Raw genomic sequence first — 70,996 nt, forward strand, 5'->3', positions numbered from 1 at the left:
ATTTTGTCTAGACTTTTGTATCTAGTTATACTATAAGGTTTTGAAAAAAACTTAGTTGGTTTCACATGCGTATACCATCTCATCACTTTCTTATTGTTTTTTTTAACTCATAATAAAACCCAACTCTTAAATACATATGTATTTTATTTTTTAAAATTATAGAAAATTAAATTTTGATTACTCTTTGTAATTTTTGTCTTTCCCACCAGACTACGTAGTTTCAACCTAGCTCTATAATGATAATTAAATTTATGTCTCTTTCCTAATCTAAAATTTTACCAAATTTAGGTACGTTCACTATGTAGAAAAATATTCTTTGAAAAGTATTTTTCAAATTTTCTATAAGTATTTTCTTTAGTTAAAATAAGTTTTTTTAATGTGATATTTTATATTAATTGTGTTCTATCCTTTCTTCAAAAACAGTAAATCTATTGAAAACTATTGAGGGTTCGAGGTTCCTATTAATATTCTAGGAAGGTTTTTTAAAGCACCTAGAATATCCACTAATGTGGTTATCCGACAACTAATTTATTTGGCTAAAATAATTTTAACTTAGCTTGACTTGCAAAATTGAACTATTTTGTTAGTTAGGACCATTTTAAGGGAGAGAAAAAAAATAGAATTATGAAATATTTATCTAAGCGAAATATTTTGTAAACTTATTCTTTAAGTTTTGTTAAAAGATGACCGGTTTAGTTAATTTCTTAAAGCGAAATGGACTTCTTTCGGGGATTTGAATTATTGGTCTTAAGATTAACGACAAATAATGACAGATAAACAAATATGGCATAGTAAAGTAAAGAGAGAAATTTTGGGCCCAAGTCTGGATCTGTCCGCCTGGGCCAGCACTTGGGCCTAATTGGTACCTGTCCTAGACTATCATAAGAAAATTGATTTCCTCTTTGGACCTTGGGCCCAATTTTCACCTGTCCTAAATTCTAACAAAATAATAATAGTAAGATGACAAGGGCTTAGGCCCAAAATAACAAAATACAACTTTTCAAAATACAGAGTGAGCCTTTGGCCCAATTTTGACTCTTCAATCTGTCGCATATTCTTTCAGGACCTGTCCGTCGATTTTGATGGTTGGCTGACTCGGATAAAATAGAATTTGAGCCTTTACGGCTCTTCTCAAAATGCAAGAGGGATGACAGGAATTCGTAGTGAACTCGGGCAGATCTCATGCAACAAAGACAAATAAAATCATATTAGCATGGGAAGAGGAAACTCTAACGCATTTCTAAAATGAACAACATTAAGGCGACTAACAGCTCAATACAACAAAAGCATAATGAGATGTTTAAGGACTAATCTAATAAAGCCAATGACTTGGCCAACTACTCGTCACTCACTTGCTACAATGAGAAAAAATGGCTAAAAGTTGTTTTGATACACACTCACAAATACTACTAGAATATAAACAAAGAAAACGTGGCATGCAAATTGTGAATATAAGCTAGACACTATAGGTACATGTGACATGCAAATCGTGAACAAATTCTAGTTTGACCTTGGTCCACTCTCCATTTTCACGCATATACCCCTAAATTGACACTGATTAAATGAACTATTAAGAATGCTGACAACAAACATATATTTAGCACTTAAGACCAAATTCTTGAGTATACATAGAAATTGTTATCAAATGAAATTAACACTATATTTTAGACCAATAAGACTAGGAGACAAATGATTTAGCAAGTTTAACACCACAGTGATCAAAACAAACGTAACTTAATTACCAAAGTTGTAGTGATTCTATAAGGAAAATCGAGTAATGCGAAGTCAACAAAGAATTCCTATAATTATCATTTATATGTATAAACTAGATAGAGTAATGTGACAAGTAAAAAAAAAAAAGAAAAATTAGTGCATACCAAGTAACCCCTAAATATTATCTAAAAGACATATCACATAAAACCAAGAAAAATAATGATAACGTAAAAAATGAATGAGGAGATGAAATGCTACCGACTTAAACCTTTTAATATACAACTTGAGAATTCTATTTTTTTTTTTAAAAAAAAAAAAAAGCAAGAACGGCTAAACCATAACTAACAAATGGCCCTCTGATTTTGAACAAAACACCTAGCCCATTTTTGAGTAAAAAAGAGAAATAAAATGAATAAAAAAAGACAAAAACAAAATAAACAAATACCACACACGAACATATGCATTTTTTCATTTAATTGGGAATGGTACTAGTGTAAATCAAACATTTGACAATGCAAATCAAATCTATCAGACAAAAGGAAAACAAACATAAACAAAGAAGACAAATTCCAATCTAAACACATTTCTTTCATACTCAAATTAGGAAATGACACAATCATAATATCCAGTCACATAGATATCCAACAATATAAAATCACGGAGGATATGATGCTTAAAGTTAGAAACAAATATAAACAAAAGCCGCTAGATGCAACAACACTCAAACAATTCGGGATGAAGAATAAAAAAAACTCACACTTAATGGTTTTGCTAGAAGCAAAATTATGGGAATATAAATAGCTAGTAGGCTGATTCAGACATTTAGGCTTCATACAAATATTCAAAAGACTTTGCAAAAATAAAACAAATAAAATAAAATTAAAAAAAATAAAATAATAATAATAAACAAATAAATAAATATAAAGGGGTCATATTTGCTATACCTAAGCAGGACAAACTATAATTGAAACACTTAGGACAAAACAAGGCAAATCAACTTCATATAACATTTTTTAAAGATAAAATAAAGGCACAGTAGCTTAAGAATCTGGAACGAGGCTAGAGTTCACATGGTTTGGCCTTGGAACACTGATTAATATTTAATACAAAGATCAAAACCTTGCGATATGAGGCAAGAAATATGACACGGTTCGATAAATAACAAGGAGACAAACTAAGTAAGCAAAGCAGATTCAACACTTAAGGTAACGAAGACAACAAAGATGCTAATAGTCGACCAAAACAAACAAAGCACTAGGAGTTTCAGCTATATTTTAATAAAACAGTAGCCGAGATTTCAGCAAGAACAAAGAATTTAACTAAACTATCAACCACTTTACATGTAAAGCTAGAATATAACTTAGGAACATATAAACCGAGAGTTTAAAATAGCAAGAGCGAACAGAACAAAACTAAGGAAAGAAATTACCTCCTTCCGGGCAGCGAACCGAGATGAGAACGAGTAGAGATGAACTTCCACGACCACAAAAACTCCAACGAGCTTCTACCAACCCCGGCAACCCACGAACTAAAGAGAAAATATATCTAATAAGCCTATTTCCTTAACAACTCCCTGTAACTTATAGTTTCTTTCTTATACAAATTGTGTTTCTCTTCTATCCTCTCTTTCGTTCTCCCCCAAAAAATTTCAACTCCCAAAAAAATCCCCCCCCAATAACAAATGAACGGAAGAGATGTTATATAGGGGAAATTAGGGTAGATTTTAGGGGGGAAACGGATAGAAAATCCGGATGAAAATCGGCTCCATTCCAAATTCAAATTTTAAAATCTTTCACCATTAAAGGAAGACAACCTTTTTTCTAAGATTTCTGCCCATTCTCAAAGAGGAAAGGGAAGAAAAGGTGTCCCTGCTTAGCTGCTGCTGCGACTGGTACAAATTGAAAGAGACATGGGAGAAGAAAACAAAAATCGCAGAGTACCGCCTGCTGTGTTGACCCCGTTACTGCTTTCCGTCTATTGCCGTGAGATTGTCGTTTGTGAGGATGTGGACGTAGGGGAGAAGGAGTTGAACACCGTGAGATTGGGTGAACGTTTAGAACGCCTGGAGTTGTTTTTTGTCGTTTCTGGAGAAGAAGAAATGTACAGCAGTAGTTTGGTGTACTACTGTATGTATTGTCGGTTGTCAACATTGGGTATGGGTTTGGTATTATTGTGGGATTGGGTCGGTTGTTGCTGGGAATTGGAGAAGCCAAATTAACATGCTGAAAATGCCCTTTGGGCTGAATAAAATGGCATGGGTTACTGGAATGTTGGACATGAAATTGGATATGGCCCGAAATTGAGGTCTTATAGGGGATTAAATAGAGATAAAAGAATGACTAAAATTGTAATAGCGAAATAACCAAATGAATTGCAATTCTAGCCAATTAAGTTAATAACTTAGTCAAATTGAGTTAATTAGGTAATTCGGCTAAAAACTAAATAAGGTGAATTAATATAAATTAATTAATGAGCTTCTTAATTTCAACTAAATGAAATAACAAACTCAATTAAATTTAAATGACTTAAAATTAAAACCATAATTTAAACTAAACTAATTTAATAAAATACTTACTAAAATTAGAATCTTTTTGAGATGATTTTCGCAAAATTTATAAAATATATACTAATTATATACAAAATTATACAAAACATATATATTACTTAAAAATTATAAAAGCGACTAAAATAACTTTGAAAAATATTTTGAATGTTATAAAACTAATTATCCCAAGTCGTTTGAAATTTAAGAAACTAGATAATTAATGATTGTTGGGGAGGGTCAAAATTAGGTGTCAACAGGTACTACATGTCACGGGTCTCCTGTTCGAACATGAGTGACAATATTATTTTTATCACTGTCCATTTTGGACCTCAGGTTCGAACCAGAGACCTTTGACATGTAGTGTCACCCTCCAATCCAACAACCTAAGTGGCTCAATATGTGGTGAAACACGCAATTAAAGCATACATGTTGACATATGTGGTGAAACATACATGTTGACGCCCAGTGTGCTTATTGTCACTTATATATTAGTAGTAGAAATTCAACCATACATATTGCAAAAAATATTTAGAATTTGAATGCACTTTCTAAAAGTAAAAAGCGAAAGCACAATAATTAACAACCTAAAATATTTGAAAAACATATTAAAATGTGATTAACTCTCGAAATTTCACATGTGCCACATAAATTGAGACAACATGAGTAACATTTATTATTTGAAAATTACGTTAAGAGTACTACAAAACACAACTTAAAGTATATAAAAATTGATTAATTCTCGAAATTTCACATTTGCCACGTATAAATTGGGACATGAGAAAACAACATATATTATTTTAAAATTACGTACTTAAAGTATATTAAAAAATTGATTAAATCTCAAAATATCATATGTGTCACATATATTATTTAAAAAGTACGTTTAAAATATTGTAAAAATAAGTAATAACAAAATCATAAAATTAAAAATAAATAAAACAATATATATTGAGACCGAATTTGTCTAGACTTTTGTATCTAGTTATACTATAAGGTTTTAAAAAACACTTAGTTGGTTTCACATGCGTACACCATTTTATCACTTTCTTATTGTTTTTTTTTAACTCATAATAAAACCCAACTCTTAAATACATATGTATTTTATTTTTTAAAATTATAGAAAATTAAATTTTGATTACTCTTTGTAATTTCTGTCTTTCCCACCAGATTACGTAGTTTCAACCTACCTCTATAATGATGATTAAATGAATGTCTTTTTCCTAATCTAAAATTTTACCAAATCTAGGGTACGTTCACTATGTTGAAAAATATTCTTTGAAAAGTATTTTTCAAATTTTCTAAAAGTATTTTCTTTAGTTAAAATAAGTTTTAATATGATATATTATATTAATTGTGTTCTGTCCATCCTTCAATACACTTTATCTTTACGACTTCACCCCTAACCCCATAACTTTTGGCCCGCACCATGTTTCTACCTTTACCCATCTTTCATCGTATTTGTTTATATTATATAAAAATAAGAATAATATTTTTTACTTATATAAAATTAATTTATTTTTTACGAAAATATTCTCATTCGTACCGAAGATATCCTAAATATACCTCCCCTTTTCTGGGTTGGGTAAATTTTCGAAACTTAGACATATCCTAAATGTACATTCGGGTTGGGTAAATCTTTGAAATTCAGACTAAATTGCAGAAATAGGAGGCAACTAACTCTTTTACCATTTTAATATTGTACTTTTTAATTTTCAATTTATGTAAAGATCAAAGTATTAGGATTAATATATTGTTGAGAATATGTCTCAAAATATTGCAGAAATAAAACAGTTAACTATTTTTAGATTTTTAAAATTATTTTATTAGAGCCCTATGTGACTTGAATTTAGGAGTTAGTTCTTTTATTTGTTATTTAAATTTTACTGACAAGTTAGTAGCATATTTTTCTATTTTTAGTTAGGAATTATATCTATAAATGTATATCTCTGAATTATTAATAAATCAATTCCCTTTAATAATACTGCAGTATTTTTTCTCTCAAAGTCTTTCTATGTTATTTTCTTAATTTTCTTCATTAAATAAAGTGAGTACTAAAAAAACTCTATTTAAATGAGCATAAAGAGGTTTCTTTGTTGGTTCCTGACAAATGATTATACTATTTGATCACTTTCTATTTATTTAATATTTATCACTATTATATAAGTCAAACCTAATTACACTAAATTATGACAAATCAAAACAGTGTACTTCTAGTACTCACTTTACTTTATAGAGCATTTTTTATTTATTAATATTTCAAGTGAAATTGAATGGTAGAGAATTAACCATGACAGATTGCTCGGATGATAAATATTTATATCTCTAATTCATAGATTATGAGTTCAAATCAACAAGTGAATAAAACACGTGAAAATTCTAGCAAGCAGATTGAATAAGTAAATAAAAAAAACAATCAAACTGCACACTAATGTATACATATTTGGAAGATTTTAAGGTGAGTAAGACATAAATTTATTTGATTTTTGAAAAGCTTAATTTTTTTTAGAAATATTATTAAATATTATACTCTAAACTCGTAATTTTAAAGTAAAATAATTTTTTTAACGAGAAGATCAAGAGCCTGGCGTAATTAGTATATTAATTGCTATCACGTGACTAGGAGTTTGAGGAGTGAAAACAACCTCTTGCAGAAATACAAAATAATGTCAGCTACATACAATAAACTCTTACAATCTGAGTCTTTCTCCGAACCCTACACATAGAAGAACCTTTTGTTTTTCTTTTTCCCAATTGAGTGATTGTACACAGAAAAGTATGTTTAGCTACATAGAAAATGGGAATCCTAAACTGTGGATTTGAAAATAGAATATATAATATTGTGGCATGCACTATGATATATATGAAGTTCAAAGTAAATTATAAGTTTGCCAGCATGCACAAGTGGAATACTACTTTAGTGTTATTATTATTGTTATTGCATATGCCATATTCACATTCTTTTTATACAGACAACATATATATACTCCAAATATGGAGTTAAACTAGTGGGACTATACAGTAATTGACACACTTTATTTTTCTATTAGACTAGTACTTGTCAACTATCCCGTCATATTAAATTTTTGATTAAATTTAAATTCTTAACATGTCTATCAAATCAAATTATTGATTGATGAAATTAGATTAATGTTTAAGTTAAAATTATATGACTTAAATGAAGTTTGGATCAGTTTGTTAAATTGATAAAGATGAGCCTAATTCATACTCGTGAAGCTTGAGATATTTAGAATTACTTGGAGACCAAATATCCTTAAACCCTAGCTCGTGCCTATATAAAAGGGTATTCATAAGACCACGAAAAAAAGAAGAAGAGAAATACATAAAAAATCTTTGTTCTTTGATGATTATTTGCAAGTATTCCGCATACAAAGAAGTCTTCGTATCCAAATTTGCGACGCAAGTTTGCATACCTCAATAATTGTGATCAATGCTTGGTTCCACATTTGTGGTGAAATTCCAAAAATTATTCCATCGATATATCATTCAAGAATAAAGCAAAGTTCTTGAGTTGACGATCGTGAGGAGAAGAATTATGTAATTACGTTTTTAAATAATTGAATTTTTTGTTAAGATTGTAATCCTTACATAAATTATTGAAATCAAATATTTTTACTTATCACTATTTTTTTCATCTTGATTATTATTTTTCAGGAATGAAAATTTAGTTGTTTACAAAAGGTAAATTAGGTCTTAAGTGACAAATTATGTCTGATTTTTTAAAGCTAAACAAGTAAGAAAATGAACATCTATTTTTAATATAAGGACAAACAACACAAATCTCACTTGTTTAGAGCCTAATTGTTTGCCTTCCCCTAAGTTTTAGAATTACCATCCGTGTTAGATTTTGATCTCCAGATATATGTATCTCGGATACATGGAGTTAAAATTTATTAGGTGTAATATATTCCAGATACAATGTATTCAAATTGATTCGCTTGTATTTGGATACAATGATGACTCTCTCGCTCGCCTCTCTCGTGGTTTTCTCCTTGTCTCTCTCCCTATGTATATGTATATCAGAATGTATTTCAGTGTATATGATATCACATATACATGTATCTAGTGTGATTCACATGTATTAGGATACATTGACTCTCTCGATTGACTCCCTCTTATCTTGCTCGCCTCTCTCCTCTCTCCCTATATATGTATCGATATTTCATAGTATATTTGGTAGTAAAAATATATGTATCTAGGTATAATTGATATGATATTTGATACTCCCTCCGTCCCATTTTATATGTCATCCCTTTTTTAAAATAGCTGGACCACAATATGTCATTTTATAAAATTTATGCATAAATTACCATATTTTGCCCATTATACCCTTGATAGATTAATTAATTAATCTGGAAAATGTATTTACTTTGACTAACATAGGAAATCTACAAGTAGTTAATTTCATTGGGAGAGTACTTCATTCATTAATTAACTACTTTCTTTATTCACTACTTATTCTATAAAATTTGATTTTGAAAAAAAATATCAACAAACAAATTAAAAATAAAAGATGAAAAAAAATTCAAAAATAATCTTAAAAGTTGAAGCTTCAACAAATTTTATCAAGGAAGATGATATTTCAAAAAGTTGAAAGGAATTTTGTGATGTTGTCATGTTTGCTTTAAGAATTTATATATAAAAATATATAAAAAAAATATTTTACACAAAATATATAGGAAAACTGAGGTGGGAAACACTTGATTTTTTAAATTTTTTTGGATCAATTGGTGAAAAAATTCGGCTCCAAAAATAAACTCTAAAATTTAAATAGTCATCCAAATGCATTTATATTCTTGAAATCTAACATATTCATCATTTATTATAAAGTTGTCTTAAGAAAACATTAAATAAGGGCATAAGGGTAAAATTACCTCATTTCTTAATGCAAGTGCAAATGAAAAAGGTGACATATAAAATGAAACTGAGGAAGTATGAAGTTATTAATTAGTGAGACAATATATAATTATCTTAACCTATAGAGAGAATTAATAAATACAAGTGGAAAAGAAATGTGCAATTAAGTATAATAAACTATATATGAATCATGTTATAAACTTCTTCTTGTTTTCCTTGAGAGCTTCCACTTAATTTCTGATAGTCAACTTGTTCAATTGATGGTCATAGTTTTCTTCCATATTACATCCGCTGTCAATGTTTATCTATTTATTATATCAATACTATTTTTAAAAAAAAAATATGATAGAAGAAAATGATAAATTATCTTAATTTATAAAATTGGACAAGTAAAAGTATATATATATATATATATATATAAAAAAAATAATTTATGAATAAATTAGATAAAAACGAATAGAGAGAGAGAGAGAGAGTAGATAATAAGCTCTCTTCGAAAGCAAGATGAAGCATAATTTTATATGTTATTGTTCTTAACTTCTTATTGTTGAGTGTGTCATGTGTAAAATTGTAAATAAAACTCCAATAAATAATAATAAAAATAAAAAGATTATAACTAGGTGAGCTAAATACTTTTAATAGAGCGAAATTTGTTCGAAAATCACGCAAGTAAATAAAACCCAAATAATATCACATTATATTATAGGCTAAAACGTGCAATAATCAAATACATCAATCGTGATAGAGTTAAATTCTTTAATAAGGGGTTCAAAATTTGAAGAAGGAAACACACGGACTAATCGAAGGAGCTAATCATATATAAACAATAATATTTCCACTAAAAAAAGTTTGAATGAATCCCTAACAATATGCTGATTCCGCCCTATCAACGAATGGTTCATTAAAATTCATTGATTACCCTTCTTCTCTTCAATTATAATTAATAATAATATTCTTGATTGTGTGTACGTAAATTATGCTTGTCCTAATGATAATTAATAATAATATTCTTGATTGTGTGTACGTAAATTTTGCTTGTCCTAATGGTGTCTTTTCCAATTTTTTGTTCCAACCATAAGAAATTCATATATTTGTAAGATGCATTTTTAGTGTCCGGGGGATTTGTTGAGAGTTTGTCAAAGAGTATATGTATAATACATAAACGTATTTTTTAGGTTTTAACTGACATTTAAATCTTTCAATTTTGGATATGTTTAAACTTTAAGTAGACGCTTAAATTTATATAAAATTGAACAAGTAGACACACGCATTACGTGGCATTCTATAAATCAGTTTGGGTGTATCTCATGTGAACTGTCATGTAGTACGTGTGTGTCTACTTGTTCAATCTTTTACAAATTTAAATATTTACTTGAGTACACCCAAAATTGAAAAAATTTAAATATCAATTGAAATTAAGTTAAAAAGTCTTACGCCAAAAAATATATCATGATCTTGATATTTATTAATGGAATATAGCTAGTAAATTATTTGTATATTAAATAAATTTAACTCCAAATCAAATGACGACACGCTATATGTATAAGTGTTTCAACTTAAGCATATGTTCCTTATTTTATTATTATCATAAAGTTTTAAATTTCAAGATATTATATTATGATGACTATTAAAAAATGAAGATGAAGAAAAGTCACTTTTTAAACATTTGGAATATACTAGTACTAGTAATAGTGGTTGCATTTAATTGGAATCAAAACCAGAATTAATACCATTTTCCGCACTTGGATTCTCTCAAAAATTACTTTTGATGGAATTAATGACGTCTTAATTATGTTTAGCCATCCTCTAATTGTTACCTACTATTTTTGACCACTTAATGCTCTATGATGTGTTAATCTTTGTTTTAAAATTCATTATTAGCAACAACATTAGTGGAGAACACAACATTTACATTTCATCCATCAATTTGAAGAAATACAATTTTATATTATTTCAATAAAAGAACGGCTAGTATAAATTCGAATTAAAATGTCTTTTAAACAAAATTATGAATTGGGTGGTCGATTTGAATTGATTGTTAAATTAATTGTATCTTATGATGCCACAGCTGGTGAATATTTTTGTGAATAAAATATGATTTGAATAAATTCCTTGTTCTCTCATTTCTTGTGGGGAATATTTTAAGTTTTTTTTTGTTTTTGTTTTCATTTAGTGTTTGAGATCTAATTTGATTTGAATTTGTGCCACGTAAGACTAATTAAAGAAGAAAACACTTTTAAATATAGTACAATTTTTTTTTTATAGACTCGAACTCGGGATTTATAAGTAAGAGTGGGTGCTATCCATCCTAGCTACCACAACTTTTATAGGACAAGTGCAACGTGAGGTCTTCTCAAAGGGTCGCTCATTTTAGGACTTTCACCTTTTTCAGTTAAGTTTTGTGATTCACTTCACTGCTCCACGTCATAAAATATCAACTTTTGTGTTATGATTTATTGACCAAGGAGGACGATAACGACAATAATAACAATAACATATTCAGCGTGATATCACAAGTGGAGTATTAATAGAGTGGAATGTAAATAGTTTTATTCTTATCTTGTAAAAATAAAGAAATTATTTTCGATAAACCCTTAACAAATTTAGTATAATCTCACAAGTGGAATCAAGATCACGTATTTATAAAAAGACATACTCTCATTTTAATGGAGTATTTGAAGAAGAAAAAAACTATATTCACAATCAATGTCTTTCATATTATTAATTAGGAAGTATTAGTTTTACTTGAAGAAATTGTTTTGCTCTGCAAATGTGTAGAAATTACAAGGTTTTGAGAAATATCGACAATAAGCTACCATTTAAAGTAATATCTAGGTTTTCGCAACCAATGACACTGAAACTAAACTGATCGATTAAAAGTAGTTGATAAGTATTAAATATTTTAAAAATGTTTTTAGGAGTTAAAAAGTTTTTGAATAGAAGTGATGAAACTCGTATTAATTAATTAGTACATTGAATGAAAAAAGAGATTATAATTTTTTTTATACAATATATAGACACCAACTCTTTCTCGAATTCCACTTTATTAATTTAAAAGTATTTCATATTAAAAAAGACAAATGATATAAAGTTATAAACAGAATATTGAGATTATCTAAACTTATATCTTAAGAATAGTATTTGTGATTATAAAACATACTAGGGCTAATTAGAATTTGATCAAATAAAAAATGTATATAAACTATAAAATTATAAGTCAGGTGAAAAATTTAAGACTTTTGATTGATTTTCTCAGACTTATAAATACTTGATTTGTACATATTGATAAAAAAATAATAACTATAAATTGATTTGATCGACTTATAAATCTGTATCAAACATTGTCTTAATTAAATTAAAAACATATGAAAACACCAAGTCAAACAAATTAAACAACCAGAAGAGTGCTTGGTTCGAATTTAGGCCCTAATTTAATTGTTTAAAATCATGGAAGTAATTAAAAGTTTAAGCTAATGTAAATTGTTAGTTACTATACTCTTACATCTAGTATTACTGTTTAATATGCATAGCACTAACGAAATTGTTATGTATTTTTATACGTAATGTCCAAGCTAAATTAATAACGATGCAATCGGGTGGCTGTTAATTATCGCCCAAATTCATTGATCCCCTCCATAATCATAATTGAATAAAGTCTTGTCAATCAGGAGAGGTAAAACGAACTTGAAATTTGGTCGGGAAAGAAAAAGAAAAAACATAACTATAAATATCTATTTCATAAATGAAAATCTTTCAAATCAAAAGAATTTTTTTTTTGCAATAATTCTCTTTATCATATTTTAATTTTTGGTGACTAGAGGTGAATATATTACTATGAGATTTGGGAAGAAAATCTCAATCTAAATTACTTTTTTATAAAGGTCAAATGACAGTTTTGCCATTTTTAATATCCCGTTTGAATTAATATTCCTTTAGTTGGACCAAAAGTGTTTATTTTTTCAAACTTAAAGGGCCATAATTGCTTTGAGTAATACAATAGGGACCAAAACAAACCTACCTTCAAACTTAAGGGACCATTTGTGTAAAAAACTCCAAACTTTTCTCTATATATATTTACTTCCATGAAATCACAATCTCCATACAAAAAAACCAAATTCACAAAAAACCTTCAAAATTCACAAATTAAAATCAATCATGATAGGTTGGGATGATATATACAAGGTGGTGGTTGGCATGATGCCACTTTATGTAGCACTTATTTTAGGCTATGGTTCAGTAAAATGGTGGCACATGTTTAAGCCAGAACAATGTGACACCATTAATAGATTCAATTGTTTTTTCATCCTCCCATTTTTCAATTTCCAATTCATAGCTAATATCAACCCTTACAACCTCAATTACCTTTTTCTAACCGGAGACGTAATTGCTAAAGCCATAGTGATTCTGATCCTCGTCGTATGGGCTAACTTTTATAGGAAAGGGAGTTTTTCTTGGGGTATAACAACTTTTTCTTTGTCCACTTTGAATAACACACTTGTTGTTGGTGTCCCATTAATGAAGGCTATGTATGGGGATTTAGGTGTTGATCTTGTTGTTCAAGCAGCTGTGATTCAAGCTTTGTTGTGGTTAACTTCATTGTTATTTGCACTTGAGTTTTGGAAAACAAAAATGAATAATAATAATAATAATAATAATTCTGTTGAATTGGGAAATATTAATACTACTACACAAATGAGGAATATTAATAATGCTGAGCTGGCATTTTGGCCTTTGATGAAAGCTGTTTCTACTAAACTTGCTAAGAATCCAAATTCTTATGCTTGTTTTCTTGGTCTCTTTTGGGCTCTTCTAGCTAGCAGGTACGTAAAAGCATACTTTTATTCATTTAATTCAGTTCTTTACGTGTTAACTTGATATTTTGATGAGCTAAATACGTGAAGTTTCTCTTTGATATTGAGATGATTTATTGTGAGGATTGCCTAGCCACGTGTAGTGAAGGACATGCAAATAAGGAAAAATAATGATTTTTTGGACATATATAAGAAATTTATTAGCCTTGACATTAGAGAAATAACAGGTGTGACATTAATGTATTTTGTTGAACTCCCTTGTTTTCAGAACTTTTGTAACTAACTATAGTAGTTTTTAGTAAATTTTATTTACAAATACTTTTTTCTAAAAAGATATATTTTTCATTTTCATGTTTGGTTGTATTAAAGTGTTCTCTTTTTCCCGCTCCAAGTTACTGTATTAAATAAGTATCGTTTTAGCTTATTTTAGTTGTTGTTTTTTCAGGTGGCATTTTAGAATGCCAAGCATAATAGAGGGATCCATTTTGATAATGTCAAAGGCTGGTAGTGGAGTTGCCATGTTTAGTATGGGTAAGTGTCTTTTAATTAATGTAAAAATAGCAATTACTTTTGATCCTTTATTTAATGAAATAAAGACTAGCATTAAATAACTTCTGATTTTTTTGTTTAACTAACAACCATTTTTGTTCTTTTTATGAACTGATTTTGACCAAAAATGACTTCTCATTAAAATTATCGAAATTTGTAATTTATTTGGTCAAAGTTTTAAAATACAAAATTCCAAAAAGTGTTTATTTAGGAAAAGAAACTAGAGTACTTTTTCTGCTTCAAAAAATAGTTTTAATCGTTCAATTACTACTTAATTAAAAACACTTATTTTTCTATTTGGCTACCAGAGAAAATTATCTCGAGATCATAATTTTTGGATTAATTTATTCCACCTCCAAGGTGGGACAAATCAGTAACATCAAGTTAATTTGAGGTATAAATTTATCGAGAGATTATTTATACCTTCAATGTAACCAAACAAAGTTAAAATTTAATTTCAAACTTAATCGTGGGATATTCAATCTTATTTCATAAATCAAACGTCTCCTGAAAGATTACTCAAGCATCTCAACTCACAAAAAACACACGCTTCTGACTTCCCAAAAGCTCGGCTAATTTAAGTACTCCTTTTGTTTCTAATTACTTGTCCAATTTTTCTTTTTTACTTGTCCCATTTTACTTGTTCATTTTGACAAATCAAGAAAGGACCATTTTTTTTTACCTATTATACCCTCAATTAATTAATTTTGGAAAAGGTAGAACTTCTTGAAAATCTTTAATTTTTAATTTATCTACTTCATAATTAATAAGAATAAAATGGTAAACTCATTATGTCAATTATTATTTTCTTAATAGGTGTGATAATTCAAAAGTGGACAAATAATTAGGGACAGAAGAAGTAATTAATGTCATTCTTTTTCACTAAATAAGAGTGTTTTCTCTTTTTTATTTTATTTTTAGGATTATTCATGGCTTTGCAAGGGAAAATAATTGCATGTGGAGCTGCATTGACAATTTATGCAATGATTTTGAGGTTTGTTGTTGGACCAGCAACAATGGCACTTGGTTGTGTTGTACTGGGCTTGAGAGGAAATGTTTTACGTATCGCGATTATTCAGGTAATTAATTATTAAATTAATATTTTAACTTTTAAATATTATTATTTGTAATTATCTTATAAATGATACGATAGTATGAGTAATTTGTTATCCTTAAAGTTGATGCGTGTTACAAAGGGATCGGAGCATACACTATAGTTATAATTAATTATATAATATATATTTCTTTTGTTCCCTTTTATCTGTTCAAATTGTATTTTGCATTCTCCTTAAAGGAAATGATTATTTTACCATGTTACCCTTATATACTGTATTCTGGAAATCCAAATTAATTACTAGTATTTCAATAGTCTTGAAAAATGGTTACTTAATAATAAAGGTAAAATTAAAAATAAATAATTAACTAGTATCTATTGATTTGCTAAACTGAATATGTAATCATAAAATAATTATATTCATTATTCATATGAACTTATATTTTATTATTTCATTTATAAATATTTACTTAAATTTTTAGTTTAATAATATTGATATTATCTTAAAAATATTGCACTACATGATTTGACATTCAGGTGCATCAAAATTAGTATATATATATATTGATTTCACAATTTTTAATCATAAAATTGTTATGGTTCTTAAAATTAATATAATGAAATTATTAAAAGTTTTGTATTTTTTATTTTTTTTGCAGGCTGCATTACCCCAAGCAGTGACATCTTTCGTATATGCTAAAGAATATGGACTTCATGCTGATGTACTTAGTACTGCGTAAGTTCTATTTAACTTTTTAATACATTTGAAAAAATAAAAATTTAATTAGATTATGTAAGGTTTATAGTTGTTTTACTACTTATTAAATCAAAGTTATTAATGACATTTAATTTTTCTTAATTTCAGGGTGATTGTTGGCACCATAATTTCGTTACCTCTATTGATAGCATATTATGCAATTTTGGATATTATGCCTTAAGATACTAACTAGCTAGAAGCTAGTAAGTGTTCGTGGGACATCCGATAAAATTAGAACGATATAACCAAAAGCTAGTAAGAATGTTACTAATTAATGGGTACAACTTTGCTTGTAATTGTAAATTTGTAACAATTTTTGTTATCTATTTATGATTTCATTCTAGAATTTTAAGCAAAAAATAGTGTGAAAAGGCTATGCGTTGGTAGTTGGGGCTGTGCCATGGAGTTGGTGGTTGATAATTAGAGGGGAATGCAATATATTTTGTTATCGAGGTCATCTAAATTTAATACTTTCGATATAAAATATAAGTTTATATATAAAATTCACTAAAAGTAAATAATATGTCAAAATTTAAAATTTTAAAAATATAATCAATTTGTTGCTAAGAGTTTTAATAATTGAACCCCTAAAATTTAATTTGAAATCTGACTCTAGATGTTAGTCATGCGGAACTAACAAGATTACCTTTAAATTATATGGATTGTAATTCTTATGGTATTAGGCAGAAATGATGCCATTATATTTGTATTGATGCATAATATTTAAGGACAATTTTAAATATATACAATAAGATAATTAATTTATAATAAATATAGTCATGTTTTTCTTTATATAAAAAATAGTCAAAAAGTCATAGAAAGTATACATTGACTATACATTATGATACACTCAAAAAATTAAATATAACTTACATATACATTTGGTATACACTGACCATACATTATGATACACTCAAAAAGTTTTTTTTTATACATGAAGTAAATATTGTCTATTCAATATCGACCAACTCAAAATCACTTCTAATTAAACACTCTCAAATTTTAGATATGCAATCCTCTCGATGTTTCGAATATTTGATAAATTCGCACGAAAAAATTCATGTAATTTCTTTTAGTTTTTAAAAAGGAGAAACAACGAAGAAGAAGAGAGTTTGCGTCGGCCATTAATTTCTTTAGTAAATAATATGACCGAATGACCAATTTTTCTAAAGAAAAGTTGGGCTAAATAAATTTATGAACTGACATTGTGCATAATCATTTCTGATATATATATATATATATGTATATATATATATATATATAAATAAAGTAAAATTCTTTCTTTTAACAAAAATATATATATGTAAAACAAATATGTCCGATAGAGGACATTCAACACGGGATGAATAATTATCAAGTACATACACATGTTCCAAAAGGGCAATCAACTATTTCCTCTGTCTCTAATTACTAGTCCATTTTGAATTGACACATTAAGAAAATAATGATTGATATAATAATTGACCAATTTTGTTTTAAAAAATATTGAACGAATGATACAAGCAACCAATTTTGAAGAACTATCAAGTGAAGCAAGAAAAATACTCAATACTAGGATTCAAATACCTAATAAAAACAAGAAAATTTATGTAAAAATGAAGACAACATAAAAGAAACATATGATAGTGATGCTAATACACATAGCATTAGGATATAACATTTGATAGAGCTCTAGATAGAGTTAACATTAACTTTTTGAGCGTCAAATCTTTACTGATCCTTGAAATTCGACTAACAATTTTATTTTTCGGCATAGATTTATTCATATATCACCTTCAACCATATATACATGAAGTTTAATCATGTAAGTGACCTCCCAACTTTAAACAAGATTTTTTATAACTTCGGGCTCGAATGTTTGAAATATTTGAAAAGTAGTTAAAATAAATTTTAATACACTATGAATATAACTTATACGATGTCCTAAATCGACTATTTGTGAACTTAACTCGTTATAAATTCTCCTATGATATGTGTGAGTTTAATTCTCACTATCTTTTTTTAATTATTTTTTTTCTTTTTCCTGATCCCTTATTTATAATAAAATAATAACTATTAATTTTTTTAAATGTGAGAAGGGGTTAGACAACATCTGCAATACCAGTGTCGTTTTTTTAATTTTTTTTTTATTATATGATTTATTAGAATGTTTTGACTTTATTTTATGCCAATTTATTTTAAAATTACAAACATGCAAGAACGAGGAATAATATAAATAGTACTCCCATAATTCAATTTATGTTGCACAATTCGATTTTAAAAGTTATACAATTTAATTTTGACTGTAAATTCAAGTATAAAAAGTTTAAACTTTTTGAAACAAAATTTACATATTTGAAAAATACATAAAAAATAATATAAGTCAAAATAATTAATTATTTAAAAATATTTAAAAAATATATAAAAAACTTACATTAAAATTCTTGTTTATTAAATTTTAAAATTTAAAAAGTGTCGCGTAAATTTAGACAGGGAGAAAGTAGAAATTGAGAATAAGGAGATGCGTGATTCCTCTATGTGAGTTTACCATGTGTGCTACATGTGAAAATATTGAAACATAATATTTAAAAATGGTATCAATCCTAATTCTAAATTAGTACTACATGCATGTTATATCACGTCTTAGAAGATAATTAATTTTTAATTTTATGAGAAATATCATCCAATAACTTTCAAATAGAACATCTTGATTATATATAGAGCCAAAAATTAGCTTTCAAATATATCTCTCCATCTTCTTCTTTTTTTCAATGGCTAAAGTGGTTGAGAGATTTGTCCTTTTTCTAAATATTACTCCTATTTTTGTTGTTATAATAGTAAGTTTTTGCTTATTAGAAGCAAATGCTCATGTGGTAGTCACTAATATTAGTCGAAAGAGTTGTGATTTATTCGAAGGAAATTGGGTTTTTGATAATTCATATCCATTGTATAATTCAACAACTTGTCCATTCATAAGAAAGGAATTTGATTGCATCAAATATGGCAAACCTAATCTTGATTATCTTAAATATAGATGGCAACCCAAGGGTTGTGTCTTATCGAGGTTCGTATTTTTCTCTTTTTTATGTTGCTGCTTAATCGAGGTATGAATCTTTTTTTTTCTTTTGCGACTACTTATTAGTTGTTAATTAATGGTTATGAATCATTCAAATTTTGTATAAAGTCATATTATCATTCATACGCTCACTTGAAAAATTGTCATGAATATGACATTTAATCATTACTTGATTTATTAATTACTATGGTCTACTAATTAATATATATGATTTATGTAATTAATTGTATAATATTCTCTCCGTCCACTATTATTTGTCAGGTATACTAAAAATAGTTGTCCAAAATTAATTGTCAATTTAAACAATTAGTCACTTTTTTTCAATTCTTCCCTTAATAATTAATCCCTCTGTCCCTAATTACTTGTCCACTTTTGAATTGACATACCTATTAAGAAAATAATTATTGACATAGTGAGTTTACCATTTTATCCCTATTAATTATGAAGTGGATGAATTAAAAATTTAATATTTTCAAAAAGTTCTACCTTTTTCAATGTAATTTATTGAGGGTATAATAGAATTTTTTTTTTGTCCTTTCTTGATTTGTCAAAATGGACAAGTAATTAGGGACAACTATAAAAGAAAAAGTGGACAAGTAAATAGGGACAGAGGGAGTACATAACTACTGGTTTCCGAAAGTACTGGTCATTTTAAAGTTACAAGACTACTTTAATGTGAAAAAAGTTATTTTTACAGTTTTCAAAAAGTACAAACCATTTTAATAATGATTGATAGTAGGGTTATACTAGTCAAATTGCATCTTATATTAAATTTTTTTTAAGGGTTGTGCATGATCTCATCCTGACAAACAATAGTGGATGGAGGGAGCACTATATATCAAATTCATATTAATTATTATAATTTTGCAGATTTGATGGAAAAAACTTCATGAAAAGATACAGAGGAAAAAGGATAATGTATATTGGGGATTCTTTAAGTCTTAACAACTTTGAATCCCTTCTATGTTTGCTTCATGCTGCTCTCCCCAAATCCAAATTCAAGCAACAAATAAATAAACATTCTGTTTCCGTCACTTTTGAGGTCAATCCCATCTTTTTTCTTATAATTGCATGCAATAACTTAAGCTCAAACCTTATATACGTGTTACAAAATTTAATTTGCAGGATTATGGAGTTGAAGTGATACTATTTCATTCAAATTATTTGGTAGACATTGAAGTGGTACCCAATGTTGGAAGAGTATTAAAACTAAATTCCATTAAAAGTGGAGAAATTTGGAAGCAAGCTGATGTTTTGATCTTTAATACTTGGCTTTGGTATCTACGAGCCGATTCTAAGCAACAGTATGTATACTTAAACATTCACAACCCGTTTGATCATAGATTTTACTAGTAGATTTTTTTCCACCGAATCTACGATCAAACACTAGCTTACGTATTATATGCACAATTAGAGTTCTCATTATGATTAATTGAAGTATATTTTTGTATGTGTTGTAGATGGGATTTTGTTGAAAATAATGGCACGATATCCAAGGACATGAACCGTATTGAAGCTTTTCGTATAGGATTAAATACATGGGCTAAATGGGTTGAAAGAGATATTAATACAAAGAAAACCAAAGTATTTTATCAAGGAGCATCAGCCACACATTACCAGTAAGAATTTTCATCCTTCTAATTATTAAATTTTGTGTTTTTTTTTAATGCTTTACAAAAGTAATTTTGATGAATATTTTGTGATTAATATGTGTATATAATGTATACATAGTGTATACTTTATGCTAAACATTTATATACACATTTCTATATACATAATATACAGTCGAAGTATATAGTAGTGTATATTTTGTCCATGTTGGTACACTAGATGGCCGAAGGGTACATTTATGCAAGTTATGCTTACCAATTTGATGGGTAATTTAGGGTTCAACAATGGGTCAACCGTTCAAGTTAACAAATAAAGTCATAACTCAATCTGTCCAAACTTAGATTACATTTCTGGTGTAAAAATCCCGAATACTAAATGATTCAAATATATCGTTCTATTTGCCTAATATTTTACAACTATTTTTTTTTCCCAGTGGATCTGAATGGGGTAAGCCAGAAGTAAAGAATTGTTTCAATGAGACAAGTCCAGTAAGAGGATCAACATACCCAAGTGGCTTACCAATTCCAGTAAACATAGTGAAACAAGTACTAAAGAACATGTCAAAGCCAATAGTAAATTTACTTGACATAACAAAGCTAACACAACTAAGAAAAGATGGACATCCAAGTATATACAATGGTATACATGGCTTTGATTGTACACATTGGTGTATTGGTGGAGTTCCTGATACTTGGAATAATATTCTATATGCATCTCTCTTTCCCACTTCTCCCAAACACTCCATTTAATTTAATTAATTGTATCTCGTTCTGTATCTGATATTCGTTTTATGGAGTAAATACACTTTTTGTCAAAAATAATTTTATTTTTCACACTTCAACATCTAAATGTACTCCAAATAAGCTCGGATATGAAACACAAGTTCTATGTATCATAAAGAATAAAGTATAATCATTGATTGTCAAATAACACAAATCTAAAAAACCAGCTTAGGGTCCTTTTTAAATAAAATACACACACATGACAAACAATGTCCAATGTAACATATTAACCAAAGGATTTTCACTTATGTCTCTAACATTCATTCAAATTTAGGTTTCATGACAATAAAATCAAGATTAGGGGTGTGTTTGGTATGAAGGAAATATTTTTCAATGTCCCTTTGTTTGATCGGTCAAAATTATTGGAAACATTTTCTATAAAAAATATCTTTTTAAAAATGCGGAAAATGATTTTTATAGTGAAAGTAGAAAAAATAAGTTTTAGAATTGATATACCAGACAATCCAACTCATCTAAGTTTTTCTTTTGGTTTTCATTTAGTGTTTGAAATTCGTATTAGGGTCCAAACTAATTTGATGTGTACCGCATAAGGTTGATTAAAGTAGGGGTGTACATTCGATTTTTCGGTTTGATTTTGTACTAATCAGTTTGAATTTCCCAAATTTTTATTTTGAAAAAGTGTAACCCAATCCGAATCAAAATAAATTTGGTTTGGTTTGGTTTTTTTCTTTTCAATTTGGTTATTTGGAAATCGGATATGTCAATAATTAATAACGTAATCAAAGTTATATTTGCAATTTGAAAATATATATATACAAGGAGAAGTAATAGTATTGAATCACTTAAATATACTCTCTAATATAAATTACAAGTAAAACTTATAACACAATACTTAAAAAGGAAAGTACTTCCTTATGAATTTTTTTTTCATATCAAAGATTCGAACTCGAAGTATGTAATTAAGAGTGAAGGGATCCTAACCATCCCATCACAACTCTTGTTGATACGAGAAATGCAACACGAGAACTTCTCAAAAAAGGTCACCCCTCCGAGGACTACTTTTGCCTTTTTCAACTTAGTTTTGCGATTCAATTTTCGATTTCATGTCATACAATGTCAATTTGGTCTTATGAATTTATTGATCAAGGAGGACAACAACAATAACAATAATATATTCAGCATAATCCTACAAGTGAAATCTGAAAAAGATAAAGTATAAGTAGTTTAGTACCCCTAACTTGTAAAAGTAGCAAGACTATTTTCAATAAATCCTCAATACAAATTCAATATAATCTTATAAATGAAGTTAGAATGACCTCTCTATAAAAGGGCATACTCTCATTTTAATGTATATTTGAAGAAAAAAACAGCTTACATAGTTATATTCATAATCAACGGCTTTCTTATTATTTTATATTTTATTATATTATTAGTAGTATTAGTTTTGCTTGAAGAAATTGTTTTGCTCAGTAAATGAGTAAAACTTAAACGGATTTGAAAAATACAATAAAACTTATAAAGTACTTATCTAGCTTTACGCAACCAATGTCATGTATTAAAATTTGTAAGCCATTACAAACTACAATAATAAAAGTAATTGATAAATATCAAATGCTAAGAAATATTTTTAGGTGTGAACTAATGTTCGAATAAAAGTGATGAAACTGGTAATAATCAATTAGTGTGTTGGGTAAAAAAGAGGTGAAAAAATATTTTTACTAATGATTATGTATAATAAGCCTTTGTGATCTTTTCTTTTTTTTTTCAAACCACTCATAGCACCCATTCTTGCATACAACTTAGGGGTGACAATTTGGCGGATTGGGTTACATATCAATCCAGATTTGTTTGAGTCAAAACAAGTTAGGTAATGGGTTATAAAAACATGTCAAGATCCAATAAGATTCAATTTTTACTAAGTTTCAATTTCATTTGTTCTTTTAAAATAGTTTAAGTCCCTAATAAAATTATTTTTCTTTATTATGACTATATATAACATATTAAATAATTAAAAATATTTTTACAAGAATTCTTAATGAATCAATTTTGAGTTACATATCAATCCAATTTTTAATGAATTAAAATGAATTGAAATAAATTGAGCAAATAAATGATCGAATCAATAACCTGTCTAAACTTAAACAGGTTAAACAAGATGAATTTAATTTTGTCACCCTTAATGCAACCCCCACACTCCTATCCTATAGTGTTTGCTAAATCAAGAACACATGCATTTTAAAGACGAGGAATTTCTTTTTTATTCAATCAGCCTTTTTTGAATCAGACTAGATTATATACAAATGCTATTAGAATAATAACTTTTTGCTTGTATATTAAACATAAGAAAATCACTTATTTTATAAAAAAATATTTTTGAGTACCAAACACACCCTACATGAGAGAAGTGTTTATTTATTATATTTTATATTGTTACAAGAGACATATGGTAGAGCAAGAAACAGTAAATAATAGGGAGGCATATGTGAGGTGTGTTGCCATGTGAAAATTGCAAATGCTCATCAAAGATCCAGCCTTTTCTTGCCTTTAACAAATTATTTTCCTCAATATATATTTCTATAATAATTAATCAAAAAAGTCACTTTTTTGTTTTGCATTTTTCTGTACCATCATTCACACATAAAAACGGGTTAACACAACTATCAACTTACCAAAATTTACCATCAAAAGCGGTGTGCGATCGGGTTTGAATTCTGAATATGTCTTCTTCTTTTTTTTATAAAGAGTACTTTCCCCTAAATGGGGTCCTATGTAGAGCAAATATAAATTAGTCGAATTTCAATGTAGATACAAAATATCGAAAGAAAAAAATTATCAAAAGTTTCATTTATATTGGCATTTTTTACGATATTATATTTACATCAAACTAACAAAATATAATTTATATAGAGAGAGTAGTGACTAGCTTTGCGTGATAAATGTTTCTACATTAATTTAATTGTAATTGCTAAGGGTTAATAAATTTTATATAATTTTGTGAATATTTATAAAATAAATGCATTTTTCCCTTCTAATTTAAGCATACACACAATTACCAAATATAAATTCTTTTTACCTTATTTTGGTACAAGAAAGTTGCAAGCAATCGTCAATAACTTGATTATAAATTAGGACATTTATTGATTTAATTCAAGAAACTAATAAGATGAGAAATTTGCTTTATAAATAATAAGTTTAATTGGAAAATCATTATAAAAGAAACTCAAATCAAGCTACCAAAAAGGAAATGTCTTTAAACGTAGAAAATATAATTAGATCAAAATAGAATGAAAATCATGTCACAAAATGTCCATAAATTAGGGGAATTAATTTTTTAAATCAATTTTAATCACAATTTATAAGAATAAGAGTCATAGTCTATGAATTGATGAGTATAAGCCTAAAATCATTACGAGTTTTAATTATACGTACTAATAACGTGTACAACGCTTTAGTCTCTTAAAAGGAACTAACTAAAGTGTAACTCTATTTAATACATGTTCAGTTTGAAAAAAAATGAAGAAACAATATATCACTTAATTTATAATTATCCTTATTCTTAATTATGATCATTTCCAATAATATAAAATTCATTATAATAAAAGGATAATATAAGAAGGGTAATGCTAAACGGCTAGAAAGTTTGGCCAGAAATTTAAAAAATCTATGATATCTTTTTAATTTTAAAATAAACTGATATTTTTTTCATTTTTTAATTAAAAGGTATTAAAGTTAAAATGGTAAAAAGGTTCAAAAAGGTAAAATAACATAAGTAAAATACCATTCTAGTCAAATTCTGGCCAAATTTTCTGGCCAAAAGGATTTTTCCATATAAAATATAACATTATTGATCGAAAGCAACAAACAATAAATGGTAGTAAATAGAGTAATTTGCTTTCTACTCTTTTGGTATTGGTCAATTAATTACAAATTCTCTTAATTGCGAAATTACGGAATGTAATATCCTTAATTACTATACTTGAACTTATTTAATTTTTCAAAATTAAATTATTTACTGAAAATAAAAAGACCTTAAATGAATGAATCTCCTTATTTGTAATCCCTCCCTTCATACACACACACACACGCATATATTAATTATTTCAACCCCTTTACACATAATTATTCTCTCTCTTTTTTTTCTTTTCTTTTCTCCTCTGAAAATAAAAAATGGTGAAAATATTTATTGATGAGTTTAAATATTTTCTTGTTATTATTTTAGCAGTATTAATTGGGTCATCAGAAGCAAATGGTTGCGATTTATTTGAAGGAAATTGGATTATTGATAATTCATATCCACTGTATGATTCAAAAGCTTGTCCATTCATAAGAAGGGAATTTGATTGCATCAAATTTGGAAGAACAAATCTTGATTATCTCAAATATAGATGGCAGCCAAGTAATGGTTGTGTCTTGCCAAGGTTCATCTCTATCTCTCTCAGTTTTGTTTTATATCGTACTTTTCTTCAAGTTACTTATGATGATAGTATCGAGGTAAATTTTAAAAACGATCAAACAACTTTAACTTTTTTTTTTTACTAAAATCAACAACATATATTACTTATAAGCTCATAAGTAGTTTGAAGAAAGTAGATTGTCTATACACACTACAGACTTTACCTCTATCTCAACAGCTCAAATATAATAAATCAAAATATTTTTGAAAAAGGATTTTTTTTCACTAAAGTCACATAACTATATTTTTTCTATAAATAAGGAAAACTCAACTAAAAAATAATTGAAATAGTACTTAACTATACTTAAAAATCAAAGGGATTGTGATTTTATAACATGTGGTTCTCCTTTGAACTTATATTCAATTTATCAATGAATATGTTGAAGGAAACAATGGAGCATTACCTATTTAAGTTCAATAACTAAAATGAACATGTTAGAAATAAAGACCGTGCACAGGGACGTGTTACCTACTCTTAACTTGTAAAACAAGTCCTTTTATTTTAATTTTTTAATTCAGAATCAATCAAATCTCTCTGTATTGGATTAAAGCAACATAGGAAAATACAACAATGTATTTTATTGATAAAGATATTTCAAACATTTTCCTAATTAAAAATGATGTTTGACTAAAATAAATGTTATGGACATATTTTTCTTTACTATTTGAACAATTTAATTTTGTGTGTTTTTTGGAATAATTTGTAGATTTGATGGCAAAGATTTTTTGGAAAAATTCAGAGGAAAGAAGATAATGTATATTGGGGATTCTTTGAGTCTTAATATTTATGAATCCCTTTTGTGCTTGCTTCATGCTGCTGTCCCACAAGTTAAATATAATCAAGTAATACTTAGAGAAAATGTCACTGTCACATTTCTGGTAAGTTTTTTTTTTTCTAAAAAAATAATTATGCAATACTTTACTTATGGATTTCTATTATTGGAGATTGCAACATATAACTCTTTAGCACAATCCTTTATTAAAATGCTACTTCTATGTAACAACTCGAAACACGTAGAAGAGACTTATATAATAGACCTAATAATTTTTTTTTAATTATTTAATCATTTTCTGTAGTTACGAGATATGTCTAATCAATAAAGGACAAATGTATTCTCTAAAAAATTGTTGGTTGATGTAAGTTCTGCTAGTCTGTTTCAATTTGTTTATCCTACATATACTTTGGATTGGACAGTCAAATGATATTTATACACTTTTTAAATATTTCGAATTATTAGTTATATATTGTGATTTATGCTAATACTTTTTATATAGTTTTTAAATATGTAAAAGAAAAAAAAATAGTTTGGCACCTCGTATTCTAAATCAAGTCAAGCAAATTGAACAAAGAACGTATATGTTTTACATTATTAGCTCTAGATTTGTGTTATGTGTTTTTTAGTTATAGAAAAACCTAAAGTATTTTTTAAAATTTTCTTAATTTTGCAGGATTATGGAGTTGAAATAGTATTATTTCATTCGAATCTTTTAGTGGACATTGAAGTTGAAAAAATTGGACGTGTATTGAAACTAGATTCAATTAAAGATGGGCAAATTTGGAAGAATTTTGACCTTTTGATATTCAATACTTGGCTTTGGTATACAAGAAGACCACCAGGACAACAGTATGTTCATATTATTATTTAATTTTCTTTTTAATTTACAATTTAATCTATACGATCAACAAATTAAAATTAAAATTTCACATCGTGAAAATAGTCTCTTGCAAAAATACAAAATAAGACTGCAGATAATAGACCTGACATGATTCGGACGTTTCCAAAACCTCATGACCATGAATTAGTGCATGCATCACATTATATCTTTTATCTTTTAATAAAAATGAGTTTTACAACGTGCGAATATTGGTTGTAGGTGGGATTTTGTTGAATATAATGGCAAAATATTGAAAGACATGGATCGGGTCGAAGCTTTTCGGGCTGGGCTAAAAACATGGGCCAAATGGGTTGAAACAGATGTGGATACAACAAAAACCAAAGTTTTCTTTCAAGGAACATCTCCGGCCCATTACCAGTAAGAAATTTTTTGTTCATATAATATTTTTTTTTTAATTTTCAGATATAATATGTTTTCTTCTATTTTATGTTACAAATCTCTTTAAAGAATAAAATTGAAATAAAAATTTGAGATTGAATATATTTCCTAATTGCTAATTTGATTTAAGAGAACATAATAGCTTTATTTTCATTATTTTTGCATGCTATAATTTATGGACCTTAAATTGCTCAAGTTTATTTGTTGAATTTGAATATAAGTTTATGAAGCGGAGTGTCACCATAACAAAATAAATGAACTTAAATGATGTATTTGTTGTGAATATAACTAAGATGGAGGACTCAAGTGAGAATATGTCAAATTATATTTGAGACCCTGTGAAGATGTCTATACATAAAAGAGGACGATGCCACAAAGTTGTATTTTTATTTCTTAGTTGCTTTGGATTAATTCCGGAACATCCCTCCCTTCTCACTTTTTTGTTTCTTGTTCTTCCCTCCGAAGATTTGTTACTAGTTTGGGGTAATTATATAATGACGGACTCTTACATTTTTACGTATAATTCCAATTATCCATTTCAATACAATATATATGAGTTCATTACATTAGTTCTATGACTCTCACAAAATTGTAAGAAAATGTTGTAGCTTTATGACCGTTGAAGAATGAAAAAAATCTTACATTAGTTAATGAGACATGTAATGTCCTTATAAGGCTTTTTAGGTGGAACTAACTCTTTTAAACTAGTTTTTGGTGTGTGAGTCCGATGTTGGGCCCTCAAATTAAATTGTCCATATTCTAGATGTCCAGTATATATATTTCTTGTTCTCAAACCTTAGTTACTACTTATTGTTTTTGTATTATACATGAACAGTGGATCAGAATGGGGTGAACCAACAGTGAACAGTTGCTTGAATGAAACAACTCCAGTGAATGGATCAACATACCCAAGTGGATTACCAATTCCTGTGGACATAGTGAAAGAAGAATTAAAGAACATGTCAAAGCCAATAGTAAATTTACTTGACATAACTAAATTATCACAACTAAGAAAAGATGGACATCCAAGCATATACAATGGCAACCATGGCTTGGATTGTACACATTGGTGCATTGGTGGAGTTCCTGATACTTGGAATCAAATTCTTTACGCTTCTCTACTTTGAAAAAATAAATAAATTGATTTAAGTATCATTTTGTTAACATATAGTGGAATAAATTAATATATGCAATTATTCTTAACTTAAATATGATGATGATGAGTTGGGAGCATAGGAGCCGCTTCTATGGTTTCATTCTTGTTGTTGCTAGAGGTACACATCCTTTTTCTTGATGTGAAACGATATACGAAAAAAAGTTATACTTATTCATTTGTGTCAAGATAATATGTCTATTTTCTCCTCCTTTATTTCAAATTTGAAATTGAAAATATAAATAGTTATTTGGCCACCATCAGATGTTTACAACTAACTAAATAATTAACCTTAAACGTCAACAAATCAAAATGAAAATTCATCACTCTGATTAATTAACCGTTAAAAAGTGTATATATATGTCATATGTTTTCTATTTACTGGCTTGACGTAAACTTTTCCCTACTCACTTTATAAATGAAAATTTCCTCTTTCGTTTCTAAGATTTAAAAATAAACAATCTCAAGCAAGTTAAATATACCAAATAACAAGAAATTCTAATGAAGAGTACTATTAATCTATTATTAATAATTGTCGTCCAGATTCTAGACCCAAGAAGGGCCGGACATGAATTGGAAAGAGTAACTTTCCCCATAAGAGAAAAAGTGTGCGCTAAAGTTAGAGCAGCTCTTTTTTTCAATATAGGTGTGATTCCTTTAATTCAATACTTGAGGTTTTTCCTCGTTAAACAAATAAAAAAAAATTGACTTTTGTCGTGCTCCTTTTTTAGTTATAGAGAGGAGAGAGGGAGCCAACTAAAACTTTTAGAGTCGAAATAATGAAGAATCTTTAATTAAATGCAAATTAATGATCATATGTTCATTTATCATATAATTACAAATTTGTGCCTCCCATTCATGTACTAATTTCCTATTGGTTTTTAATGTCAAAAAATATACCATGACAAGTTGTCTAGCTCATGCATGTACTTAAATAACCTTTCCATTTCTATCCACATTATTCTTTCATCTCATTTTTTCAATTAGCATAAAGTTCAATGCTTCTCATATATTTAAATTTCCCTTTTAGTTAATTAAGCATTTGAAAATGGTAAAATAAATTTGTCCATAAGCCACCAAAAGAGTAATCATATTAATTAGTCCTTAATTACTAGTAATAGCAACCCACGTGTCATATATATAATTACTTTTGCCACAGCCTCTATCCTTCTGGTGAGCACTTTGTGCCACTTGGTAAATTAGTTGTTTTGATTTTAATGATACTATAAAATTCCCAATTGTTATAATATTGTGCCTCTCTTTTTTCAATTTTGATTTTGCTTAGAAAGTGATACTAATTAAAAAGATGGCAAAGGGTGTGAATAGTACTTTTGTGTATATTCTTGGTGCAATGTTTATGTTGAGTTTTGTGTTTGTTTTTGAAGCCATGTTGACGGTATTTTCAAGGTTTTATTCAGATGCAATTGCCAAGAAATTAGTTCATATAGAAAGAAATACAACAAGAATAATATCAAAACAAGAAGAAGAAGCAGAAATAATTACAAGTAATTGCAACTTGTTCGAAGGAAGTTGGGTGATTGATGATGATGTTATCCATCCTTTATATAACACAACTACTTGTCCATTTATTCGAACTATATTTGATTGTACCAATCGACCTGATCGTCAATATCTTAAGTATAAATGGCAACCTAGTGCTTGCAATTTACCAAGGTACGTAAGAATGTTGGAGATTCACTACACATAATATAATTTTCTGATGAATGATGTTCAACTAATTACTATTATTTTATCAGCCACTTTTTCTTGTTCTCATGTAACGTACCTAGTTAAACGATATTATTTTAATTTACCTCTATTTTATATATGCTGGTAATAGTATTAATTTGCTTAATCCCCTATCATGATAGTCGATATATAACACGATTATGAAGTCATATAAATCTTTATTCAAATAGTCGGTCGGATTCACCGGTTTATTTTTTTATTTGGTGTATATATAGATTAAATTTTTAAATTTTTATGTAGGTTTGATGGCAGAGATTTTTTGAGGAAATACAAGGGGAAGCAAATAATGTTTATTGGGGATTCACTAAGTCTAAATAATTATGAATCATTTTTATGCTTGCTTTATGTTTCAGTACCTGGAATGAACTACAAGACCAAATTAACCAATCAAAGTGTTACTGTAATTTTTGAGGTAAGTAAAATTTTCATTTATTTTAATTAACAAAAAGAAATGTTATAGACAACTATATTAGGTAAAAAAAAATATTATTTGTGAGAAAAAAAAAACTTAGTCCTTAAGAACGAGAAAGCAAACTAAAAGGCTATTCCATAACCGACTCTTGTTGCCGAGTCGGGGGCGTTCAATCACTTGACTCTAAGGAGAGTAGGCTTGGCTGGTATTAGGCTCTAAAAAAGTTTTCTTCGAGCGAGCAGTTTTTCTATCTTTTTGGGTTGCATGTTCAAGACAATGATTTTTTGAAGATTGAGATGGATTGATCTTCGCTATTGTCCCTCTACGAGTTGATGCAAACATAATTTGAAGGATAGTTTTGACATTTTGGAAAATTAATTATTTTTGTGGATTTTTGCAGGATTATGAGGTTTTAGTGACATTATTCAACTCATTATTCCTAGTAGATGTTGAAGTGGAACCTAATATTGGAAGAGTATTAAAACTAAATTCCATTAAAAATGGAGAAATTTGGAAACAAGCTGATGTTTTGATCTTCAATACTTGGCTTTGGTGGACAAGGGGAAAGCCAAAGCAACCGTATGTACTCTCTATTTTTTTGCTTTTTAAGTTATATATATTGATAGTAAGAAAAAAGTTATCGGTATAGTTTAATTAGTAATAATAATTAAGTACCGATTTCATGAGATTATCAGTTAATATATACTATAGAAATTCAATGTAAGACGTTAGTGTATAGAACTTAAATTCTAAGTAATTAGTATAAATTAATGACTATAGTAAGACACACAACAACACGATAGGTCAGCATGATTTTTTTATATATTTTTTCAATATAATTATTGAATGATTGTCTAACTATATAAAAATTTTACACCTTCGATATATAAACAAACTCAAGAATTAATTACTAGAGCAAGATACACAAAAAAAGAAAAAAACTCTGTGCAATTATTTAACAATTGTTATGAAACAAAAAATGGAATAAATTAATTTTATTTCCTTATAATGTTTTTTAATAGGTGGGATTATATTGAGGATGGTGGAAAATTGGTGAAGGATATGAATCGTATAACTGCATTTAAAAGAGGATTAAATACATGGGTCAAATGGGTTGAGACACAAGTGGATCCAACTAAAACCAAAGTTTTCTACCAAGGAGAAGCTGGTTCTCATCACCAGTAAGATAATTTTGATTTTAATTCTTGTTGTTCAAAGGTTTAGGCCTGTTCTAGTCATAATACTTGTCGTATTTCTGTAGTTGATTTTGCTTTTGATATTTATCATTCTATGTTGTTTATTGTGTTTTGATAATCACATTACTTTGTTCCTGTTATTGTCTCTTTCTTGTAATTGCTAAGATTACTTCATTGTTTTCTTCGTCTTTTACTTGTATTTGTTGGACTTGAGCTGATGATCTTTCGAAAACAGTTTCACTATCTCCAGGTGATCAAGTTTGTGAACATTTTACCCTCATTAGACTTCACTTGTGAAATTCCACTGGATATGTAGTTGTTGGTTGTTTGGTGGATAAGGTTACCTAGAAGTCCAATTTAGGTTTAGGTTTGCTCGGATATGTCGTAGTACTAGTCGTATATCTATAATTCTTGCTTTTGTATTTATCGTCATATGTTGTTTAGTATAGATGTTTCGATCATCACATAATTTTGTTATTGTTCCTTTCTCGTTGACTTTGCAACACTTTAATTTCCTTACTACTTGACATGGTTGTTCCACTTGAGTCGATAATCTTTCGAAAATAGTCTCACTACCTCCAAGTGATCAAGTTTGTGTACATTTTATCCTCCTTAGACCTCACTGATAGAATTCCACTGGATGTGTTATTGTTAGTTGGTTGGTGGATAAAGTTACTTAGAAGTGAGTCCAGTGGCGAAGTCAGAAATTCCATGAAGAGTGTCCAAGATTTAACATATATATATGAAAAATAACTTTTGACCTACATATGTTATAATTTTTTACTTAAGCTACGTGTGTCTACGCCACTGCCTAAAACATGTATTAGTGATAGACAACAAATACTCAATATAATAGTCGAGATGCATACTGTTAATTATTCCTTATTTGTTTCAGTGGAGAAGATTGGGGTGAGCCAGGAGTGAAAGGTTGCTCAAATCAAACAAGACCAGTTATGGGATCAATTTATCCAGGTGGTTTGCCTTTAGCTGCCCAAATAGTGAAAAAAGTGTTGAGAAAAAAAGAGTCAATATTCCTATTAGATATTACAATTCTTTCACATTTAAGAAAAGATGGACATCCAGCCAATCATAATGGCTATAAAGGCATTGATTGTACACATTTTTGCCTTTCTGGAGTTCCTGATACTTGGAACCAACTATTTTATGCTTCTTTATTTTAGTCAAACATTTACATTTTCTCTCTATTTATTGAAAACCTTAAGGGGCATTATTTATAGTTGCTTAAATATAGTATTTTCTGTGTCTTAATTTATGTGACAGAGTTTTAAGAATCAAACAGTTTAAGCTTGAACTTGAATTTGGACATAAAATTTTAAGTTTTTTGAAATAAAATTTATATATTTGTAAACTACGTAAAAAGTACTATAAGTCACAACAATTGACAATTAGAAGATATATAAGAAAATTACGTCAAAAATAGACTTATTTGAATCTTGTAATCCGAAAGGTACCACTCAAATTGAAACTGAGGAAATAGCAAAGTATAAAATAAATATAAGTTTGAAACTTTTTTTTTTCCAGTTAAACGATAAAAGTTTATGGAAAAACTACACCAAATACTCGTAACACTTAAATAATTATTTGTATTTGCTCATATACTTAAACTAATTACACCAACTCTGATTCGATCCTGAATAATTTAACTGTGTGTTTGTTACGGAGGAGAAAATATTTTCCAATCAGCTTGATTAAAATTGTTTGGAAATAGGGGTGGAGCTATATGGGGATTCGGACGAACCCATCAACTTTTTCGGAGGTCTTGTATTTGTATTAGAAAATTAAATATATATATATATATATATTGTGAATGTCCTAACAAAACTGGCTAATCGCTCAATGGTAAGAAATGAATCATGATCGTGAAAACGTTTTTCATGCTAGAGTTGTGGTTTCGAACTCCACTATAACAAAAGTTTCTCTTTTTTTTTTAAAAAAAAAAAGAGCATGCTTTGTAATATTTTTTATCTTCTGTCCAAAAATTTAAAAATCATAAACTCTTAATCTTGGCGCCGCCTCTATAATGGAAAACATTTTTTCTGGAAAAACAAACTCCTTTAAAATGAGGAAAATGACTTCGCTAATGAAGGTTGAGAAAACAAATTGCATAAGCGACGCTTAAGCTTATTCTTCTTCCTTTCAGTTTCGCCATTAATGGTTGTTTGCTTCCTTTTTTTCCCCTTTCAATTTTGCTATTTCTTCTTCTTCGTGAATAATCGCTTCAAGCGAATTATATGTCAAAAGACTCGAAATATGGAGAGAATTTCATATCTAAATTTTGAGACTATTAGAGGTGATTTTAAGTTGATTGAGATTGAATTCGTCAGTGTATACTTCGTGTATACTTCATGCATAGTTAAACTATATTCAGTTTTTTTTAGTGTACATTAATATATAGCGTATATCATTCAGTTTTTTTGAGTGTACTATATTCAGTTATTAGTGTATAACTCATGTATAAGTAAATTGTATTTTATAACTATTAACAAACTACTATATTGTATAATTAATATATATTTTCTTATAACATATAAATAAAAACATGACTATATTTATTGTAAACTAATTACTTTATTATATATATTCTAAAGGAAGCCAATTCTATTCAACTTGAGAAAATGACATAAATAGTCCCTTAACTATACACTTAACGGATTTAATCATTTAACTATTCAAAAACTTATTACCGTTAGTCCCTTAACTATACACTTATTCGATTTAGTCCCTTAACTATAATCTTACCGATTTTAGTCCTTTAAGTATTCAAAACCTTGTCAGGTTAGGCCTTTGTCCATTTTTTAAATACAAATAACTTAGGTTTATATTAACTGAAATCTTCGTGAAATTAAATCTTTAACCCATTTTTTAAGTTGTTTCTCTATCCCCATCATTTTTTCTTCAAACTACTCTTATGAAAAGAAAAATAACATCAACAATTCAAAATAAAATTAACGAGGAAAGAAGATATGAGTCCTAATTTTATTCAATGGAGAATAAAATTAAGCATATAATTGTTGTTAATGACTTGAATCCGCACTTGAATATGCTAATCAATGCGGATTTTATTTAATTTACTCAAATTTCTTTACGTAAAATAAAATGAATAGAATAATAAAATCGATCTATTTTAAAAAAAAAAATTGTAAATCTACCATTTTATAAATTTCAATTTCTGAAAAATTAAACAAATTTCGTTCAATGAAGTCGTTCGAGTACAAACTTTGGATTTAACGGGTAATATTTTTTTTCTTTTTATAATAAAGTTTAGCATATTCAATTCATTAGTATCAATAATATGCTTCATTTTATCCTTTGTTGAATAAAATTATGACTTATATTTTCTTTCCTCGTGAATTTTATTTTAAATCATTGAGGTTAAGGTTCTTCGCATGAGATTAATTTGAAGAAAAAGTAGCGGAGAGAAAAACAACATAAAAAGTTGCTAAATGATTTAATTTCTCGAGGCATAAATTCCGTCAATATAAACCTAAGCTATTTGTATTAAAAAAAATGAACAAAGACCAAACCTGATAATTTTTTGAATACTTAAAGGACTAAAATGGGTAAATTTATAGTTAAGGGACTAAAACCGGTAAGTGTATAGTTAAGAGACCAAAGCTGATAAATTTTTGAATAGTTAAAAAACTAAATCCGTTAAGTGTATAGTTAAGGGACCATTTTAGACCTACTACTATAATTAAGGGAGTATTTATGTCATTTTCTCATTCAACTTTTAACAATTCAAAAACAAACCTGTAAAAAGAGAAAGGACTAAGGAGGCATTAATTTTTGTTTCTTCTACAACGCCGGTGATTTTCCCCAAATTCTCCGGTGAGTGCTTATGTGTTCTTCGCTATGCTTTACTGGAGACGAATCAATTTTTATCGCGGACTGGAGAAGTATTGTGAAATCGCCTATTACCTGTTTGATAAAATGCATGAATTAACTGTTTAATTTAGTTGTGAGATGCCTATTCTTTATTTGCTTTTGTTTGTGATTTTGTTTTTGGAATTCCTCCTGGTAAATGCCTAATTGAGTTTATTTGCTTGTATTTACGTTATATTGTGATTATCTGAGATTTAGAAGGATTCAAAGACGGATCCCAATTGATAGATGAAGAAGAGGACTTTTAGAGAGAAGAGATTATTTAGAGAGAGTAATTGTAATTGGTATTCTTTCCAATCATTTTTGAAAGAGCTAAATTTCTTGATGAATATTAGCTAAACTACTTTTAGGAGGAGGATTAGTACTAGTTAATTCTATTAGGTAGTTAATCATGTAGCAAGCTAGAAAGACTAAAATGCCCCAGCTTCACTAGGTGATTCCTCCTTCAATATTTCCCCTCAAGCTAGGTACTGTGACGATGTTGAATAGTCCTAGCTTGGAGCTTAAGTGTTCATGTTAGCCCCTGGTAAGTCCCGTTGTTAATATGTCAGCAGGTTGCTCTTGTGTAGTTATGTAGTTGGTAGCTACTAGACCTTGAATGATCTTCTCCCTTATAAAATGGTAATCTATCTCGATGCGTTTTGTTCTAGGGTTAGCTGCTAACTGCATTGCAGCTTTGCTGTCACTGTAAATGTTTATTGGTGACTTGACTTCTATGTCAAGTTCTTTCATGAACCCCATTAGCCAGACTAGTTCAGCCACAGGTGTAGCAAGGCTTTTGTATTCTGCTTATGCTGATCTTCTAGAAATGGTTGGCTGTTTTTACGATTACCAAATAATGGTTGAGTCTCCAAACTTGACGAAGTATCCTGTTTCTGATTTTCTGGAATAAGGGCATGCAGCCCAATCAGCATCACAGTATGCTGATATTTTGTTAGAGTTTTTGCTAGACAGTAAGACCCCTGTCCTGGTTGTTTTTTGAGGTATCTAACAACTCTGAGGGCTGCTTCCATGTGTGACTTCTTAGGTGCTTGTAGAAATTGGCCTAGAGTTCTACAGTGTAGGAGATGTCAGGCCTTGTCATAGTAATATATAGAAGCTTACCTATTAATCTTTGATAGGTGGTTTGGTCAGCAAGAGTTCCTGCTTTTCTATTTTCTGCTTGGTTAAGATGATCGTCATACTCCTTAGTGGTGAGCTTAACACTTGTATCCGTAGGTGTCATGGTAGGTTTAGATGCCCCTAGTTCAGTTTCAGAGATAAGTTCTAATGCATATTTCCTTTGATGCATTAGAATCCCTTCTTTAGATCTAGCAAACTCTATTCCAAGGAAGTATTTAAGCTCACCTACATCTTTCATCCTGAATGCCTTTTGCAGTGTAAGTTTTGTGTCTACAATCAGCATTAAACTATCACCTGCTATAAGCATATCATCAACACAAACTAATACTATAGTGGTACCTTCTGTAATTTTCTTAATGAACAATGAGTGGTCATGTTGACTTTGCCGAAATATGAACCTTGGAAGTGCCTCAGTGAGCTTGACATTCCATTGTCTTGGAGCTTGTTTCAATCCATACAAGGATTTTATGAGTCTGCATGCTATCGTAGACTCCCCCTGGCTCATAAAACCTTGAGGAAGTTCCATGTATATTTCATCAAGAAGGTCACCTTGTAAGAATGCATTGTATACCACTGTTATCAAAGGTGAAAAGTGCAAAAAAAGCTCTAAGGTCCGTGGGGGCGGTAAGCGCAAAGCATAAGTAATGTGTGGGTTTTAATGAAAAAAGGCACAAAGGGAGAAAGAAATACAAATGTATATGTTTAGTCCAAGACTAATAATTATAAACATGAATGACAAATATATGACCAAAGAAATTGAAAAAAATTTATGATAAAGTGAAATATCAATTGTTTAGTGTCACTTCTTCATAAGAGGCTCGTTGACAAGGAAAAGTTTGTCTTAGAATCTTGATAACGACGCTGAAGCGCACATAAAGCGAGGCGAAGCGCTCAACATGTTTTGAGCCTTGCTTCAGGGTTTAAGCGCGCCTTTGATAACATTGTTGTATACATACATTTGATGTATATGCCAATGCTTGACTGCAGCAATAGCTAGAACAGACCTGACAATTTCATTTTCACTACCGATGAAAATGTTTCATGGTAGTCAATCCCTTCCTTTTGACTATAGCCTTTGGCAACCAACCTTGCCTTAAACTTTTCAACCTCTCCAGATACCTTGTAGTTGACTTTGTAGATCCATTTACAACCTATAGATCTCTTCCGTTTAGGTAGAGGAACTATATCCCAAATAATGATTACTCTCTAATGCCTCAATTTCTAGTTTCATTGCATCCACCCATCTTGGATCTTTAACAGCCTCACTATAACTTGTAGGTTCTATTATGGAAGAAGATTTGGCTATGAAAACTTGATATCTAGGAGATAGATGATCATAGGTAATATAGTTGGACATAGGATAGGGAGCCTCCTTATGTACAGTCATGGACACAAAGTCCTTTAACCATATTGGTGGATTCCTTTCTCTACCTGACTTCCTAGTTTCAGATTGAGAGTTTCCTATGGACAGAGGTTGAGTAGTGGCCACTGGCTCCACATCTTTCTCAGGTACAACGTGTGATTCTGAAGACTGTCTTAGTACAATCCGAGTGTCTGTACTTGGGCCAGAGGATTCCACGTTTTGCCTTTGAGAGTTGTAGCTGGGTGTCTCATAGATATGACTGTAAGGATCTAATGGAGGAAACAAGATGTGAGCAGTAGGAGATTGACTTTTGAAGGGAAAGGTGTCTTCGCTAAATATGACATCCCTGCCTCAAACAGATTTTTGGTGTATATATCATATAGAAGATATCCTTTCTGAGTTGTAGAGTATCCCATATGGATTGCCATCCTATATCTAGGTTGTAACTTGACAGCCTCATTGAGAATTTTTGCATAACACAAGCATCCGAGAACCTTTAGATGAGTCAGAGAAGGTCTTTTATTGTATAAAACTTCATACAGGACTGAACTAGGAAGTTTATTGAGTAAATAAACAGCTGCTAACACACGTAGTCCCCAGAACTTGATAGGCATTTCAGCTTGAAACCTGATGGCTCTAGTCATTTCAAGCAAGTGCCTATGCTTCCTCTCAGCCACCCCATTCTGCTGAGGGGTATACGCACAACTTGTTTGATGAATTATGCAAGTTTGTTGAACATGTTACCACATGCTGAGTTTACAAACTCAGTTCCATTGTCTGACCTTACTATTTTAACCAACTTATCAAACTAAGTTTGTACTTGAGTTTGAAACTGTTGAATCACTACACACACATCAGACTTTACTTTCAGCATAAATACCCATGTCATTCTAGTAAAATCATCCACCAAAGTTAAGAAGTATCTATGACCATCAAAAGTATTAAATCTGTGAGGACCCCACATTATAGATTAGGACTACGACATGTTACTCTAGGTTGTGTCCATCTTCAGATCAAAATAATACTCTTTCACCCAAATTAGATGACCTGCCTATTATTCTTGAATTTGACCGAACCTTATTAAAATCTTTTTTGATCTATCAAGTTTGTGTTGAAAATAATGTAGTTGATTTCTGTATTCAAACCAAAAGTTGCTCAATCCAAACTTGGTAAGCTGAGCTACACCATCTATTACTGGGAAGGGGAAATAATGAGTAATGAAGATTCATCTGCTTCTTATACTGAGTTACTATCTATTAAAAAAAATGGAAGAGTGTATTCAAGAATAATTGGAATGTAATAGTTTATGGTGTGGCAATTTATTGTATGCAATGTATTTAATTCTTGGAAGCTACTGTATATTAATTGTTATAAATGGGCGGCACACTACATTAACCATTTAACTGTATGGAATTTGCAAAGTTTTCTTTTAATGTTTTATCTATTGATGTTAATAAGAAGAACGAAAGTTACTTTGATCATAATGTATTTTGTCAAGTTTGTTGGATTATAGCTTGGACATCTTCCATTGTGTAGCTGATGTACAAGTAGTTTGTGTTGAGCACCTGAAAGCTTCTACTATTAAATACAGTTTGTGCATTCATGTGGGAACTTTTGACTTAAATTATATGTAATATCTCATAGTAGGACAATGGATATTAGTTGTTTGTGCCTCAAATCTCTTCTTTTTTTTTTTTTTTGCTTTTGGCTTATGATATTTGAACTTACATGATTTTTTTATTTGTATTTATTTCAGTTGATTATCCAAGGCTTGAAGATGGAAAACAGTATAAAGGATGAACTCTACTCTGACATTTTCGATATGTCAAATCTTCAATCAAGTCTTAGGCCGACTACCAATTCTGGAAACAATGATTCACATGGTATGAACTTCAGCTGATTGCTTCAAGCTGATAATGAAAATTAGAAACGCATTTTGTTATTAAGATTTGAATATCAAAATCCTTACCATAAAGGCATAAATAGAAGGTATGATGTGGTGCTCTTATTCCTATAACCATCGAAGTGGTAGACTGAAGGTCTTCATTGACATTTAAAGAAATTTTATTCTAAAAGGTCTTCTTCACTGGCTACTCTCAGCAGATCTGGATGAAAGCAAACTTGAGCTTTTGTTGATTTACCATTGTTTTTCCCCTCTCCTTTGCCTTCCTTTGTTTGCCAAAGATTATTCAAAACTTAAAGAACTATATTATCTCTCCTATCCTTCCCGATTTTCTCGATTCAAATACTTATTAAACCTCTGATCGTGATTGTGAATAAATATGTTGGTTAAATGCTTGCTAAGTGGAGATGTTCTCTTATCTATGTATGGCTTTCTTGGTTAGGATCTCTCCTTTACATTGTTCTGTTAATAGTGCTGACTGCAATTAACATCTAATGCCAGACAGCGAGTGGTGCGATGTGTGGAGTGATGATGGAGATTTGTGTCATGATTCTACTGATAAAGTGGATAAAACATCTGAAATGGACAGGGAATGGCAGAGGCGGCATGACCAATTCCACACTGTATCCTTACAAGTTTAATCTGATTGATAGCATCCAGAAAACAAAATTAGATGTGTCCCTTTTGGCTGCAAATTCAATTTGTATTTGGAATTCCTGATGAATTATTAGGTCGGATACCGTGATGGTCTTATGGCAGGGAAAGAAGCTTCAGTTCAAGAGGGATTTAATGTTGGTTTTACAGACTCTGTATATGTTGGTTACAACTGGGGTCTTGTCAGAGGTATCACTAGGTAAGTATATGCATTTCATACATGGAATTTGTAGAGAGTTGAGTTTGTGTACCAACTAGAAATTTTCTTCGTGCCATTTTTGGATTTAAATTTGATGTTCTCTCCTTTATTTTCCCTCTTTGAAGCGCTTTGGCCTCTCTTCCCAACGGCTTAATAGAAAGAATGGTTGATACAAAGGAAATCCAGAATAAGTTCCAGCAGTTACATGACTCTGTGCAATCTCGTTCAACAGTGGAAATGCTTAAGATGTTCCATGATTATCTGACAAGGAAATCGGAAGAGAGTTCTAAAAATGACAACTCTAGCACTTGCTTGGCGGATTCCAGCGACCTCAGCTCCAATGACAGTCTTCTTGAGAATTACCAGAAAGAGCTACGATCACTTATTGATGAATCAGGGCTCAAATTGCAGTTAGATACAAAAGAGTAGCTTTTTGTTTTCTTGCTTTACTCGTTGAAGTCACTTCTAGTTTTCATCACAATCCATGAAAATTGCATTCAAAAAGAAAAAAACAGTACACTTGAATGCATAGTTTGTACATAATATATATCTATTTTCCAACATTTTATGTGTGGTTTTAGTTAAACATGTATTGTGCTCTGAAGAGAAATTATTTTTTGCGCCTTTTTCCTGTCTTTTCCTAAGCTTATGGTTGTATTAGTAGGAATGAGGATCTAAATTTGTATTTTACGTTGTTCCTTGCCTTTTCAGGTGATAGTTTGGTTGACTTCCATTTTTATGTGGTTAAGAGGGGTAAACTCCAAAGGTTTCATTTTCTCAGTAGTTTATTTTTGTTAATTCCAGTTTGTTTGGAATCATAAGTTGAAGTATTTAGGAGAGAAAGCTAAAAGTTTGTGATAGTAAATAACTTTAGCTAAGATGCAGTTGTTTCCTCTACATACATGGAGCAGTTAGTGTTTGAATTGTTCCTACTCTTTGATGAACACTAAAATCTCTTCTAACCAATATTCGAGCTGTTATATTCAATTTGCTCAGTAGTGATTACTGGTTAAATGCATGTCAAAAGTATTTTATTGGCATACTTCAGATAGTAGCAGAGATGATCGTTGAAGATAATGGTACAATAACATGTCAGGATACATTTAAGAAATATTAGCCAACTATAGATAAAGCCATAGATTGAAGTACATAAAACCTTTCACAACAGTACTAAAGTATGCATTAGACATCATCCTCAGGAAACAAGAGCACTAGAAAGCTCTATTATAAATTACTTGAGATACCATGATGATGTTTTCCACCATCTAATCCCAATCGATTCCATATATGCCTTTAAGCTGAAATCCATGCACATGTCGGAGGGTTGTAAATTGTGAGCAACAAGCCAGTTGTTCCTGGACGAAAGATTGTCTTACTAGCTCCGCGCTGATGTCCACCTGTGCCACAATGAGAACATGTGCTTATTGTAACTCATCTATGAAAACAATTCTGTGTATTTCGAGATTTCATCTAGCATTCTGGTTATAGTAGTTTGATCATGACATATAAGGCAGAATTGTATTAGATGGTATGAGTTTTGTACTGACCTGAAACTGGCATCAGTTGCAAGCCTGAATTGGTCTAGGATGTGTGAACCCTGATGCACTGCGCCTGAGGTGAGGTTCCCATTTAGATGTTGGCAATACTGTTTCAAAAGCCTCCACGAGCAATGCAACCTTTCTCTTACGAGCTGGTGCAAGTTTGTCCACTGCTCGTCGGAGTGCAAAATCAAGCATCCAGTCCTCTGCATTTTTCCTGTCATCCATCATCTGATGCTTGAGATCAACTTTCTCTGCATCTGGATCTGGCTCCAGTGGCAGGAAATTTGGTGGTCGTGGATTGAAGTCTCTTGACTCATCTGGCTCCTTAGTGTCATTGCGCCTGGCTATGCCTCTCAGGTTTATGTACCTCTCAGACATTTCTTCACTCGAATCATATTTTGCATGTGTCTTCTTATCTTTGATTTGGTTCTGCTTTTCCACACATGCCTCAGCTGTTTGATCCACTTCGACACCAGAGGCGTTTTCAATTCCATCTTCAGCTTGATGACTTGTACAGTCTTCAGAGGCGTTTTCACTTCCATCTTCATCTTGATGGCTTCCATCGCTCTCGTCCTTGAGATCTGCCTCTACTACCAACAGTTGAGCATTATTGCCATGACCATTTTCATCTCCTTGTTCACAGCAATCTGTTTTTATTTCTGTATCTTCCATCTTGACAACAATGTTTTCATCCGAACGCTCTTCATTATCCTTACAGGTTTCATCTTGCACTTCATTGAGATAGCAAACATTGAGTTCTTGATAGCCTGTAAGTGCAGCTGCATCATCATCTTGAAGAGTTACGCATTCCTCGTGAGAAGTTGCAGTTTCATCTTCTAGACAGAAGGTTTCTTCTGCCTTAACAGCAGCCTGATAATCCATTGTTGCTGTCTCACTATCTGTACCATCCAGAATCAAATTGACATCTAGAGAGATACGTGTAGTGTCCTCAGACACTTCAACACACTCATCAATGTCAAACTCTGTATGCGAACAGATTGATTCGGAGTCAGCATAATCATAACTTGTTCCAGAGATGATACTTTCTTTATCAAAGAACTCTTCCAGAGTGTTGTCAGATAGAAGTTCAGGATTAGATGATTTTTCCGTGAACTCCTCGCTGACAACTGGATCATCAACCAATGTGATGGGATCTATATCATCTGAGATTGAACCAGTTTCGTCTTCGCTAAATGCAAAGTACTTCTCAACATCCCAGTCCATATCAGAAGCTTCAGATTCTAGCTCCTCTGCTGTTGCTTCCATCTCTATTTCAGTATGCATACTCAAGGATTCAATATCCACTTCCTCTTGAACCATGTCACTAGCACCTTCATTCGGATTCTCTGCAGGACAAAAGCCAGGCGTGTTGATTTCTGCTGAAATAGCTTCTCTCTTTTGATCAAGATTGTCCTCGGTATCATCTGCTGCCACTTCACTGCTTTCACCCGAAGGTACAAGATCAGTGACAGAAGAATCAATGATGTAATAATCATCTACCGAGTTGGTCTCTTCCTTTTCGTTGCTATAAATTTCGACAAAAAACTCCTTGTCATCTTCATTTGTCAGAGGAGCTACCTTCTCTGTAGTACTCTCTATTTGTTTTGGCACATTATCATTCAAGCCTAATCCACGAGGATTAGCTCGACGAGGAGAGACACATCCCAACTTGAAGCTCCTCTGATTCTTCAACGTACGCCTTCTTGATGACAAGAAACACTTCAATGGAGGCAAAGGAGGGTGATGATGACCATTAAGAGAGCAATATGTGTATGGACAAACCTTGAAAACAGAAGTTCCATCTGATTCTGTTCCTCCAGGACTAAGTTCAAGATATGAAGGAAACTTAACTTCTTTCAAAGTTGATGAACATGTAGCCCTTTCTACTTGGAAATCATCATACATAACAATAGGGGAACATGATGAAACTCTTGTTGGTTTAAAACTAGGAGTTCTAGCTAACAAACTCCTTATTGGTTTATTAACAGAACTACCCGAGCCTAACTTTGAGTTACTTGAATTCTTTCTACTACAACTTTGTGAATAAGTTTGAAGGCTCCTTGAACTTACCTGAGATTGCTCTTTCCTTGCAACAGAACTGCTTGTGGACTTCATATAATTTGGAGTACATATTGATTGCTGTTGTTGCTGATTCTGATTCTGATTCTGACGCTGACGCTTCGTTGGTGTTGATGAGTTAGTACTAGTGGGTGGTTTGCCTGGCTGAGGTACATATTTTCTGAAATTTGGTGAGTGGGAGATTTCATATTCTAAGTGTTTGGTTTTGCCTGATTTCTTCATCATCTTTTTCTTGAGTTCAGCTTTTCTATTCTTGATGGTTTCATGGTTTTGTGATATAGGAAAAGATGGTTTGTGGTTCATTATTTGGTTGTTGGCTTTAATATGATCAGTTTTGATACCAAGCTTGTTGAGGACTTTTTTTTGCACCATCTTAATTTGGTTTTGGGAAAAGAAAGATATATTCTTTTCAAGGATTTATGGATTTGAGGTAGTGTTTCTTCTTCATGAGATAAAGAGAGTTTTAGTTCATGAAGAAAGGCTGTTTTTGAAATCTCAACTACCAGAGATTCCAAATGGTTTATTTGCCTTTGGTTTGTAGGCAGCTTTCTTTTTTTTTATGTTCTTGTCTTGCTTTCTTTTGTGTGTGTATGTAGGTGGGGGGTGGGGGTGGGGAGTGGGGTAGGGGTCTTCTTGCTTTTTGGTGTTTGATTTGTCATGTGGGAAATTTTTAATGTTACAACAACGACATAATCAGTATAATCTCACAAATGAGATCTGGTGAGTGTAGAGTGTACGCAGAACTTATTCATATCTCGAGGAGGTAGAAAGTTGGTCAAGTGCAACAAATCAAAGTATTTATGAAAAGAGGGAATAACATTTTCAGTGTAATTCCACAAATGGGTTTGGTGAGGATGGAGTGTACATAAAACTTATTCATATCTCGAGGAGGTAGAAAGTTGGTCAAGTGCAACAAATCAAAGTATTTATGAAAAGAGGGAATAACAATTTTAGTGTAATTCCACAAATGGGGTATGGTAAGGATAGAGTGTACGCAAAACTTATCCATATTTCGAGGAGGTAAAAACATTGATTTCGAAAGATCTTTGGTCAAGTGCAACAAATCAAAGTATTTATGAAAAGAGGGAATACGACAATGGAGAAAACATGTCAATTAATAAAAAAAAAATTAATGATAAGATTAAGATAAGAATTAGATGCTGACCTGCACTAATTGGGAGGTCATAGGGCCCTGTGGCCCTTTTGGTTTTTTTAATTTTTATGTTCATTTTGGTTTGCATTATTGTGATATATGTGACAAATCAACATATGGCACTGTCTCGTTAAAATAACTGATGGATTATTTGGTCCAATACAAAGTAATCCTAATTATGATTCAATTTTCACAATGTTTAAATCATATATTTTACTTTTGTACTTGTCTCATCTAATGTTTTTTTTTAGCCGAGGACACTAGGTAAGGATAAGGTTTGTGTACATCCCACTTATGGAATCATAATGAGTATGATATTATTGTTGTTATGATCCTGAAATTATAATTTCACCTTCTATATGTGATAGATAATCGTAAGATTTTGAACTTAAATTTTATTTTGATTTAGCTTATAATCATAATGAAATACTTAATAAATTAATCTCAAACTTTATATATCAAGGGATGACAGTTTTTTTAGTAAAACAACTTGGTATTGTAATGAGATTTGTTACTCCTCTCAATCAATAGTACTTATATATATATATATAGTCTCTCGATCATTATCAAATCGATTGCAATTTTTTTCTATTCATGAAGATCCCACCGAAATACTATATTATTATTATTTTTGAAAAAATGGCAATGATAGGAGCAATAATTTTAGTTAAAGATCAACTTAGTTGGACAAACCATAATGGCATAAACTATGGGAGCATAACATATGGTTTAACTGATTATGTAGATCTTTAATATATATACCCAAAGCCATTAGTTTTCAAGTAATAAACCTTATTAAATTAATCATAGTTCTAATTAAAAATCTAAAACATTTAGATCAACTTTCTAAAAATATTAGGGATGAGGAATATTATCTTCTTTTTGTGCTTTATTAGAATAAAGAAAATAAAATAATGGGAATGAACAGAAGACAAATCTTGTATTCTAGGGTGATTTAGTTGACCATTAAAAAATCAATGGACTTGTTTAATTTATTTTACTTTTCAAAAAAAAAAAAAAAGTTAGTGGAAATGGCCACAAATTTGGCAGAAAAAGGAATTTTGAGTAAATGGTCGGCAAATAAAAGTTGGGTTATATTTATAGTACCCCACCATGAGGTACTGAGGAGAAGCGTCTAATTTGTACACCAGATTTTTGCAGACGCTCCTCACCTTTTTTTTTTTTTTTTTCCTCTTTGCTTTTTCTTTAAGGAAAAATAAAAAGTAGTGGTTAAATTTAAAAAATATCGAGAAGATCATTTTGTAAGTTGGGATGTTTAATTGAAATACAAAAAAGATGAGTTAAGATGTCAAAACATTCATTAATTATAATATATTCAATGTATATTGTATGCAGATTTAATTTTTACCTTAAAATAAAGTAGAAAGATGATTTTTGATAAATCTCGGAGAAAAGAGATGTTTATCTTTTGATAATGTTACCAACAATTATGTGAAGTAATCACTTTTTTTCTTCTTTTTGGTCCCAAACTTTCTGTGCACCGCCCATGCAGAAAGTTGTGGATATAAAATGGGAGTCTTCTTCTTCTTTTCCTCGATATTTGGAGTTTATATTAGAGTCTGATTAAACTTGAATTGCACATTGTAGGATTCATTTGAGAGTGATGCTTCCAACAAGATTTTTTCTATACCCAAAATTCAAATCGGAGATCTCTGATCAAGGAAGCAATTCTACAACTACACCACGAGTCCACGACTCATGTTAGGAGTCATTTCCTATTAGACTAGAATTGCATGGGTGATGTCATGTCTTGTTTCATGTACCATTGATAGGACTCGTTTAGTCTCGTGGCATCTTTTTTTTTTTTTAAATCTGTCTCAAAAAGAATGTTATCTTACTATAATGAAAGAATGTAACTTTAGAATTTCTATTTTACTTTTAATAAAATGATTAGCCACACAAATATCTAAAAATTGTTTTAGACCATAAATTTCAAAAGTTTTTTTTTTTCTTAAACACTATATCAAATTAAAAAGTGTCACATAAAATGGGATGGAGGAAATACTATTCTTCTTTATCCTAACTTTGTTCCACGAAAGACAGTGATAGTCTTTCATCTTTTGCTTTTAAGCCGATGATGTTTTGTCGGTTTACGTTTTCCTCAATTATTTTATCGGATATTTATTACGTTTCATCAATAAAATTTTATTAAACTGCTAATAATATTTATAACTTCTTTATTTTCATTATTTTTCTGCACTAATTTGAACGGTTTCTTCTTTTAAGTCGAGGATTCTATTAAAAATAACTTTTCGACTATAAAATCAAGATAAGAACTATATAAAAATTATATTAGGTAGGTTGTTATTATTAGCAATAAGGTTTAAGTAAAATGTGGTACATATAACTGTTATTGGTTTTCTTCGAATGTCTTTCATCATATGATTATTTCATAAGATAACTATTTGCGGACAACAAAATTGATGAGACTTTATAAGACGAATTCAATTTAATTTTAAATTGGGTTTTTAAAAATAATTCTACTCTAAGTCCTTGTTCACATTTAAATATTCATAAAGGATCAAGATATCAAATATGATCTTTGTCAAAGTTCATACCGGATGATCCTAGCAATCAAATCCATTGCAAGGAAATCTAAATCATCTTACATTCAAGAAACACGTTATTTAGTCCTCAAATTACGAAGGAAATTCAAGAAAGAATCACGGGAGAAACAAAATTATACACACAAATACATATATTCATCAATAACATCTCTGCCTCATCATAGTTTAATTTATAATTACAGTTTATTTTCTATCACTTTAAAATTTATTACGTTACATAATTATTTCCTAATATTGGAAAAGTTTCACAATAGCAAATGAATTAGGTGTTCACCCCTTGATGTTAAGGTTAAGACTTAACTAATGAGAGTTCCAATTCTTTTGGAATTAGATACACACTTGGGTGAAGATTGAGTATCACACTCACTTCATTAACTGCTAAGGTACACACTTAGTGAAGATTGAGTATATATAGTTTTCTTAACCCCAAAAAAAAAAAGTATATAGTTTTGTTATTTCATGTCTACCATACTTGACAAAAGCATAAATAGTGTTTCATGTACATGTATTTAGAAAAATAAAGCTTCATATTATTATAAGGCGAAATGGTCTGGTGGACCCTTATATTTGTATCCGTTTGTATTCTGAACCCTTCTACTTACACCTTTGTCATATGGACCCTTAAACTCAATTAAAATGAGACTTTTAAGCCCCTCCAACCATGTGTGTAGCTCACTCTCCTTTATATAATTGACATGTCATATCCACGTCAGATATATTAATGCCACATCATAATTATTTCATAACTATTTTTAAAAATTATTAACCAAAATTATTTAATAATAACATTTTAATTTATTATTGGCATTTCTAATTCTCCCTATTTCACGAGCAAAAGAAAGCCATCGCCGGCGTCGTCACCATTTTTGCCGGCGAAATCACATATACTTTCTCCCTCACCCGTCTTCATCTCCGCCGCACACCATCACTATTTTTCTTTCCTCCTCCAACCTCCACAGTAACAACAACCTAAGCCACCGCACAATCAGATCTGATCACGGCACAACCAGATCTGGCCAAACTTTTCGTAATCCAACACCGACTACTATTTTCACACCCCAAATTGCTTACAAATACAATTTCACACCAACCTCTGCCGTGAAACTCGTCGAAATCTACCCATTATTGTTTCTCCCCTTCCCACTGTTTCATGGCCCAAACCGTCGCTGTCGTCGCCATTGTTGCTAGTGAAACCACTCATATTCCTTCCTTTACCTGCCTTCATCTCCGCCACACGTCACGACCATTTTCCTTTCCTTCTCCAACTTCACAAAACCAACAACCTAAGCCACCACACCAGATCTAGCCAAACACCATCACCATTTGTGTTCATCTCCGCTGCACACCATTACCATTTTCGCCGCTATGATTAGATCCTCGCACCCTCACCCACCTCGTTTTCCTCTCCGTTGACCAGTCGCGCCTCTCTCTCACTCCACTGTGTATCAATGGTGTCCGGCGATCACACCACTAGCGCCGCTTTCTCCATCCGTCGGTGAATTAGTTGACTCAAGGAGGTGCCCAAGATAATCTAAATAAATGAAAATAGATTGTGGGAAAAAAGAAACAGGGGATGAATATGGCTGAAAAGGAGGTGTAATGGGTGAAGAAGAATGAATTTTTTAATTAATGGTTTAAAAAAAATTTAAAAATTATATTTTAAATATTTTTTTTAAGTGAAAATGCTCCGCACTCGCCTTAATAGGCGTGTAGTTACACACTTTTGCCAACTCAGACATCCTAATGCCACATAAGCATGGTCAATGGTCAAAGGGGTTTGTTGAACTGTGTTTTATTGAGTTTAAGGGTCCAGATGACAAAGGTGTAAGTAGAAGGGTTCAGAATACAAATTGATACAAGTATAAGGGTCCATCATACCATTTCGCCTTATTATAATATTAAATTGAGAAACTTACCAAAATGTACGGTTCGACCAAATTTATTTACCAATCATATATATATATAAAAGAGAACGTTAGGTATGCCTATGTGGCGCCACCACAAACCAGAATTCCCTTTTAATTTATTTATTTCCAAAACTATCCTTCCCCTTTCATGAAAAGTTAGTGACTTTTTGCGACTTTAATGAAAAGTTGTGACTTTAATGAAGAGTTGCGACTTTTATGAAAAGTTGCGATTTTTATGAAAAGTCGTGACTTTTACGAAAAATTGCGACTTTAATGAAGAGGTGCGACTTTTATGAAAAGTTGTGACTTTTATGAAAGGTTGGGACCTTTCTGAAGGGTTGCAACTTTTCCAAATAGTTGTAACTTTTCCGATAAGGCACAATAAACATTTGTTCACACTACCCTTTGTTGTCTATAAATAGAGGGATTTCTTCTCATTTTAAAACAACGAAAATTCTGAACCTTCTCTTCTTCTTCTTCACAATTAAATATTTGTGTGCTTTGATCCTGTTGAGTGGCTCACTGACAACATTACTTATGTTACAAATCCTGGTATGTATTTTTACAATCATTAATTTATGCTTATGTTATTAAGGATAAATGATAAGATGTAATAACTTTCATTTTCCTTTACATTATTAATGTTTGTTACTACATAATCTTGTATGTAAAATAATATAGTGTTTTAGTTTTAATGACTGATAGATTTTAAATATTATTTTATAAATTTCGTGAAATTAAATTCCCACACGAAGCATGGGTAATTTTACTAGTTTAGTCTAAATATACAAAACCTATTATACAGTATATGTAAATTATAGTTAAATATACAAAAAGTATACATTTGTTAGCTATTTCGTAAACTAGATACCTAAAGGTGTTGGATGGTAATTATCCTATTTGATCATGCATATGGAGATTTTACCAAACTCAATCTCTACATAAACCCACAAGTTTATGCACCAACGGGTGTGACCTAGTGGTTAATGAAGCGGTTGAGAGCTCTGAGGTCTCAAGTTCAAAACTTAGGTACATGTTGTAGTAGGAGGTGGTGCGTGAAAGTTGGACCAGACACCACGGTCATCAACAAATAAACCCACAACTTTATTACAATATATACTAGGGAGAAACATGCATTTCAGTTGCAATGTTATTTGTTGTTTGAGTTTCAAGATGTTAAATGCTATACAAAACCTATATACCCTTTCTTAGAGCAATTAATAGCACAATAAAAATAGGAAAAAGAAGAAATATAATGTAAGGAATTGCTTGTTGGATTGCACCTTCTTCTGTTTCATCCTTGGAATAGTTTACTTTATCCCTAATAAAAGCGTCGAAATAATTCTGATAGCCAGTATTCATAGAAAAGAATGTTGAGCCAGTTACCTTCATCATTTCCATGGCCTACCATTAACCAAAACAACATTTGAGTACTCAGTAGTAACAAGATGACCTGATTTTGCTCAGCATAAGTTTACATAAGTTTCTTCTTATCCGCATAAGTTATGTAGTATCTAATTCTAGTGTTATAATATAAACCATTCAACCCCTAGACATAAGGGAAGATTGTAGTGTAGTGTGGTAAACAACGGTTGGAAGTTACTTAAGGTCACACGTTCAAATTCCAGCTATGATAGTCTAGCATTTTTTTTAATACCCCCGTGTATAAATTCCTAGCTCTGTCATTTGAAGGTGTGCAATATCCAACAAAGCCCTTAAAGATACCTAAACTTCTAATCGCCTGTCCAAAATCAAGTGTGTTATTAAACTTCAACCTTTCAACATATCTTTACACTCTAGGTAGATGCACAACATGAGCTACCTGAATAGCTAATGATTACCTGAAAGCTGAACATAAATTGTCTTGCTTTCTTGCTAACTCCAGGATTAGGATGAGACTGAAGTTTCTCGTACATTGAACGAGCTTCATTGGACCTGTCCATATATGGTGTGGAAATGAATGATCAGTCTTAGAAGTAGGCACAAGGTCCATGCAAGTGCAAGTTCACGCTTAATGATTTGAACATTCAAGCATCACAAAGATCATGACATGACAGAAGGCTTGTTGCAAAAATGACTATTCCACGCTGAAGTTCTAGAGAGATGCAATTCTCTCTGGACTCTGACAAATTTGGATGGGATAGACACTCATCTTTTTATGTATTTTTCACGAGTGTTGCTTTTGGGTAGGAAATCAGTCAGTGTTCCTTTTTTTAAAGTAACTACCAGGGATTGATATATTAGAAAGTTGGTTAATTGATGTCTAGAGATAGATGCTCGTCACATATAAATTATGAAACCATATGTTAATTGACCCTTCTTGCTTAATACTACTAGAAAAACAGTAAAAAGAGACCTCAAAAATAGGTCACAAATAGAGACCTCATGAGGTCGTTTTACCCCCTCAATTTGATATTTTTAAAGAAAGAAACTTCATGAATTTTGTTAAATGAAATTATAACTAAGGATAGCGACCTCGCGAGGTTGCTTTTATTAGTCAAAACCGTCAAACAAAAAATTTAAAATACAACCTCACTAGGAGTCTCTATTTTTAATAAAAATACAAACCCAACTCTCATTTGTGAACAGTCATCCAACCCCACCCTCACTCTCAACCCCAATTCTCACAACCAGCAGTCCCACCCCCGCAGTGCCCCTCAAATCTGTCCAGGTAATTATTTTTTTTACATATTATTTATACATTCTTCAAAGCCGTGAGCTTTATGTGATTTGTGTTCTTTTTAGGATTTGGGTGAGTTTTGAAAGTTGTCCATTATGCTTAATTTCATTCTTTGTTGTTGAAATTGGGAAGTGAAAAAACTATATAATATCAGGAATGAAGAAAGATAAGAGACCAACTTATCTTCCTCATTTTGTCACTTATTTGATTGAGAAATTCGTACTTAGTTTCCCTGAAAAGAGATTCCAATTTCCAAGAATAAAAAATTAAACCTAACAAGATTTGCATACAGGTCATTCTCAATATTTATTTTTTCTTTGATGTCAAATGGAGAAGAAAGAAGGAAACAAATTTCACTCATTCCAAATTTAGATACCTTCAATTCCTCATATCTGTTGTTTTTTTCAGTTTGTTATGCTTTATATTTTCCCTTCTTACTACCCATAAATTTTATAACAATCATATTCCTTTTAACATGAGTGTTGATGAGAGGAGCATAAGGTGTTTGTTTGTATATTTCTATGGCTGGGGATAGAAAAAAATGAGAGAGTGGTCTGGTTTAGTCAAGGAGAAAGTGTTGAGATTAGTTAGTGACATTGAATGTCTTCTAATGAAGGAAACCACTGCAAGGCGGTGGACGAAGGTGCAAGGAGGAAGATTTGGCTGGTGTAGTAATTGTGAATGTTTTCTCTATTAAGTTTAATAGATTTTTAAGAAAGAACTATTAGTTTCAATGTTTGGGACTAAAAGATCTACTTTTTACATACATCAAGGACTATTAGCTTTACTTGATCTTGAATTTTAACTCAACTTTATACTATATTGGACCTTGAATTAAATTAAAAAATATTTGAACTTTGAACTAGGGACTGAACTTCGAATTTACAATTCAACTTTGAACTTAAAATTGAAAAAAGAAAACTCTGACTCGAAGCAAATTATTCTTTAAAAAAATTTCTTTAAAAGAGCTTCAAGATTAAGTAGAATAAGGTTACAATTCGATTTCTAAGATAATGAAAACACCAAGTATTTATATGTAGGTTATTAGTTGCATTAAGTCATAAGTTGAGTTAGGCATAGCTCGAGTGGCAAAAGGTGGAGAATTTGTGGCTTAGGTTGCAGGTTCAAGCCCCACACCATGCAAAGCAAAGCCCGGTATTTAAGTGGAGAAGGGTAGAGGGGCGGGCCCATTATCCACCGAGTTTAGAAGGCTGTGATTGGTCCAAAGGGCGGGTCACAGACGGGGATTTCTCAGTTATCAAAAAAAAAAGTGAGTATTAAATTTGAAACTCAATAATATTAAAAAATGTTGAATTATTACTTAATTTAGTGTTTAACAAATTCAAATTTTGTGATCTTTATGTAGATGGATCGTAGTTGGATGTATGAAAGGACTAATTTTGGTCGAGTGGGGATAAAGCCTGAATTTGTAAAAGGTGTTGATGGTTTTGTGGACTATGCAATGACACTAGAACCTTTTCAACTTAGTAGCTTGGTGAAGTGTCCTTGTAAGAAATGTCAATGTATGAATTATGAAAAACCAGAGATTGTTAAGTTTCATCTTTATCGAAATGGGTTTAAAGAAGACTATACAGTGTGGACTAGTCATGGAGAAATTGACAATAGTTTTGATAGATTTCAACACCATGTTGTTGGTGAAAGTAGTAAGGCAGTGAAACCTAATGTCCAAAATTATAGAATGCACTACATGGTTCGGGATGCGCATAAGCTGCATCCTGATTTTGAATTTCGCGACCACGTTGAAGAAGCTCCCAATGATGAATCTAGAATTTTCTTTGAACAATTGAAAGTTGCTAGTCGGCCTTTATATGAGGGGAGTCCACACTGGGAGACCGACGCGAGGTTCAAGCAGATAAACGAGGTTGCCAAGATGGTCAGAGCAACTACTAAGGGTGGCTCTCTACACACAATTGGGGTTCAGAGCCAAGGGAATGTGAAGAGGAAATTGGTAGGTTCATTTCTTAAGTTATATATATTGTAGGTTATTAATATTTAATTATTCTTGATTAATAACTAAATTAATTTCGTTCGTAGGAAAAGAAACTGGGGAGACCGGTAACTCAGGCAAAGGCATTCAAGACTACACACACAAGGAAGAAGAAAACCCCCGGAGATCCAGACGTTTGGGTTCCTCAACTGACCTACGTAAGCCAATAATTTAAAGTAATAATTACTTTACTTCCTAAATTTATATTCTAATATTATTACTGTTATATTCATAATCAATACATGCAATCCGTTGAGGATTACCATCAAATTCAACTAGATGATAGCCGAGGCATGCCATTGAGCCAAGAGCAGACTGAGAGAATGTGGCTAGACTCGGTTGGTGGGCCGAGTTGGTATGGGTATTCTTACGACCCCTTTCGTGAATTTTATTCGGAGCTAGAAGGCCTAGGTAGTTTCCAGGATGATTGGTCAAGGGAGAAGATATTGGAACAGAAGATAGCTAAGCTATGTAGCCAAGTCGAAGTCTCGCGGGCTAGGGAAAGGCAGAGGGACATAGAGCATGAAGGGATTAAGGCCCAATTAGATGCACTACTTGCTTTGGTTGCTTCGGGGTGGATTCCCCCTTGTCCCAGTGATGTAGTTTGCCCTCCTCGTCTTTCCCAGTATCAACCTATTCAACATCAAGTATATGGTCAATACAGAGGTTTGACCGATGAGCCCAGCAATGATGAGGATCATGTGGCAAACATACCACCTCATTATTGAAGTTTAGAGTTGTATTAGATAATCTAAACTAAGTACTTTATGGTGATTTTAAGACTTATTATGTGTTTTGTGGATGCATGAGAACATTGAAGTAGTTTGAAATCCAATTGTACAACTTATGACTTCTATGCTTTTTCCATTCAATTTCGAAGTACTTTAAAGTTGATTTTCAAGTAGTGTTGATTGGAGGATATTTAGCACATGTATTTGTTGTAGTTTGATTGATTGTTGGCAGCTCTTTGAGCTTGATTTAGCTAATTAGAATGTACATATTATTGAATTGAATTTAAATAGATGGTGTGCAGCTGCTAAAGCAAAAATCTGCTACCAGTTTTTTTTCTTCAGAAAAGTGACCTCATGAGGTCTCTTTTCTGCAATTAAATTTTTCATAAATGCAGTAAAGAGACTTCATGAGGTCTCTTTTCTGCAATTTCATTTCCCAGAAAAATGTGTAAAGGCGATTAACAATTCGTTTCTTTCTTTATTGGTGAGTTTTTGCTGTGCCCTTTCAAGAAGGAACAAACACATTGAGGTAACGAGATCTTTATGTCCATACAACTTATGAGTTAAGTTTTTGATCTTGTTAGAAAGACATAATCATTCCATACTAATCTAACTTAACACCCTAAATTTTTGTTCCATTTTATTTTATAGTAGTCAGAATGAGTAGAAAATGGCTCAGTAAGGAATATGGGCATGGCCACATTAGGTGATTAACATATTAGGAATCACTCTGTTATTGCCCTTTTTTCTAATAACCATGGTGTCCGGGTCACTTGAGCGCACCTCTATGTTATTTCCCTAAAAAAAGCATATGAGTAGAACATAAAAATCATTAAGAACACCAAGAATATTACGTTAGAAAAATGGTGAATTTATCACTTGAATCCACAGGTTTGTAGGGGTCCAGTATTCTAAGCTGGCCTCTCTTTTATCAATTAGTTTAACAAGATGCTCAGTGAAATTCTCTCTCTTTCCTTTTTAATTTCTCTTGGGTGAGTAGGAATTCTTAAGCATAAATGCTTCAACTACTCTTATTAGAGCAGAGGGCAGACATTTTTAAGAAGTTGTTTAAAACCTAGGACATTAGAGAATCACAGATGACATACCTATGAAGCGAGTCTTGACAAATAGACCACTGCAGTGCAGCTAATCCATGAAGTTGAGTCTGCACAAATATTATGCCATAGATTTCAATGTCAAATGTACTGAAAACGAGAAGTGTCAATTGCCTTCAGGTTTTCTTTTATTACTTTACACTTTTGTTTAGAACGGGATAACACAAAGTTAAGAAGTATAAAAGTAAGACAAATGTAATCTAGTCTCTCATGAACCACGACATTCATTTTGTAAGAAAGTAAATCTTAAGTTTTTACATCATATGAAAGAGAAGCAAAAACGTATAAGTAACAACTTCAATCCTTGTTACTTATGTGTAAAGCACATCAATTTGTTCAAGGCCTCTTTTATCATAATAATATTAACATATGCAATCCTTATCCCCAAAAGATATTTGAGCGTGAAGTTGGATCTTTTCCTTCTTTTTTGGTGGAATGATGCGGGTCATTTGCAACAGAGTGCTGAGCAAGTTAGCACCTTTACTCAAATAACATACAATGAAGTTGGATAAAATGCATCTAAACAATTCTTTCTTTTTTCTGGTTTAAGATGTGAAAAGGGGGAAAAAAAAAAGATACATGCATTAATGTTAAGTGTTGAAGTCCATCTAGTACAAGAAATCACCTGAAACGGCAACTTATTCATAACTTTCTCATAAAATGGTAGTGCTTCCTTGAGCTTGCCAAGGTCCATGAAAGAGTCACCATCCTTCAATGCCTAAGTATGACAACACTAAAATTAAGAAGTAAGTCATACCTCATGATTCTCGAACAAGAAAGGATATAAACCCACATTAAGAATGGCTTAATAATTGAAACACTCTTCCCTTTCAAAGGACTCCTTCAAAATATGTCAATTATCTTATCTAAATCAACCATAAACATAAGTATCTGAACTAGATTAATTCCAATGTACCTTGCTTATAAACTTTGGTGGAGGCATAGGAGTAACCCCCTTCGTTGGAAAAATATACATACATAGGGCCTAAAATGATTAATTTATTTTTTGCATATATATAAGTTGAATCTCCTTGGCATGAGATTTTTTAAAAAAATCCCCTTGTTTGAGTTTCTGGCTCCACCACTGCTTGTATGGATGGAAATTTACAGGAAATCTATTTCTAAAAAGGTATGCTTCAATCAATTTCAACCATGTTGATAAGTCGTTAGTTTATTTTACAACTTGTGAATTCAAGAAAAACACCCACATCTAGCCTCTTAAATGTATTATTCGATTTAGTTTGCATTCAAAGTCTTGGAATATGAATTTATGTGCTTTCAGGTCCATTCACCTGACTTTCTTGAAGTTTACGGATTCTCCCCTAGTATTCCATACTCTCCCCCTCTCGGCCTTGATTTCAGTCCTGGAAACACAAATGAGAATGCAAGACCGGGCGCCTTATAGAGGACTTTTTGGACTTCGCAGTTCTGGAGGATAACTAATTCAGACCAATATCACTCTACTTTCTTCACATGTACATTTCCAAGCCTTTTGAGTCTTTCTAACCATAGTTTTGCTGGTAATGTCATGCCTCTTTTGTAAAATCACTGTTACATGCACCTGCCGTGCATATCGTAGCAGCTCTGCATGAACATGCAATGTTGGCACCCTTAATGCTAAAAGTTCATTCAAAACCACCCCCGATATGTGAACACAGATGTCACTTGTAGGAATTTCAGAGGTAAAGCATACTTCATAGGATTAAAGTAACAATTGGCCACATCTAGCATTTAGCTCTTGTACTTCTGGTTTATTTCCAAGTTTACTATAATCTACAATGGCTGAGTGTGCAAATATATTTAATTAACCACTGGAAAGTGAAGATCCACAAGATTATCCAATCGAAGAAAAAGTTACATAGCTCGGAAGGTGCACTTAAGTTTTAATGAGCTCTGAATGCCAATATCCCTGAAGATCTCTAGCTTCATGTCCGATGGTAGTGTGAATTTATCCCACTCATTAAGGGCCATGGCCATGATATAATTTCTAGTCTTGAAACCTTTAACTTCATTCCATCTGAATGGATTTGTGAGAAAAAAGAGCACATCAGTTCAAAGCCTCCGAAGACTCTAAATTCTTTGCTCATTCATTTAAGTGACTGACTACGCGACCAGATCTCTTTATTTCAAAATGAAACTCTGCTATATGTGTATTCAAAGTAGAAATGATTAACAGAAACATTTAATTCCACTATATGGAGAAACAAGTTTTGGTGTTACCGATCAAATCGCTAACAGCATGGCAATTCATAGAACTGGGATGGCATATAACAACTTTATATCTATGCTGAGAAGTGTAAAGTTATAAATAAATTATCAGATTTCTGTATTGTTTCTCAAGATCAATATAAGAAGGGAATTAAATGCATTTTCCATAATGAAAGAAATTTGATGCATCCATAAACATGATATAAAAAACAATAGCAGTTAACGCATACCTTCTCACATTCAAGTTTTAGGTTTGGATCAATAGTTAGGCCTACTCTGCTCTTGTAGGTAGCAAGTAGCTCTCTCGTACGTGCTTCTTTAGCTGCCTTCTCTTCTGCTGATTCAAGTACCTCTCCTGGACGTATAGTTCTTCCACCGCCAAACTGATCTCCGAACAAGCAATAAGTTTATTCATAGTGTTTTGCTTAAATGACTATATTCATTAGTTTAAGAGATCATGGTATTCGCAAACTAAAGTTTGATAAACAGAGACTAAGCCCAACATAATAACAAGAAATAATAATCATATGCCTAATACTCTCTCCTATCTTCTACAGATCTTCACTGTGCTATCTAACACGAGTATCAGTATGTTGCACCATCTAAGATCAAATTACCTAATCTTCATTATGTAGTTGACATGCCTTCTCTTAATGAGTTCTGTCTTTGCTGATATCTAATAGTTCAAAAGACTTCTTCCTGCTAGAAAAATGTCTTTTTTCACTAATTTTGACTGATCCAGGTGGATAGATTATATATAATCTATGTAGCTGATTCAATCTATTTCATGAAATTGTCTTGCCGGATTTTTTATTTTTATTTTTTTACTGTGGGATGACTTACTAGGACATAATATGTACTCTTGAACCAAAGAAGTCCAACCACTCTGTTATGAGTGAAGGTTTTAGCATTATTGGTACAACTGATCGTTTGTTGATTGTGTGAAAACAGCTCAAGATGCATTTGACCTTGGCTTTCTTTGTTCTGATTTTGTATTACAAACTTTATCAGGATGTCTTTTTAAAGTGAAAAAAAAAATGAACCTCAGCAGAAGTGCAGAACGTCTTTGTTAAAGTAGACGAAAATGAATGTCATAAGGTAAGGGGTGGGGTTCCAGGATGAGTAATGCGGAAAGCTCTCAAGTTTTGCCTTGAAAATTAGTACCTACAAATCTCTTGAACACCCAAAAAGAAGAAAAAACTTATTTGTGATGCTAGGAAGTCTTTTATTTGTGATACTTGGAAGACTACTTAATTTCCAATATGTTTTATTAGTTCAACTCTAATAAAGATGCATGAACTGAACTGTGCTAAAAGTATGCATCCTATTGCCACCATCTATTTCACTTAAGGAGCTCATGTGAGTTGTTTCTCTGCTCTGATAATTTGAGAAATATTATTTCAGGTTGAGTTAGAGGAGACAGACGAAAAACAAGGCCCTGAATTTGAAGAAGCTCGAAACATAATAACAGATGTTGAGAAGTTGTTTGAATCTTCTGAAGTTTAAAGCTCTCCATCTTGTCCATTAGACTGTGCTACACTACTGTTATAACTAGAGATATTTCTAGCATGTACAAAGTTTGGAACACTGCCTCAGGAACAATTTTATGTGTACAAATTGGTCCCTAAAATTGTAGTTTGTTAATAGGACATATACATCTCGATAGACACAAACACCTAGTATATGAATAATCCACATAAAGTCATTGTTGATTCAATTAAGCAATAATAGAGTTATTAATTCACAAACAAAATGATTTAGTTAAGTGATACCAACGATCAAATTTTTATAAGAAAAAATAACCCCATGCTCAACAATTGAGAAATTATGACAACCTAATGTGAGGTAGGTTAGGCAAAAACTAAAGTAATGAATTTTGATAGATTTGAACTTGAAATTTTAATAGTTGGACTAAGATTTAAGTGTTGGACTTGATAAAATGATAAATAAAGACTTGAGTTTATTAAATCTTAACAAAAAAAATAATATTTTTATGAATCATATATATAAATAATTATAAATTTATGTATACAATTTCTCAGTTTGATTTAGTTATTTTTTTAGTAAAATCAAAATCAAATAATATCAATTTTCATAATTTAAAATTAAACCTAATCAAATATCAAATTTATAATCAATTTAATTTGAATTGCGATTCAATCTAACTTTTAATTATAACCATGAATAACTCTACTTTTTATATATTAAAATATTATATTAATCAAAACAATACAATATAACATATATTACAATACAATATAACATATATTACGATACAATATGTAACAACCTTCCAAATTAAACAGAAGAGTAATAAGGGATGTTTTTTTTTTTAAAAATACAAGCTTTCTATAGTAGGTTTTTCTTGTAAAGGCTACACACATCTCGAGAATCTGCTCACACACCGCCACCGCCCACCGGCAGTACACTAGCCCAGCGACCATCGCCCTCCGGGTTCGTGCTCTCTCTTCTCTTGTACCCAGTTTTTTTTTTCTCTGGTTCGTTTGATGTGGAGTTTGGTTAAAGTTCCCTGTAAATGGGAGGGTGATTCAATTATTTGAGTAGTACAAATAGTTTCGTTAAAGTTCTGCCTGCAATGTGTTTGACAAATTGTCTGAGAGACGATCCCATGAAGTCTAAGTAACTGATTTGGAGTAAGTTTTGGGTAGTCAGGTAGATCGTGAACTGGTTAGTCCTATGGCATTGAAAATTGTCTGCGTCTAAGTTAAGCAATCCTTTGGGATTGAACAATAGCATTATTGCAACTAAATTGTGTGTTTGAGTGGAATTGATATGTGAAACGGTAGAGTTTTGAACTGCAGGAAAATGTGATTTTTGTTCATTTGCTTGAGTTTTGTCTTTGTTAAAACGGATCTTATTTTAATTAAAGGAATACCACAATTTTTCTTTATGTTATTTATAGTAATTTAAATGCAACAAGGCTTGTGGTGATTGTTATGTTGCAATGAGAGCTTTGCTTGTGTTTACATGTCCTGGAGGTTTGATTGGGATAGGAAAGAGTTGCTGAAACGTAAGGTTTTATGGATGGATCACTGTCTATTCTGGGTTGAGGAAATTAGTCTTGTGTCTTATTGGAATATAATCTGCATAACGTTCATGTTGAAATTGTCTGGAAAATCATGGTTAGGTTTGTTAACTGAACATTTTGATGTTTGAATGAAAAAAATGTTTGATGTGATATCCTTAAATACATGATTATTGACTAAGTTTCTAGTCAATTGATAGTGTGATTTGCTCATGGCTTCCTCTTGCTGCAATCAAGTTTTCATTTCCTTTTTTTTTTAAATAACCGTGGTGTCCGGGCCGGCTTGCGTGCACCTCGACTAATTCCACGGGATACCTGCTGCCTTCCTCTAGCAACATGTACCAAGTCAATCTATCCACCTAGTCTAGGACAAATGGGAAGGAATCACCTAGTGATTTTTGTCTCTGCTGGGATTTGAACCTGCGACCTCATGGTGCTCAACCTAATTCATTGACTACTAGGCCACACCCTTGAGTCAATCAAGTTGTCATTCTTGTGAAATTATCATACATGTTTCATCGTCATTGTCTCAAGTTGGTCCAACTTCTGCCTGTTAATTGCCTCAGATGCCTCTTGTCTCTAGGTCTTTGATCATTGATTTCCTTCCTTTGGTCCTGTCCTGTGTTTGCCTCAGCTGGTTTCTCACCCTTGTTCGTTCAAACTTACTTAGTTTTCTTCGGCTCAACTCTGGGAGGAGCCTACTTGTTCTGGTTCTTTTTTGGTTTGATTTAACTGGACATTGTGGCCTTCAATTTTATCTTACTTATTGTTCAAATATAGCACCAATAGGATCAAGTACCTTGACTATCTCAGGTGGAGGAACCATGACATCCATTTCAACTAGTACTCGTGCAACATGCATACGAGATCCTCTCCATTTTAGTTGTACATTTATCAGCATATATTGGAGTACCCAAACCAGTTGCTATTCTGCTTAACGAGTTCATTCCCCAGCAATTTTGGGGAGGGCTAGGGAGCTTAACCCAAATTGGAATCATTTTCAACACTTCATCATTGAAGCTGAAATCAGCACCCATGGTTTAACAGTGACTGGTTTATTATTTATCATATGGGCTCCTGATTGCACAATTTCATCTCTATCACAGATGCTATGAGATTTGAGTCTGAAATACCCATCTTTGTGATAATAGATTTGACTTATAAGCATAGGAACTTTGGTTACCAATGAATCTGGCTATTGCAACAATTGTTGGGGAGTCATCCAGTGTTATCAAAAGCTAAAAGCGCAAAAATGCTCTAAGGTCCATATCTTTAGATGGCCTTATGTTTCCATCAAATAAGCTTACCCATGGCTTATTCACAGCAGTTGCAGGTGTCATGTCTAGCCTCCTTTGCGTTCCAGCTGCTTCTTTTAACTGTTTTATTGGTACCCCTCCACACAACTGGATCTGAGATCTGGGCAGTGACACTCCTTGGAGCTGATGATTGTGTGTTCTCATCCTCTCCTTTTCACTAATTGTATTCAAAGGGGTTATAATGCTCCACTCTGTGCACTCACCGCGATGTTTTGCTGGGACATAGCAGGCTCAGTTTCTGGGCTCTTTCCTTTGTTCCTGTGGCGGCTGCAATTTCTTTCTTCTGTGGTATCCTCTCTTTGCCTTAGCCAGCTTAACATCCAAGAGTTGAATCTTGTTTTCTGTTTTCCTCCATTTGCCTCTAGCCATTCCAGCAATGGCATACGGAGTTTCACTGTGTGCCAAGAAGTTTTGTTAACATGCACTTTGAGGAAAGGAAACTTTTTTATGTAAAATTTTATGATATAAAAGTATAAGTGTTTGATTTTAAAACAAAATAAAAATATTTGCAATATAATTCCATTACATAGATGTTTAGTATAGAATTTACCATAGCAGTTAAGACGAATCATATATTTAAAGGAACAATGCAATATAAATATGTTAACAAGTCAATCATCCAACCAAAGATCTCCTACTACTCTCCTATATAGTACTCCCTCTATGTGACTTACTTTCCTTTTTAGTCAGTCCCAAAAAGAATGACACATTTCTATATTAAGTAACAATTTAACTTTAAAATGTCTATTTTACCCCTAATGAAATGATTTACAGCCACACAAACTTCTATCATTTATTTTAGACCACAAGTTTTAAAAGTCTTGCTTTCTTTCTTAAACTTTGTGGCTAGTCAAACTACCTCACATAAAATGGGACAGAGGGAGTAATGTTTTTGTGTTCCGAAAGCTCTTGCACAAACCCTTTTAATATGATCTGTTAAACCTTCTTAAAATTTCACACATTAGTATTTTTTTTGACAGATTTCATCGAGCATTGACAATGGCTACGGTCAGAAATCTGAAAATCAAGACATCTACTTGCAAACGCATACTGAAGGATCTCCATTCCTATGAGAAAGAGGTTGAGAGAGAAGCTGCTAAGACTGTTGATATGAAGGAGAAAGGTGCCGATCCCTATGACCTCAAACAACAGGTTCCTTCTTTTTCTACTTTTTTATTAAAATTTAATTTTGTTGTGTTAAGATTTCACTTTTGATTTGGTGCCTGATCCAACAACTTTGCTCTTCACCCAAAGTTGGCCTTTCCCTTACTGTTTACTCCCCACTTTGGTGTAATTAATGGAGGACATTGGGACAGTTTTAAGGATATTTACATCCTAATTTGGTAAAGGGCTTATTCTGCTGTTGCATTTCATCACAATAGTGGGTAAATTGTTTTGATTAGGCAGGTAGAGTTTAAATTGAATTACTCAATCCTCCGTTTCCCAGTCTTGTATGTTCCTTCTGAGGATGATGTTCCAGAAACTCCCTTCTCTGTATTGCTGAATAGTAGAGTTTGGCTCCCTTGCTATCTGGAACATGTTAGGATAAGCAACCATTAAAGAGGAGTTGCCTATCCATTTTCTGGAATAAGGGGATGCAGCCCAATTAGCATAACAGTATGCTGATATGACAGCAAAACCTCTTGTCCTGGTTGTTTTTTGAAGTATCTAACAACTCTGAGGGTTGCTTCCATGTGTGACTTCTTAGGTGCTTGTAGAAATTGGCTTAGAGTTCTACAGTATAGGAGATGTCAGGTGTTGTCATAGTAATATATAGAAGCTTACCTATTAATCTTTGATAGGTAGTTTGTTCAGCAAGAGTTCCTTCTTTTCTATTTTCTTCTTGGTTAAGATGGTCGTCATACTCCTTAGTGGTGAGCTTAACACTTGTATCCGTAGGTGTCATGGTAGGTTTAACCCCTAGTACAGTTTCAGAGATAAGTTCTAATGCATATTTCCTTTGATGCATTAGAATCCCTTCTTTAGATCTAGCAAACTCTATTCCAAGGAGGTATTTAAGCTCACCTAAATCTTTCATCCTGAATGCCTTTTGCAGTGTAAGTTTTGTGTCTTCAATCAACATTAAACTATCACCTGTTATAAGCATATCATCAACATAAACTAATACTAGAGTGGTACCTTCTGTAATTTTCTTCATGAACAATGAATGGTCATGTTGACTTTGCTGAAATTTGAACCTTGGAAGTGCCTCAGTGAGCTTGACATTCCATTGTCTTGGAGCTTGTTTCAATCCATACAAGGATTTTATGAGTCTGCATGCTATCTTATCTTAGATTCCCTCTGACTTATAAAACCTCGAGGAAGTTCCATGGTTATTTCATCAAGAAGGTCACCTTTAAGAATGCATTGTATACCACTGTTATCAAAGGCGAAAAGTGCAAAAAAAGCTCTAAGGTCCGTGTGGGCGGTAAGCGCAAAGTGTAAATAAAGCGTGGGTTTTAATGAAAAAAGGCGCAAAGGGAGAAAAAAATACAAATGTATATGTTTAGTCCAACACTAATAATTATAAACATGAATGGCAAATATATGACCCAAGAAATTGACAAAAATTTATAATAAAGTGAAATATCAATTGTTTAGTTTCACTTCTTCATAAGAGGCTCGTTGGCAAGGAAAAGTTTGTCTTAGAATCTTGATGACGACCCTGAAGTGCACATAAAGCGAGGCAAAGCGCTCAACATGTTTTGAGCCTCGCTTCAGGGCTTAAGCGCGCCTTTGATAACATTGTTGTATACACACATTTGATGTATATGCCAATGCTTGACTGCAGCAATAGCTAGAACAGACCTGACAATTTTCATTTTCACTACTGATGAAAATGTTTCATGGTAGTCAATCCCTTCCTTTTGACTATAGCCTTTGGCAACCAACCTTGCCTTATACCTTTCAACCTCTCCAGATGCCTTGTAGTTAACATTGTATATCCATTTACAACCTATAGATCTCTTCCCTTTAGGTAGAGGAACTATATCCCAAATAATGATTACTCTATAATGCCTCAATTTCTAGTTTCATTGCATCCACCCATCTTGGATCTTTAACAGCCTCACTATAACTTGTAGGTTCTATTATGGAAGAAGATTTGGCTATGAAACTTGATATCTAGGAGATAGATGATCATAGGTAATATAGTTGGGACATAGGATAGGGAGCCTCCTTATGTACAGTCATGGACACAAAGTCGTTTAACCATATCGGTGGGTTCCTTTCTCTACCTGACTTTCTAGTTTCAGATTGAGAGTTTCCTATAGACAGAGGTTGAGCAGTGACCACTGGCTCCACTCCTGACTCAGGTACAACCTGTGATTCTGAAGACTGTCTTAGTACAATCTGAGTGTATGTACATAGGCCAGAGGATTCCACGTTTTGCCTTCGAGAGTTATAGCAGGATATGATTGTAAGGATCTGATGGAGGGAACAAGATGTGAGATCTAGGAAATGACTTTTGAAGGGAAAGGTGTCTTCCCTAAATATGACATCCCTGCTGACAAACAGATTTTTGGTGTCTATATCATATAGAAGATATCCTTTCTGAGTTGCAGAATATCCCATATGGATTGCCATTCTAGATCTAGAATGTAACTTGTCAGTCTCTTTGAGAATTTTTGCGTAACACAAGCATCCGAGAACCTTTAGATGAGTCAGATAAGGTCTTTTATTGTATAAAACTTCATATGAAGACTTGTTTTGCAGGACTGAACTAGGAAGTCTATTGATTAAATAAACAGCGGCTAGCACACATAGTTCCCAGAACTTGATAGGTATTTGAGCCTGAAACTTAATGGCTCTAGTCATTTCAAGCAAGTGCCTATGCTTTCCTCTCAGCCACCCCATTCTTCTGAGGGGTACATGCACAACTTGTTTGATGAATTATGCCAAGTTTGTTGAACATGTTACCACATACTAAGTTAACAACCTCAGTTCCATTGTATGGCCTTACTATTTTAACCAACTTATCAAACTGAGTTTGTACTTGAGTTAGAAACTGTTGAATCACTACACACATCAGGCTTTCAGCAAAAATATCCATGTCATTCTAGTAAAATCATCCACCAAAGTTAAGAAGTATCTATGACCATCAAAAGTAGTAACCCTGTAAGTACCCCACATTATAGATTAGGACCCCACATTCTCCTGTGTGGTTTGCGAGCTATTGCACAGGAATGGAGGTTTTACCCTATGCGCACCCAAAAGTTAGCGGCTGCGGGTCTCCCTTGTCATAAAAAAAAGATTAGGACTACTACATGTTCTCTAGGTTGTGTCCATCTTCAGATCAAAATAATATTCTTTCACCCAAATTAGATGACCTGCCTATTATTCTTGAATTTGACCGAACCTTTTCCTCAATCCGAACTTGGTAAGCTGAGCTACATCGTCTATTTCTGGAAAGGGGAAATAATGAGTAAAAAAATGAAGATTCATCTGCTTCTTATACTGAGTTACTATCTATAAAAAAATGAAAGAGTATATTCAAGAATAATTGGAATGTAATAGTTTATGGTGTCGCAATATCTTATCCAAAAAAAAAAACAGAAAAGTTTTATTGTGTGCAATGTATTTAATTCTTGGACACTACTGTATATTAATTGTTATAAATGGATGGCACATTATGTTAACCAATTAACTGTATAGAATTTGCAAAGTTTTCTTTTAATGGTCTTCTATTGATGTTAATAAGAAGAACGAAAGCAACATTGATCATAATGCGTTTTGTCAAGTTTGCTGCATTATAGCTTGGATGTTTTCCACTGTGTAGCTGATGTACAATTAGTTTGTCTTGAGCACCTGAAAGCTTCACTATTAAAATACAGTTTGTGCATTCATGTGGGAACTTTTGACTTAAATAATATGTAGTATCTCAAAGGAGGACAATGGATATTAGTGCTTTTGTGCCTCAAATCTCTCTTCTTTTTCTTTTTTTTTGGCTTATGATATTTGAACTTACATGTTTTTTTATTTGCATTTGTTTCAGTTGATTGTCCTAGGCTTGAAGATGGAAAGCAGTATAAAGGATGAACTCTACTCTGACATTTTCGATATGTCAAATCTTCAATCAAGTCTTAGGCTGACTACCAATTCCGGAAACAATGATTCACATGGTATGAACTTCAGCTGATTGCTTCAAGCTGATAATGAAAATTAGAAATGCATTTTGCTATTAACATTTGAATATCAAATTGCTTACCATAAATAAAAGGTATGATGTGGTGCTCTTATTCCTAGATTGCATATTTGTTGGAATAACTATCAAAGTGGAAGACTGAAGGTCTTCATTTACATCTTAAGAAGTTTTATTCTAAAAGGTCTTCTTCACTGGCTACTCTCAGCAGATCTGGATTGATTAACCGTTGTTCTTTCTCCTCTCCGTCGCCTTCCTTTGTTTGTCAAAGATTATTCAAAACTTAAAGAACTATATTATCTCTCCTATCCTTCCCTACTTTCTCGTTTCAAACATTATTAAACCTCTGATCGTGATTGTGAGTAAATATGTTGGTTAAATGCTGCTAAGTGGAGATGTTCTCTTATCTATGTATAGTTTTCTTGGTTAGGATCTCTCCTGTACATAGTTTTGTTAGTAGTGCTGACTGCAATTAATATCTAATGCCAGAGAGCGAGTGGTGCGACGTGTGGAGTGATGATGGAGATTTGTGCCATGATTCTACTGATAAACTGGATAAAACATCTGAAATGGACAGGGAATGGCAGAGGCGGCATGACCAATTCCACACTGTATCCTTACAAGTTTAATCTGATTGATAGCATCCAGAAAACAAAATTAGATATGTCCCTTTTGGTTGCAAATTCAATTTGTATTTGGAATTCCTGATGAATTATTAGGTCGGATACCGTGATGGTCTTATGGCAGGGAAAGAAGCTTCAGTTCAAGAGGGATTTAATGTTGGTTTTACAGACTCTGTGTATGTTGGTTACAACTGGGGTCTTGTCAGAGGTATCACTAGGTAAGTATACGCATTTCATACATGGAACCTGTAGAGAGTTGAGTTTGTGTACTAACTAGAAATTTTCTTCGCCATTTCGGATTTAAATTTGATGTTCTCTCCTTTTCTTTCCCTCTTTGAAGCGCTTTGGCCTCTCTTCCCAATGGCTTAGTAGAAAGAATGGTTGATACAAAGGAAATCCAGAATAAGTTCCAGCACTTACATGAGTCTGTGCAATCTCGTTCAACAGTGGAAATGCTAAAGGTGTTCCGTGATTATCTGACAAAGAAAGCGGAAGAGAGTGCTAAAAATGACAACTCTAGCTCCTGCTTGGCTGATTCCAGCGACCTCAGTTCCAATGACAGTCTTCTTGAGAATTACCAGAAAGAGCTTCAATTACTTATTGATGAATCAGGGCTCAAATTGCACTTAGATACAAAGAAGTAGCTTTTTCTTTTCCTGCTTAGCTCATTGAAGTCACTTCTAGTTTTCATCACAATCCATGAAAATTGCATTCAAAAAGAGAAAAAAAACAGTACACTTGAATGCATAGTTTGTACATAGTATATTTCTATTTTCCAACATTTTATGCGTGGTTTAGTTAAACATGTATTGTACTCTGATGAGAAATTACTTTTTCCGCCTTCTACTGTCTTTTTCCTTTCTTTTATCCCAAGTTTTTGGCTATTATTAGTAGGAATGAGGTCTAAATTTGTATTTTACGCTGTTGCTTGCCTTTTCAGGTGATAGTTTGGTTGATTTCCATTTTTATGTGGTTAAGAGTGGCAA

The 70,996-nt window shown here is 31.6% G+C and overlaps 9 protein-coding genes across 11 annotated transcripts in view; 7 read left to right on the plus strand and 2 right to left on the minus strand.

Annotated features, from left to right (window-relative positions):
• The first annotated feature begins 13,236 nt into the window (after positions 1-13,236).
• LOC125844066 (auxin efflux carrier component 5) lies at positions 13,237-16,689 on the plus strand. Its single transcript, XM_049523306.1, has 5 exons — positions 13,237-13,953; positions 14,390-14,475; positions 15,415-15,572; positions 16,207-16,283; positions 16,413-16,689. The coding sequence occupies exons 1-5, from the start codon at positions 13,289-13,291 to the stop codon at positions 16,483-16,485; spliced, it is 1,059 nt and encodes a 352-aa protein (XP_049379263.1). The 5' UTR covers positions 13,237-13,288; the 3' UTR covers positions 16,486-16,689.
• A 2,365-nt stretch (positions 16,690-19,054) lies between these two features.
• Positions 19,055-21,719, plus strand: LOC125844047 (protein trichome birefringence-like 41). The gene is made up of 5 exons (XM_049523283.1): positions 19,055-19,347; positions 20,230-20,401; positions 20,485-20,663; positions 20,820-20,978; positions 21,404-21,719. Exons 1-5 carry the CDS (start codon positions 19,055-19,057, stop codon positions 21,717-21,719), a joined length of 1,119 nt encoding a protein of 372 aa, XP_049379240.1.
• Positions 21,720-25,836: 4,117 nt separating this feature from the next.
• LOC125844073 (protein trichome birefringence-like 38) lies at positions 25,837-29,348 on the plus strand. Its single transcript, XM_049523316.1, has 5 exons — positions 25,837-26,131; positions 26,874-27,045; positions 27,616-27,791; positions 28,042-28,200; positions 29,057-29,348. The coding sequence occupies exons 1-5, from the start codon at positions 25,881-25,883 to the stop codon at positions 29,346-29,348; spliced, it is 1,050 nt and encodes a 349-aa protein (XP_049379273.1). The 5' UTR covers positions 25,837-25,880.
• A 1,332-nt stretch (positions 29,349-30,680) lies between these two features.
• Positions 30,681-33,912, plus strand: LOC125844056 (protein trichome birefringence-like 39). The gene is made up of 5 exons (XM_049523293.1): positions 30,681-31,048; positions 31,364-31,535; positions 31,936-32,114; positions 32,558-32,716; positions 33,627-33,912. The coding sequence occupies exons 1-5, from the start codon at positions 30,681-30,683 to the stop codon at positions 33,910-33,912; spliced, it is 1,164 nt and encodes a 387-aa protein (XP_049379250.1).
• Positions 33,913-40,875: 6,963 nt separating this feature from the next.
• LOC125844126 (uncharacterized) lies at positions 40,876-42,402 on the plus strand. Its single transcript, XM_049523383.1, has 4 exons — positions 40,876-41,002; positions 41,524-41,645; positions 41,754-41,875; positions 42,001-42,402. The coding sequence occupies exons 1-4, from the start codon at positions 40,897-40,899 to the stop codon at positions 42,302-42,304; spliced, it is 654 nt and encodes a 217-aa protein (XP_049379340.1). The 5' UTR covers positions 40,876-40,896; the 3' UTR covers positions 42,305-42,402.
• A 575-nt stretch (positions 42,403-42,977) lies between these two features.
• LOC125844028 (calmodulin binding protein PICBP) lies at positions 42,978-46,047 on the minus strand. The gene is made up of 2 exons (XM_049523262.1): positions 43,423-46,047; positions 42,978-43,272 (listed from the first exon to the last, which is right to left on the minus strand). Exon 1 carries the CDS (start codon positions 45,865-45,867, stop codon positions 43,435-43,437), a length of 2,433 nt encoding a protein of 810 aa, XP_049379219.1. The 5' UTR covers positions 45,868-46,047; the 3' UTR covers positions 42,978-43,272; positions 43,423-43,434.
• The window catches only part of LOC125844013 (calmodulin binding protein PICBP-like), a 32,497-nt gene continuing 4,478 nt past the window's right edge, over positions 42,978-70,996 (minus strand). The window contains exon 3 of the transcript XR_007444102.1: positions 42,978-43,031. The gene's annotated coding sequence lies outside the window, so the exon portion shown is untranslated. The remainder of the gene's footprint in view (positions 43,032-70,996) is intronic.
• Positions 53,718-61,542, plus strand: LOC125844104 (uncharacterized). Of its 3 annotated transcripts, none has more exons than XM_049523357.1 (5): positions 53,718-53,814; positions 54,864-55,093; positions 55,190-55,792; positions 55,879-55,989; positions 61,290-61,542. In XM_049523357.1, the coding sequence occupies exons 3-5, from the start codon at positions 55,190-55,192 to the stop codon at positions 61,389-61,391; spliced, it is 816 nt and encodes a 271-aa protein (XP_049379314.1). In that variant the 5' UTR covers positions 53,718-53,814; positions 54,864-55,093; the 3' UTR covers positions 61,392-61,542. The 3 variants fall into 3 exon arrangements, with proteins under 3 accessions (XP_049379314.1, XP_049379330.1, XP_049379321.1); XM_049523373.1 differs by having other exon boundaries at positions 55,879-56,007; positions 61,290-61,407; XM_049523364.1 differs by lacking the exon at positions 61,290-61,542 and adding an exon at positions 56,111-56,530.
• On the plus strand, positions 62,180-70,883 carry LOC125844096 (uncharacterized). The gene is made up of 6 exons (XM_049523345.1): positions 62,180-62,339; positions 65,228-65,399; positions 69,241-69,367; positions 69,877-69,998; positions 70,107-70,228; positions 70,351-70,883. The coding sequence occupies exons 2-6, from the start codon at positions 65,247-65,249 to the stop codon at positions 70,652-70,654; spliced, it is 828 nt and encodes a 275-aa protein (XP_049379302.1). The 5' UTR covers positions 62,180-62,339; positions 65,228-65,246; the 3' UTR covers positions 70,655-70,883.

This window comes from Solanum stenotomum, chromosome 1 (genome assembly GCF_019186545.1).
Source record: "Solanum stenotomum isolate F172 chromosome 1, ASM1918654v1, whole genome shotgun sequence".
NCBI lineage: Eukaryota > Viridiplantae > Streptophyta > Magnoliopsida > Solanales > Solanaceae > Solanum > Solanum stenotomum.

Excerpts from the sequence above, each read along its gene's own strand:
- LOC125844104 (XM_049523357.1), top strand. The coding sequence starts at position 55,190 with ATGGATCGTAGTTGGATGTATGAAAGGACTAATTTTGGTCGAGTGGGG. Across the intron at positions 55,793-55,878 it reads GGAATGTGAAGAGGAAATTG|GAAAAGAAACTGGGGAGACC; the intron begins GTAGGTTCATTT and ends TTTCGTTCGTAG. Across the intron at positions 55,990-61,289 it reads GGGTTCCTCAACTGACCTAC|GTTGAGTTAGAGGAGACAGA; the intron begins GTAAGCCAATAA and ends ATATTATTTCAG.
- LOC125844047 (XM_049523283.1), top strand. The coding sequence starts at position 19,055 with ATGGCTAAAGTGGTTGAGAGATTTGTCCTTTTTCTAAATATTACTCCT. Across the intron at positions 19,348-20,229 it reads AAGGGTTGTGTCTTATCGAG|ATTTGATGGAAAAAACTTCA; the intron begins GTTCGTATTTTT and ends ATAATTTTGCAG. Across the intron at positions 20,664-20,819 it reads CGAGCCGATTCTAAGCAACA|ATGGGATTTTGTTGAAAATA; the intron begins GTATGTATACTT and ends TATGTGTTGTAG.
- LOC125844056 (XM_049523293.1), top strand. The coding sequence starts at position 30,681 with ATGGCAAAGGGTGTGAATAGTACTTTTGTGTATATTCTTGGTGCAATG. Across the intron at positions 31,049-31,363 it reads AGTGCTTGCAATTTACCAAG|GTTTGATGGCAGAGATTTTT; the intron begins GTACGTAAGAAT and ends ATTTTTATGTAG. Across the intron at positions 32,717-33,626 it reads GAAGCTGGTTCTCATCACCA|TGGAGAAGATTGGGGTGAGC; the intron begins GTAAGATAATTT and ends TATTTGTTTCAG.
- LOC125844066 (XM_049523306.1), top strand. The coding sequence starts at position 13,289 with ATGATAGGTTGGGATGATATATACAAGGTGGTGGTTGGCATGATGCCA. Across the intron at positions 14,476-15,414 it reads AGTTGCCATGTTTAGTATGG|GATTATTCATGGCTTTGCAA; the intron begins GTAAGTGTCTTT and ends TTTTATTTTTAG. Across the intron at positions 15,573-16,206 it reads TACGTATCGCGATTATTCAG|GCTGCATTACCCCAAGCAGT; the intron begins GTAATTAATTAT and ends TTTTTTTTGCAG.
- LOC125844126 (XM_049523383.1), top strand. The coding sequence starts at position 40,897 with ATGGAAAACAGTATAAAGGATGAACTCTACTCTGACATTTTCGATATG. Across the intron at positions 41,003-41,523 it reads TGGAAACAATGATTCACATG|ACAGCGAGTGGTGCGATGTG; the intron begins GTATGAACTTCA and ends ATCTAATGCCAG. Across the intron at positions 41,876-42,000 it reads CTTGTCAGAGGTATCACTAG|CGCTTTGGCCTCTCTTCCCA; the intron begins GTAAGTATATGC and ends CCCTCTTTGAAG.
- LOC125844096 (XM_049523345.1), top strand. The coding sequence starts at position 65,247 with ATGGCTACGGTCAGAAATCTGAAAATCAAGACATCTACTTGCAAACGC. Across the intron at positions 65,400-69,240 it reads CCTATGACCTCAAACAACAG|TTGATTGTCCTAGGCTTGAA; the intron begins GTTCCTTCTTTT and ends CATTTGTTTCAG. Across the intron at positions 70,229-70,350 it reads CTTGTCAGAGGTATCACTAG|CGCTTTGGCCTCTCTTCCCA; the intron begins GTAAGTATACGC and ends CCCTCTTTGAAG.
- LOC125844073 (XM_049523316.1), top strand. The coding sequence starts at position 25,881 with ATGGTGAAAATATTTATTGATGAGTTTAAATATTTTCTTGTTATTATT. Across the intron at positions 27,046-27,615 it reads ATGTCACTGTCACATTTCTG|GATTATGGAGTTGAAATAGT; the intron begins GTAAGTTTTTTT and ends TTAATTTTGCAG. Across the intron at positions 27,792-28,041 it reads AGAAGACCACCAGGACAACA|GTGGGATTTTGTTGAATATA; the intron begins GTATGTTCATAT and ends TATTGGTTGTAG.
- LOC125844028 (XM_049523262.1), bottom strand. The coding sequence starts at position 45,867 with ATGGTGCAAAAAAAAGTCCTCAACAAGCTTGGTATCAAAACTGATCAT.